General features: G+C 41.2%; 6 protein-coding genes across 7 annotated transcripts in view; 5 read left to right on the forward strand and 1 right to left on the reverse strand.

The window, feature by feature from the left end:
- The first annotated feature begins 5,233 nt into the window (after positions 1-5,233).
- Positions 5,234-15,090, forward strand: LOC139307099 (CD276 antigen homolog). The gene is made up of 5 exons (XM_070930981.1): positions 5,234-5,386; positions 6,219-6,542; positions 9,846-10,124; positions 14,455-14,740; positions 15,018-15,090. Exons 1-5 carry the CDS (start codon positions 5,287-5,289, stop codon positions 15,088-15,090), a joined length of 1,062 nt encoding a protein of 353 aa, XP_070787082.1. The 5' UTR covers positions 5,234-5,286.
- A 7,204-nt stretch (positions 15,091-22,294) lies between these two features.
- On the forward strand, positions 22,295-27,546 carry LOC139307108 (butyrophilin subfamily 2 member A2-like). The gene is made up of 6 exons (XM_070930993.1): positions 22,295-22,447; positions 23,044-23,373; positions 23,777-23,830; positions 25,105-25,383; positions 26,946-27,050; positions 27,246-27,546. The coding sequence occupies exons 1-6, from the start codon at positions 22,348-22,350 to the stop codon at positions 27,299-27,301; spliced, it is 924 nt and encodes a 307-aa protein (XP_070787094.1). The 5' UTR covers positions 22,295-22,347; the 3' UTR covers positions 27,302-27,546.
- A 3,045-nt stretch (positions 27,547-30,591) lies between these two features.
- Positions 30,592-38,994, forward strand: LOC139307100 (butyrophilin-like protein 1). The gene is made up of 4 exons (XM_070930982.1): positions 30,592-30,744; positions 31,581-31,904; positions 38,363-38,648; positions 38,922-38,994. The coding sequence occupies exons 1-4, from the start codon at positions 30,645-30,647 to the stop codon at positions 38,992-38,994; spliced, it is 783 nt and encodes a 260-aa protein (XP_070787083.1). The 5' UTR covers positions 30,592-30,644.
- Positions 38,995-45,977: 6,983 nt separating this feature from the next.
- On the forward strand, positions 45,978-52,627 carry LOC139307107 (butyrophilin subfamily 2 member A2-like). Of its 2 annotated transcripts, none has more exons than XM_070930991.1 (6): positions 45,978-46,131; positions 46,742-47,071; positions 47,360-47,413; positions 48,721-48,999; positions 50,562-50,666; positions 50,862-52,627. In XM_070930991.1, the coding sequence occupies exons 1-6, from the start codon at positions 46,032-46,034 to the stop codon at positions 50,915-50,917; spliced, it is 924 nt and encodes a 307-aa protein (XP_070787092.1). In that variant the 5' UTR covers positions 45,978-46,031; the 3' UTR covers positions 50,918-52,627. The 2 variants fall into 2 exon arrangements, with proteins under 2 accessions (XP_070787092.1, XP_070787093.1); XM_070930992.1 differs by having other exon boundaries at positions 50,562-50,657.
- A 732-nt stretch (positions 52,628-53,359) lies between these two features.
- LOC139307101 (butyrophilin-like protein 1) lies at positions 53,360-58,955 on the forward strand. Its single transcript, XM_070930983.1, has 5 exons — positions 53,360-53,632; positions 55,563-55,892; positions 57,416-57,694; positions 57,843-57,983; positions 58,900-58,955. Exons 1-5 carry the CDS (start codon positions 53,608-53,610, stop codon positions 58,953-58,955), a joined length of 831 nt encoding a protein of 276 aa, XP_070787084.1. The 5' UTR covers positions 53,360-53,607.
- Positions 58,956-64,811: 5,856 nt separating this feature from the next.
- Positions 64,812-70,792, reverse strand: part of LOC139307102 (dedicator of cytokinesis protein 3-like) — an 88,896-nt gene continuing 82,915 nt past the window's right edge. Inside the window, exons 52-55 of the mRNA XM_070930984.1 lie at positions 70,582-70,669; positions 68,193-68,312; positions 66,614-66,699; positions 64,812-65,498 (exon numbers count right to left, since the gene is read on the reverse strand). Coding sequence (XP_070787085.1) covers positions 64,812-65,498; positions 66,614-66,699; positions 68,193-68,312; positions 70,582-70,669 — 981 coding nt within the window. The remainder of the gene's footprint in view (positions 65,499-66,613; positions 66,700-68,192; positions 68,313-70,581; positions 70,670-70,792) is intronic.

A 70,792-nucleotide genomic window follows, 5' to 3' on the forward strand; every position in this document is an offset into this window, starting at 1 on the left:
ATTCAGAAATCATGACCAGACCTGTTGTTTCACAGCAAAATAAATGATCATGCTCTGAAACATTCTCCCAACAGAAAATCTAGATTCCACTGTGACCTTTTCTGAGCGTTTGTCAGCTGAAAAGGAAGAATTGTATAGAGCTGTATTATTTACAGATGTATGTGGAGAGATCTGAAAGTGTATCTCAGTCTGTACGTGTGTCCTCAGATCTGTGTCTGTGTACGAGAATCTCCAAATATTCTTTACGGCCTTTTATTAATGAGTTGAAAGTGTATTTAGCTTGAAGAGTTGGAGCTTCAGGAGTCTCACGCTGCATAAATCCAGACTGTGTGTCGCTCCGCTCCCATTGTGCCCCGATAACTGTAGAGCCCCCCCACCACCAAGAAGCACATCATGAGTTTAATGTTCACATCGCTGGGCAGAAGTCAGCGAGGAAGAAGTCCTCTGATTCTCTACTTCAGTAAAAGTAGCAACACCACTGTGTAAAAATACTCTGTTACAAGTAAAAGTCCTGCATTCAAAGTCCACTTCAAATGTACCTAAAGTAGCAAAAGTATTATATAAAAGTATTATTTTATAACTTGATCATATATATTGTATGTAAAATCAAAGTAACTAAAAAGACAAATATTTCCATTGAAATGTAGTAAAGTTGAAGTATAAAGTAGCATAAATTGGAAGTACTCAAGTAAAGTACAAGTACCTCAAATCTGTACTTAAGCACAGTACAAGTACAAGTAAAAGTGAACTGCATTCAAAAGTCCACTTGAGTAAAAGTATAAAAGTATCAGCAACATTAAAGTAGCAAAAACATTATATTTGATCAGATATCACATGTTTTGTATGTAAGATCAAAGGAACTAGTTGCTACATCTGTCTGATAAATGTAGTGAAGTAGAAGTACAAAGTAATATAAAATGCAAATACTCAAGTCAAGTACAAGTACCTCAAATTGTACTTTTACTGCTCAGTGAAACATAAACCTAGCTACGCCTCATGTTTCGCCGGATGGTTAATATTTTCTTTGAACAAAGCTCATCAACACTCGCTGTAACAGCGACCATGGTGAAATACAGACGTGCTGACGAGACGTAGTCCAGAGTCCATCGTAGCCTCGGCTCAGGGTGTAGAGAACCTCGGCTGCACGCAGATCGCCTCACACGTTTGCAGATCTCAGGTACAGCGGGAGTTTAGCAGCGGTCACGTGTAAACAGCCTGAAGTGGAGGCGGCAGGACAGCGATTCAAACATTGTTCCTGCTGATGAGCGGCACGTCTCAGAAAGAGGACGACGCTACAACATCAGCCTCCTCGCTACCGAGACCAAAACCAGAAGCAGCCTCTGAGCTGTGCAGCCAAGCAGGAGGAGGCTGGCCTCAAGATCAATGCTGACATCAGTGTTCCTGCTGAGAGTCATCCCAGTGGTGTTTTCATCTGCCCATAGTTTGAGACTTTAGGTTTCAGGAGCACGCACACCTTTAGTTGTTCTCTTTGTGTCGGCTGTGATGTCCAATCTGCTGTATATGATATGCAGCTACATTCTGACTGTTACATCAACTCTTTCTCATCTGTTGCAGAGTTCCCCACTGGATTGGTTGTTGCTGTTGCAGTTCTTGTTGGTGTTGTTCTTCTTCTTCTAGCTGTGCTTGTAGTCAAAGGCTGCATCAAAATTAATTGTAAGAAAGGTAAGTTTAGATAATTTCTTGTCTCAACATATTCATGATGAGCAGACAACACAACACGTTCTTCATATGTTTCTCATGTTCAGAGTCTTGACAGTTGTTTTATCTTCTCAGGCATTAAGCATCATGTTGGTATTTACAAACACGATCAAGTCAGGTGGGTTTTTCTTGAATATAACTTTGTTTTCCTTCCTGCAGGTTCAGGTTCACCACCAGAGTCAGACCCCCTAAAGGACCCCAATCCTTCTACCTGATCCAGAAACTTAACTAGCTTTACATGTGCTGTGAAGGTGGCTGCTGTGTGTGTGTGTGTGTGTGTGTGTGTGTGTGTGTGTGTGTGTGTGTGTGTGTGTGAGAGAGACCCAGTTTGAGGTCTAGACCATACTGTATGACAGTGAGGACATGTTGGCTGGTCCTCACTTAGTTGAGGCAGTTTGAGGGTTAAGACCTGGTTTTAAGGTTAAAGTTAGAATCAGTTTTAGGTTAAGGTTAGGATTAGGGTTGTGGTGAGGCAGATAGTTGTGATGGTGGCTGATGAAAAGTGAGTTGTTGAGGTGGCGAATGTGCATGTAGCTCATTGTGCGTCCATATGGAAGCATTAGCACGTCCCATCAACAGGACCACAGTCTTTCCCTGACCTGAACCAAGTGTTTTTATCAACTGTCCTCGTAATGAGCTCAACATCAGCAACAGTCAGATAACAGCATGCCACAATATATAGTCATTATCTCTCAATATCTGGTCAAACAAAATACTGACAAATAGTTTCCAAGTGTGGGACACAAAAGTCTGTCGAAGAAAAAAGGCTTCAGCGCGCTTCGACCGACATGCTTGTTGGATGTTTGAACGACATCTGGAATGATTTAATGGCACCGAGTGGAGAATGAGAGCCGCCAGCTGTTTATCTCCATGTGTCCAACTCATAATAATATAATATAATATAATATAATATTCCTGTAATAGTAGCAGATGGAAACGCAGATTACTTTGCTGATTTTCTGGACGTTCTGTTGAACTTTGCACCTCATTTGGATGGAAACTTGACTTCCAGCAGACTTTTCACTCGGCCTGCATCTGGCCTCATCTGTACATTAACAGACTGTAGACGCCCTGGACAGATGTTGTTGGAATAAAGAACATTTTTATTCATTAGTCCAACAATAATGTGTTGTTTTGCAGAACGGTCCAACACACATGTAACTGCTGAGTGTGGTGATGAGGTCGGTTCTGTCAGGAGTTGTTAAGGTAGTTTGTTGTTAGCAGACAGAGTTAACCAGGTGACAACAGAAGAGAGCAAGTGGCCTTTAATGCTGACTGATGATTAATGAATCATTCCATTAAGTGAGAATTAAATCAATACTCTGATACTTGGTGTGACTGAGTTCCACTCTTGTGCAGCTTTAAGATGAAAATATCGACCAAACACACTTTTACTTGTTATTAATGTCGTTGAGGACAAAGACGACTTCTTGCACTCTTCTTCTTTTATTTTTATATTCTGATGATCTTCTGCGTCTCATGTTTACTCTTGCACTGTCGTCAACGTAGATTCACTTCACTTCACAAAGTCAAGTGATGATAAAAGGGCCCACTGGACTGTTGCTGAGGACATTATACTGTAGTAGCTGGATGAATCAGACGGAGCTGCATAGAAACACAAAGAAACTGTGAAGAAAATATAGAAACAATCAGACAGCAAAGCAGGATAATAGAACAAGTCATGAAAATACATCATAAAAGTGACACAGCAGAATTAAAATGGACCAAGTTAAAAAGGACCCGATTAAACTAAAGTTCAGATAGAAGCGAGTTTTATAGAAGTTGAAAGCTAAGAGGCTCCGACCGAAAAAGTCCAGTCACACATCAGGTGACCTGAAAGGACCAGGAGACCCCTGACTGAGGATTTCAGGCTGCTGCGGCTCAGAAGAGGTTAAAACCTCTGTGATGTGTTCAGGAGCTTCACTGTGAAATGTGAAACTGTAAAACTCTCAGGCAGCTAGTGAAGAGTGGAAGCTACTGTTTGTGTTCTCCTGTAATGAGTTAAAGTCCAACAGCAGCATGTTTGATGAGCCGGAGACAGACCAGTGACTTCTGTCTGAGGCCTGAAGAATGAGGACTGTGATGGTCCAGACCACGTGACATCAAATCCTTTCAAACTCAGCATACTAGCGGGTCGTCCGTCAGGGTCGGAGGTGGGATCCCCGGCTCCTCCTGTCCACATGTCCCAGTGTCCTTGAGCAAGACGCTGAACCCCAAATTGCCCCCGATGGTCAGACCAGCACCTTGCATGGTAGCTCGCTGCCATCGGTGTGTGAGTGTGTGTGACTGGATGATCGAGGAGCAGAAGCTCTGTATACATGCTGTTAATGTACCAAATGTGATCAAACTGCTTGTAGTTCTTAAAGGTCCAGACTGAGCGAGACGTGGGCATTAAAGAAACATTTAGACGTCACTGAACTAAAGCTGTTGGTCTGTAAAAGAATGTGAATATTGTTCAGCTGAAGTGAAATATAATGTGACTTAACTTTTTATTTTCATATTTGTGTTATTGTATTGCTTGTTTTTATTTGTTAAGGTGCTGAGCCAGAGTCTGTCAGGTACAGTTACACACTGAACTGTACACGCAGTGTCCAGTTTATTAGGTACACCGAGCTAAAACGACTGCAGTGTGATGCAACAGTCCTGCAGTAAATCCTCCTTCATGAAGGTTGTAATGTTCAGTTTCAGAGAGGAGTTGATTCAGCTATGTGAGGCTGCAGTTTGTCTGTATCGTCTTATACTGACAGGTGTTGCTGTTATTTTGTCCACCCCAGCTACATCAGTGAGGGCAGGTGAAACAACAGAAACACCTGTCTTTATAATGCAGGCAGGATTTACTGCAGGACTGTTGCATCAGAGTGCGTTAGCTGCAGCTCGGTGTACCTAATAAACTGGACGCTGAGTGTTTGCTGCTGTTGACTGTGATATTTGAACTGTGCGCTCTCTGAACGTTCATGTCTGTTTATGTTGTTAACTGATGATGCACTTGTAGGGCATCATGTCATTTCAGGCAGCGCTTCATCATTTCCATCCAAACGTTTGAATAAAACATGAAACACCTCAAACTGTGTGTTGGGACTGTTTTTAATGTGATGATTCTGTGTTGGCCGGATTCTAACATGATCCATGTTTTCTAACAGCTGTTTTTAATAAAGACTTTTTGACTGAAACAACACAGCAGATATATTTCAAACAACACACAGAGAGATAGTTTACCACTAACAGCTTCATGAAGGGCAGTTACAGCTGTATATTAATCATAGCATGAGGAGACCTTTTACACTGAATCACAGGAGGAGTGTGAATAGAAAGTACAGTATACCCACTGTTGTCTGTTATTATAGAAGAAATATCCACACACTAAACCGGCTGCAGGATTTCAGCCAGATGAACTTTTCACGAGTCATATAAATGGACGCGACGCTTTTATTGTGAAGGGTCGTGCCGGAAGTGTCGCTGTAGTTGCTGCTGGCGGAAGCTGAGAAACCGAAAGTGTTTCGGATGTGCAGGTGACGCAGCCAGAAGTCGGTAAATGTCCGTTAGTGACGTTCCAGTGAAGTTAAAGTGATGTTTGATGTTCCGGTGACTTCAACAACGATGAAGCTTCTTCCTCTCGCGTGTCTCTGTCTCCTGACTCGGTCCGGAACAACGTTTGCTGATGGAAACGGTAAGAAAACTAATGGCGGACTGATAATTAGACTGAATGGCTGAAACATCTGGAAACAGAATAGTACGAAGTCTCTGAGTGGCGGGTAGATGACAGCAGCAGCTGCAGCTGTTAGCATCAGCATGTAGCTGCATTTTAACAGAAAGATCATTGACACAGTTTGATATTATAATCAGCAGCACAGGTCAATATTAAAACAGTGATGTCATTAATTGCAGCCTCCTCCTGGTTAATTAGAGTCGTCTAACAGACATGCGCAGTGTTTAGATGTGGACGATGTTCGGGGCGTCGTCTCCGTCCTGCAGAGAAATGCGCTGCTGTTTCCGAGCAAAGCTTCTTGGTGTCAAACCAGATTATTGGTTGAAACACGTCTCTGATGTTTCTGATGAAGTATAAAGTCTGGGTGTTACACTATATACTACTTCATAGTACTGCCATCGCATACTTATACTACTGGCACAGTACATACAAATACTGGTCACACCTGTTTACATCTCAGTATATAAAAGAGGTTTATCACATATATACATGTATATATTTATTTATATTTATATATATGGATACCCGTCTACAACCTGTTCACCTGTACATTTCATTATTACTGAATTACATTATCTGTCTATCACAGTATTTTATTTTATATTAATGATGTTATATTATACTCTAGCTTGTGTGTTGTGTGTTTGACATGTTTTCCTGAGCTGAAGTGTGTTGAGCTCTCAGTCGCCACAGAAATCTGACTGCTGACCAAACTGCTTGTGAACTGTTGCTTCAGAGTGACTCAGGTGACACATGTAAATGTGTTATTTGATTTTATGTTTTTGTCTTTCAGGGCCAAGTGTCATCAATGTGGCCGTGGAAGAAGGAAGTGATGTCATGTTACCGTGTTCCTTCAGCACCAAGAAGAACATTGAGAAAATGGTGTTTGACTGGAAGAAAGACGGTCTGGAGGTGTTCCTGTATGAAGCAGGCAAGCATTACAATAAGGGCCGAGCAGGTCAAGATGAACTCTTCAAAGGTCGGGTTTTTCATTTTGAAGAAGAGTTGAAGAACGGCAACGCCTCCATAAAAGTCCAAAAAACAAAGATGGCTGACAGTGGGAACTACACCTGTACTTTCCCAAACGAACAAATATCCCACATAAAGCTTGTTGTAGGTGAGTGACAGTTTGACTGATGGCACTTTTAACATGCTCATATTTATTCATTTTAATTTCTTTGTCATACCATCTCTAGACTGCTTAAGTCATTAATGTCAAACATTAATTAAGGCATATAATAATAAATAAAATGCTTTTATTTTATTCAGAGTTATGTAATGATTTGTACTTTATTTTTTACAGTGTATTGCTCATCTACTGATATTCATATTGAAAGTAATATTATAGTAAAGTATTTGTTTGTGCAGTGGAGAGAGCCCACAGATATCTGAAGCTTTGTCAGTTGGATTAACAGTGTTGGTGAGGCCGCCCACGCACCTGAGTGATGAAGCTCAGAAAAATGATATTCAGCAAACAGGGGGAAAAGTCTCAGGTTTTGTTCAGAATATTACGTCTGGCATGTTGTTAATATCACATAATCACTCTAATAATTCTGTTCTGCTTTGCCTTATAGATCCTGACCCAGAGCGCTTTATCTTAACCTCTTGTGGCTCTTTTTAATTATGTCCCTTTCTGTCTCTGAACACCAGCCCACTTTAAACTGTATAATACAGAGACCATGAGGAACTGACATGTGTCCATTACATCACTGTAAAGAAAACACTCTGAGCTTTCATCAGCTGTGTTGATCTTACTTCAAGCTCTAAAAGAGTTTAATATGTAAATAATTAAACAGGAAAAGACAGAAGCTTTTGTGTTTTCCTTCTTTCACTTCATATTTCAAATACAGTGAATCAATCATAATATGGGCTGTCAGGCTGAAACTCACAGGATCTCTCCCTCAACTTGTCTATAATGTCTGTACCACATTTTAGGTTGACAGGCTGAAGTGGCTCTGAGATATTTTAGAAAGTGCAGTACAGATCATCTCCAGCAGATGTCCACAGAGCTCTCTAAAACTTCTCCAAAGTTACCAAATGACGATAATAAATCTCTTTATGATTCTGAAGAAATGTCCCTGAGTGTTAAATGTGACTGCAAAAATATGTTCTTAATATTTAGATAAAGTTTTACATGTTTATTATCATTGAATCACGCCTCCCTAAACATATAAATAAAGTTTCTCTGTTCTGTGGGTGTCCCACTACCACAGAAAGTCGCACAACGTTAACTTCCGTATATGGTTAGGCAGGTAATGTAAGTGGCTACAAACTCAGAGTGTTTTCACGGTGCTGACTTACCATTGGATGAAAGTAGCTGTCAATAAGACATGTGTGGCGCTCGCGTAAAGATGCTCTCCTCTGATTGGCTGTTGGAGTTAAAAGCCCGTTAGTTTCGTCACTTTAGATCGTAGAAAGATGCGGATTGGCTTGTTTTGTTGCTGGGCGTTTACTGATTTCAGAGATACTGAACATCATTGGTCAAATCTTTTGTCAATACTTTAAATTGACCGAAATGTTGTTGTTTTAAAATTTCTTTGTCATACCATCTCTAGACTGCTTAAGTCATTAATGTCAAACATTAATTAAGGCATATAATAATAAATAAAATGCTTTTATTTTATTCAGAGTTATGTAATGATTTGTACTTTATTTTTTACAGTGTATTGCTCATCTACTGATATTCATATTGAAAGTAATATTATAGTAAAGTATTTGTTTGTGCAGTGGAGAGAGCCCACAGATATCTGAAGCTTTGTCAGTTGGATTAACAGTGTTGGTGAGGCCGCCCACGCACCTGAGTGATGAAGCTCAGAAAAATGATATTCAGCAAACAGGGGGAAAAGTCTCAGGTTTTGTTCAGAATATTACGTCTGGCATGTTGTTAATATCACATAATCACTCTAATAATTCTGTTCTGCTTTGCCTTATAGATCCTGACCCAGAGCGCTTTATCTTAAAGAACAGATTAGAGGAAAACATCCCAGGTGAGTCCTGATTTTGATGACGTCACTCATCTTTACATCATCGTGTGTGATGTAACTCATCACTGATAAGTGAACACATTATACACCAACACATATTTGGTTTGTAATAATTTGATATTGATGATGATATTAAAAGTTTATACATAAAATGGTTTATAAGAAATTCTTTGTTACAGTTTTATAACAGCGAGAAATTGTGTTTAATGTGCAGTGGTCACTCTCTGTGATCCCCAATACTTAATTCAAGTTACCTGTTCCAAATCCAATATATCAGTCAGTGCATCTTATGGATGATGATATGATTAATATGATATGTTAACATCCATAAAGGCATTGTTCTTAGAACATTTAGTTTTCCAGCCCCATGGGAAATCACATTACAAACCAAATACACTCAAATAAATACAATTGATAAGGTACACATATCTAAAACTAACAGTCTAATTTCAGAGTCTTGTTGTAATGCTGGATTTAAATATAGTTCTGCTTTTAATAAAGCAGTCTTCCAATAAATCCTCCTTTCATGAAGGTGCTCAGTTTTCAGTTCAGAGGATGTAGTTTGTGGTGCTGTTGAACTGCTTTGTGTTATAGAAACAGGTGTTTCTGTGGACAAAATAATAGAAACACCTGTTAGTAAAACGCAATATAACACAATAGCAACACAATCTACAGCCTCCAAAATGATCATACAGTCGAATCAACACCTCTTTTAAACAGTTTCAACAAAAACCTTCATGAAGGATTTATTGCAGGAAAGCTTCATTACAAGCAGAACTAACTTCAAATCAAATATTATGTTGTGACTTACAGTTAAGATGTAAATAAAAACAATGGGGAGACTGTCCACATTCTGATTTCTAAATCTGGGCAGGAATCACCCTCCTCTGTCTGAGCCTGAAACCAGGAGTTCACAGATGTTCAACACTTCACACATTTACTCACATTTGGCTTGTGGATTGTAATAAATGCTAAACTGTTGAGCTCACTAACGTATGTAGGCTAATTCACCAGATCATAGGTGCTGTATGATGTTACAATCACAAGACTGTAACACAGAGGGATTATACTGTGAACATACACCAATTAACAGTCTGGTGTGTATATTTCTACTTCTGTCTGGCACCTTGTTTACAGCAGAATGAAGCTGAATTAAAGTGTAAATATCTTTCTCCAGCAAATAAAGTAACAACCTCTCTTGCTCTGTTTCTCTCAGCACATTAAACACACTGGTAGCTTATTATTGAATGTGCAGCACTTTTCAAAAGTTTGGACGTCCCTCAACTTTTTGCACAACTTACTCGGCTGCAAAATTATTTTATTTGAAATCTATTGTCTGAGATGTCAAGTGTCTGAACAAAATGCATACATAATCCAGTAATTATCCTTTATAACTGATGTGTCACTTATTGTCTGTTTACACTTCATCTTCACAGGTGCAGCTCCAGAACCATACGTCACATCACTTGAGGATACAAAGGACTGGTCACTGCTGCAGTGTGTTGTTCGAGGTGCTTCTCCAAAGCCTACAGTAGAGTGGCAGGACAGTGCTGGAAACATCCTTCCTGCTAAAGAACCACAGGTCTCAGAAAGAGGAGGCAGCTACGACATCATCCTCCAAACTACTGTGTCCAAGACCGACCGCTATCGCTGTGTTGCTACTCAGGAGGAGATCAACCATCAGATTCATGCTGAGATCTCTGTGTATATCCATGGTGAGAGTCTTCTAAGTAGTGATTTAATCTGTAAATAATTTGAAAAATTTTACTATGTTCAGACTGAATGTAAAGTTAATTGCTCAAAGCAAAGCTAATTGGAGCACATCTGCTCCAGTGAAAAAGGTTTCAAACTGAGTGAAAAATTCCATCATTTATACAAATGATGACGCTGTTTCATCAATCACCAGAGATGGGAGAGAGAACAAGTCTGCTGAACAAGTCTGCTGAACAAGTCTGCTGATAAATAACTGAACAAACTGCACTTGATGTTAACTTTGCGATCAGTCTTATCTGTCACACACACACACAAATTCCTTGGTAGGTATAGCTAACGTCTGTATCAGTAGTATCCTGTAAAACACTCCAACAGTCAAATTCACAGGATTCAATAGAGGCAAAAGTTAACTTTGCGTTCAGTCTGAATTCACCTTTTAGGAGCATGAACATCATGAATCGTTCTCTTTAATGATTATACACTAATACTATATGTGCTGTTCATGATGTGCAGTTACATTTCAGAGGAAAAGTTTGAGGACAGAAATGATGAACATTGAGAAGTGATGTGCAGCATGACACTCATAGTACCAAAACACAAGCTATTCTATGTTACACCATAAAAACACACATTTTGATGCCCAGATCTTGTCAGCAGCACTTCTTCACTGCCTGCAGAGACTGAAGGTCAGCCCTGATCCAAGTCCCCTCTTTGTACTTGGCCTAGTTATATGTACGTATATATATGTTGTTAACAAGTGAAGATTTCTGCATCACCAAATTAAAATGGGTGACACCACACAAAGTAATTCTTACATACAGTTGAGCTTGTTGTTAGAGAGATTACCACATACTAACTACCAGGTGTAACTGTGGTGTAGCTTCATTTACTAGTTTGCTGCAGAAAACACAGTGTATGAGGTGATAGAACATTATCTGACATGACTCTGGTGTAAAATGGAGCTCTAGTGTTCAAGCTCCACTTGTCTTACTGTTAAATGGTATTCTACTAAATAATATAATATTGCTAAAATGATCAGTTATGTCAATACTAATGTTCCACTTAATGGCCCAGTCATGTCCGTCAGGCAGCATGTTTCCCTCCCTCTCACTCTAAACTGCATGAACACATATTATTCTAAAACTAATACATTCCTGCATACGTGCATCTAGAGAGACGAAGACAAAGCGACACCTGCTGGACCTTTACAAAGTGTTAGTAGCTTAGTTTGATATTTCACTTAAACCGTTAAAACTTATTTTCTGCAAGTTATGTTGAATCTTATGATGCTGAAATCATTTTCCATGTTTTCATTGTTGGCGGCTCTCTGATTGGACGCAGCTACAGATGTTGCCTGGCAACCAATTAACACATGACTGAGGGCTCGACTCAGACGGTCCTTAAGACTGAAGGGTGCAACCCAGTAACTTATGATTTAGTAGATACTTCACACACAAACACAGTAATAGATTTAGGAACAGCTGGCCGATCAGTCGGCCGATTTAGAGACTGAAATCACAGCAATCGCTGACATTTAGTGCCACAAGTGAAAAGAAAAACAGGGTATAACAAATGAATGTATCACGTGTGCCACCAGAATATACTGAGGCTCTAAAATATTTATTAGCTGTAATTAGATAGATTACATAAGAGAGAGAGTGATTTATTAATGAGTCTCATAACTGACAACATGAGGACACTCAGAGATGCAGATCAGGTTTTATTATTTTATTTCTTCACTAGAAACTGAAGTGAAACTAACAACTAGGACCAGACTTTGACTGTGAATATATACAGTGATAGTTCCTGGTGATAATATGATACCATGGAGGCACAGAAAGGCTTTGGACCTGCAGTCTTTACTGCACAGTGTCAACTTGTGATTAGTGCCTACTGCATTACACTGAAGGTCCCAGATGACCAACATGTTTGCAGTAATGTTACTTCATTCACTGCTTCTGCAATAGCTGGTTGTCGGTTGATTACAAGCAGAACTAACTTAAAGTCCAGCATTAGATTTAGACTTGAAGTGAAAATGGAGATGAAACAGCAGTGAAACTGTTCACGCTCTGATTTCTAAATCTGGGCAGGAATCATCCTCCTCTGTCTGAGCCTGAAACCAGGAGTTCACAGATGTTCACCACTTCACACATTTACTCACATTTGGCTTGTGGTTTGTATTAAATGTGACAGTGTGCAGCTCACGAAAGCATGTGGGCTGATTGAACCAATCACAGGTGGCGTATGACTGAAGCGTAAGGCCGTAGCACAGAGGACACAAGATGGCGGCATAGTGCGATACACAGCTGTGATTTACAGTCAGATGTGTGATTCTGCCTGCAGCTTCCTGACAGCAGAAGTACTGAGTGTAAACAGGTTGAACTTGATTTCTTCTCCAGTTAATGAAGCAACAAGCTAACAAGCAGTAACTCTGCTCTCGACGTCTCTCAGCTCAGTAAACACACTTCAAGGTTTATCATTGAACGCACAACGGAAACGTTTGAACGTCCCTCAACTTACAGCATCATTTGTTCTGCTACAAAATCTTAAACATGATTTGAAATATGCTTCTATTAGAACTCTTAACAGTGTTTTCTGTTGCACTAAAGTAATACGAAGGTGTTTGTTTTCTGAAGTTAATAAATAACCTTAAATGTAAAATTAGAAATGCAAAGATACACACACACCCTGTATCAGTGAAAATAATAACAAAACTATATCATCATGTATCTCATGCAGGTTGTAGCTACAAGTTTCTAACATTACTTATCATTTTATATTTGTAGTAATTCTGAATGAGAGGTCTTCTGATTGGACACGTCGCTGGGCAGTAGTCAGTGTGGAAGAAGTACTCTGATTCTTTACTCGAGTCCATTGGAGTAAAAATATCAACAAAACGTATTTAAAACATACTTGAAGAAGTTAAAGTATTATTAAAAAGTCTTATATTCTATAAGTTGCTGATATGTTTTGTACGTGAGATCAAATGAACTAGTAAGTATATCTGTCTGATAAATGTAGTGGAGTCAAAAGTACAATATTTCCCTCTTAAATTTAGTGAAGCAGAAGTATAAAGTAGCATGAAGTGGAAATCCCTCCAAATAGTTTTTAATCTGAGTCTCAAACCTGAATATGAGATCTGAGCAGCACGAAGATGTTGAGCAGAAAATTCTCACTGATACAATTTATGACACAAGAGGTTTGTTTTCTTTTGAAAACCCTGAGTTTCATATTTCATAACAGGTTTTATGTTATTTTAGTGACACTCAAAGTGTTTTGCATGTTTATTTTGGAATAGTTCGTTCCTCATTTATGGCTCATTTGGTTCATATAGAATATTCAATCAAAATGTAATTTATATGTTGCTCAAATACATTTTTATGGATTTTAGTGTGATGGATGAATTCAAATTCTAAAACCTGAACAAACGTGTAGTTTAAAGAATAAATAGATGATGATGCTGTCCTTCCTCTTTGTGATGATCAGTTTTCCATTCTGGCAGCATGAGACTGTTGATCAAATACACTCAGTGGTCACTTTATTAGGTACACCTGTACAGTCTGTTGCAATTCAATACAACAGCTCTGCTATAAATTCTGCCTTCATGAAGTTCATAATGTTCAGTTGTTGTTGACTTTGTGTGTAAATGAAACTACATGTTTGTTACTGAGCTCATAGTTGAAGGTGGTGTTGTACTGGACTACATTATACTGAGAGGTGTTTCTAATTTCAACATGAGGGCTCAGAATATTAGAAACACCTGTGAATATAATGCAGTCCAGTTCAACACCACCACTAACCATCATGAAAGGAAACTTAATGCATTAGATTGTACAGGTGTACCTAATAAAGTGGCCACTGAGTGCATCACTGACACGTTCAGCCCTGATAACACAAGGGGTGCACATGCTGTTGAAGACCCTGTGTTTCATATTTTCTAACACTCTTTATTTTACTTTAGTGTAACAGAAAATATTGTCTACATGTCAGACAACACATTTCATGTGATGTCATTTCAAATGTAACGTAAAAACTCAAGTGTTGTCCAAACGTCTTCACTGTGTCTGTGCTTCTGTCATCATATGAGTCACAAATAGTGTTTGCACTTGTAAATAGTCACCAAACGTTTGGTGGAAGTTAAAAGTGTGAAATATCATCTCCTATCTAACAATGCAGGGAGGTGCAACTGAGGCTTATATTGTACTTTTCTCTTAAACACTTTAATCTTCATTTACAAGCAGAGAAGGGCTGAACAATATACATACATAATCCTGTAATTGTCCTTTATAACTGATGTGTCACTTGTTGTCTGTTTACACTTCATCTTCACAGGTGCAGCTCCAGAACCATACATCACAATACTTGATGAAACAAAGGACTGGTCGCTGCTGCAGTGTGTTGTTCGAGGTGCTTCTCCAAAGCCTACAGTAGAGTGGCAGGACAGTGCTGGAAACATCCTTCCTGTTAAAGACACACAGGTCTCAGAAAGAGGAGGCAGCTACGACATCATCCTCCAAACTACTGTGACCAAGACCGACCGCTATCGCTGTGTTGCTACTCAGGAGGAGATCAACCATCAGATTCATGCTGAGATCTCTGTGCATATCAGTGGTCAGTGGTATTTTAATCTTCAAAGAATTTTATTTATTCATGTGTTATTAGGTTTTAAAAAGTTGAATGTGTGTTCAGACTGAAGGCAAAGTGAATTATCTCAAAGTGTTTCAAATTAGAATAAAGGCAAGTCTACTGATGTGGAAAATGTTCCAAAGACTCCACTTGATGAATCTACAGAGATGAGAGGAAGAATGAGACGCTGTGGAGGGAAATAACAGAAAGAAGTGGAGTTTGTAGTAAATGTTGAGATCAGTCTGATCAGTCTCTCACACCAAACCCAGGAACAGATTTAAAAACGGCTGCTGCAACCTGAAGCTGAGGATCGGCATGAAAACACCTCACGAGGTGATTTAGAGACGGAAGTCGTCAGAATCAGTGACATGTTTGTTCCACCAGAGAAAAGAAAAGAAGTTGTGAAATTGAAGAATTATTGTGTCACATGTGCCACCAAAATACAGCGAGGCTGTCTGAAGGTTTTATTAGCTGTGATTAGATGAATAGATTAGATAGAGAGATAGAGGACTTCATTGATCCCGATGGGAAACTGCAGAGTTACAGCAGCCAAGTCACACATGAGTCTCATAACAGACAACATGAGGACACTCAGAGGTGGAGATCAGGTTTGATTCTTTTATTTCTTCACTAGAAACTGAAGTGAAACTAACAACTAGGACCAGACTTTGACTGTGAATATATACAGTGATAGTTCCTGGTGATAATATGATACCACGGAGGCACAGAAAGGCTTTGGACCTGCAGTCTTTACTGCACAGTGTCGACTTGTGATTAGTGCAAAAAGAAAAGATATCTGATCATCATCAGCTCTTATTCAGGTTGTAGCTTCAAGGTTCAAACACGAGTTATCATTTTATAATTGTAGTAATTCTGAGTATTAAAGCAGCAGAAGCTGATGAGAGATCTTCTGAATGGATTTGATGCTGAAGGATGAATTCAGATTCAGAAATCATGACCAGACCTGTTGTTTCACAGCAAAATAAATGATCATGCTCTGAAACATTCTCCCAACAGAAAATCTAGATTCCACTGTGATCTTTTCTGAGCGTTTGTCAGCTGAAAAGGAAGAATTGTATAGAGCTGTATTATTTACAGATGTATGTGGAGAGATCTGAAAGTGTATCTCAGTCTGTACGTGTGTCCTCAGATCTGTGTCTGTGTACGAGAATCTCCAAATATTCTTTACGGCCTTTTATTAATGAGTTGAAAGTGTATTTAGCTTGAAGAGTTGGAGCTTCAGGAGTCTCACGCTGCATAAATCCAGACTGTGTGTCGCTCCGCTCCCATTGTGCCCCGATAACTGTAGAGCCCCCCCACCACCAAGAAGCACATCATGAGTTTAATGTTCACATCGCTGGGCATAAGTCAGCGAGGAAGAAGTCCTCTGATTCTCTACTTCAGTAAAAGTAGCAACACCACAGTGTAAAAATACTCTGTTACAAGTAAAAGTCCTGCATTCAAAGTCCATTTCAAATGTACCTAAAGTAGCAAAAGTATTATATAAAAGTATTATTTTATAACTTGATCATATATATTGTATGTAAAATCAAAGTAACTAAAAAGACAAATATTTCCATTGAAATGTAGTGAAGTAGAAGTATAAAGTAGCATAAAATGGAAGTACTCAAGTAAAGTACAAGTACCTCAAATCTGTACTTAAGCACAGTACAAGTACAAGTAAAAGTGAACTGCATTCAAAAGTCCACTTGAGTAAAAGTATAAAAGTATCAGCAACATTAAAGTAGCAAAAACATTATATTTTCTCAGATATCACATGTTTTGTATGTAAGATCAAAGGAACTAGTTGCTACATCTGTCTGATAAATGTAGTGAAGTAGAAGTACAAAGTAATATAAAATGGAAATACTCAAGTCAAGTACAAGTACCTCAAATTGTACTTTTACTGCTCAGTGAAACATAAACCTAGCTACGCCTCATGTTTTGCTGGATGGTTAATATTTTCTTTGAACAAAGCTCATCAACACTCGCTGTAACAGCGACCATGGTGAAATACAGACGTGCTGACGAGACGTAGTCCAGAGTCCATCGTAGCCTCGGCTCAGGGTGTAGAGAACCTCGGCTGCACGCAGATCGCCTCACACGTTTGCAGATCTCAGGTACAGCGGGAGTTTAGCAGCGGTCACGTGTAAACAGCCTGAAGTGGAGGCGGCAGGACAGCCATTCAAACATTGTTCCTGCTGATGAGCGGCACGTCTCAGAAAGAGGACGACGCTACAACATCAGCCTCCTCGCTACCGAGACCAAAACCAGAAGCAGCCTCTGAGCTGTGCAGCCAAGCAGGAGGAGGCTGGCCTCAAGATCAATGCTGACATCAGTGTTCCTGCTGAGAGTCATCCCAGTGGTGTTTTTATCTGCCCATAGTTTGAGACTTTAGGTTTCAGGAGCACGCACACCTTTAGTTGTTCTCTTTGTGTCGGCTGTGATGTCCAATCTGCTGTATATGATATGCAGCTACATTCTGACTGTTACATCAACTCTTTGTCATCAGTTGCAGAGTCGTCCAATGAGTCCTCCACTGGATTGGTTGTTGGTGTTGCAGTTGTTGTTGCAGTTCTCGTTACTCTTCTTGTTGTTGGAGTTCTTCAAGCTGTGCTTGTAGTCAAAGGCTGCATCAACCTCAGATGTAAGAAAGGTAAGTTGAGATAATTTCTTGTCTCAACATATTGATGATGAGCAGACAACACAACACGTTCTTCATATGTTTCTCATGTTCAGAGTCTTGACAGTTGTTTTATCTTCTCAGGCATTAAGCATCATGTTGGTATTTACAAACAGGATCAAGTCAGGTGGGATTTTCTTGAATATAACTTTGTTTTCCTTCCTGCAGGTTCTGGTTCACCAGAGACAAAGAACCCCAATCATCCAGTGTTGCTACCTGATCCAGAACCTTAACTAGCTTTACATGTGCTGTGAAGTTGGTGTGTGTGTGTGTGTGTGTGTGTGTTTGTGTGTGTGTGTGTGTGTGTGTGTGTGAGACCCAGTTTGAGGTCTAGACCATACTGTATGACAGTGAGGACATGTTGGCTGGTCCTCACTTAGTTGAGGCAGTTTGAGGGTTAAGAGCTGGTTTTAAGGTTAAAGTTAGAATCAGTTTTAGGTTAAGGTTAGGATTAGGGTTGTGGTGAGGCAGATAGTTGTGATGGTGGCTGATGAAAAGTGAGTTGTTGAGGTGGCGAATGTGCATGTAGCTCATTGTGCGTCCATATGGAAGCATTAGCACGTCCCATCAACAGGACCACAGTCTTTCCCTGACCTGAACCAAGTGTTTTTATCAACTGTCCTCGTAATGAGCTCAACATCAGCAACAGCCAGATAACAGCATGCCACAATATATAGTCATTATCTCTCAATATCTGGTCAAACAAAATACTCACAAATAGTTTCCAAGTGTGGGACACAAAAGTCTGTCGAAGAAAAAAGGCTTCAGCGCGCTTCGACCGACATGCTTGTTGGATGTTTGAACGACATCTGGAATGATTTAATGGCACCGAGTGGAGAATGAGAGCCGCCAGCTGTTTATCTCCATGTGTCCAACTCATAATAATATAATATAATATAATATAATATAATATTCCTGTAATAGTAGCAGATGGAAACGCAGATTACTTTGCTGATTTTCTGGACGTTCTGTTGAACTTTGCGCCTCATTTGGATGGAAACTTGACTTCCAGCAGACTTTTCACTCGGCCTGCATCTGGCCTCATCTGTACATTAACAGACTGTAGACGCCCTGGACAGATGTTGTTGGAATAAAGAACATTTTTATTCATTATTCCAACAATAATGTGTTGTTTTGCAGAACGGTCCAACACACATGTAACTGCTGAGTGTGGTGATGAGGTCGGTTCTGTCAGGAGTTGTTAAGGTAGTTTGTTGTTAGCAGACAGAGTTAACCAGGTGACAACAGAAGAGAGCAAGTGGCCTTTAATGCTGACTGATGATTAATGAATCATTCCATTAAGTGGGAATTAAATCAATACTCTGATACTTGGTGTGACAGAGTTCCACTCTTGTGCAGCTTTAAGATCAAAATATCAATCAAACACACTTTTACTTGTTATTAATGTCGTTGAGGACAAAGACGACTTCTTGCACTCTTCTTCTTTTATTTTTATATTCTGATGATCTTCTGCGTCTCATGTTTACTCTTGCACTGTCGTCAACGTAGATTCACTTCATTCCAGGCAGCACAAAGTCAAGTGATGATAAAAGGGCCCACTGGACTGTTGCTGAGGACATTATACTGTAGTAGCTGGATGAATCCGACGGAGCTGCATAGAAACACAAAGAAACTGTGAAGAAAATATAGAAACAATCAGACAGCAAAGCAGGATAATAGAACAAGTCATGAAAATACATCATAAAAGTGACACAGCAGAATTAAAATGGACCAAGTTAAAAAGGACCCGATTAAACTAAAGTTCAGATAGAAGCGAGTTTTATAGAAGTTGAAAGCTAAGAGGCTCCGACCGAAAAAGTCCAGTCACACATCAGGTGACCTGAAAGGACCAGGAGACCCCTGACTGAGGATTTCAGGCTGCTGCAGCTCAGAAGAGGTTAAAACCTCTGTGATGTGTTCAGGAGCTTCACTGTGAAATGTGAAACTGTAAAACTCTCAGGCAGCTAGTGAAGAGTGGAAGCTCCTGTTTGTGTTCTCCTGTAAAGAGTTAAAGTCCAACAGCAGCATGTTTGATGAGCCGGAGACAGACGAGTGACTTCTGTCTGAGGCCTGAAGAATGAGGACTGTGATGGTCCAGACCACGTGACATCAAATCCTTTCAAACTCAGCTTACTAGCGGGTCGTCCGTCAGGGTCGGAGGTCGGATCCCCGGCTCCTCCTGTCCACATGTCCCAGTGTCCTTGAGCAAGACGCTGGACCCCAAATTGCCCCCGATGGTCAGACCAGCACCTTGCATGGTAGCTCGCTGCCATCGGTGTGTGAGTGTGTGTGACTGGATGAACGAGGAGCAGAAGCTCTGTATACATGCTGTTAATGTACCAAATGTGATCAAACTGCTTGTAGTTCTTAAAGGTCCAGACTGAGCGAGACGTGGGCATTAAAGAAACATTTAGACGTCACTGAACTAAAGCTGTTGATCTGTAAAAGAATGTGAATATTGTTCAGCTGAAGTGAAATATAATGTGACTTAACTTTTTATTTTCATATTTGTGTTATTGTATTGCTTGTTTTTATTTGTTAAGGTGCTGAGCCAGAGTCTGTCAGGTACAGTTACACACTGAACTGTACACTCAGTGTCCAGTTTATTAGGTACACCGAGCTAAAACGACTGCAGTGTGATGCAACAGTCCTGCAGTAAATCCTCCTTCATGAAGGTTGTAATGTTCAGTTTCAGAGAGGAGTTGATTCAGCTATGTGAGGCTGCAGTTTGTCTGTATCGTCTTATACTGACAGGTGTTTCTAATATTTTGTCCACCCCAGTTACATCAGCGAGGGCAGGTGAAACAACAGAAACACCTGTCTTTATAATGCAGGCAGGATTTACTGCAGGACTGTTGCATCAGAGTGCGTTAGCTGCAGCTCGGTGTACCTAATAAACTGGACGCTGAGTGTTTGCTGCTGTTGACTGTGATATTTGAACTGTGCGCTCTCTGAACGTTCATGTCTGTTTATGTTGGTAACTGATGATGCACTTGTAGGGCATCATGTCATTTCAGGCAGCGCTTCATCATTTCCATCCAAACGTTTGAATAAAACATGAAACACGTCAAACTGTGTGTTGGGACTGTTTTTAAAGTGGTGATTCTGTGTTGGCCGGATTCTAACACGATCCATGTTTTGTAACAGCTGTTTTTAATAAAGACTTTTTGACTGAAACAACACAGCAGATATATTTCAAACAACACACAGAGAGATAGTTTACCACTAACAGCTTCATGAAGGGCAGTTACAGCTGTATATTAATCATAGCATCCAGCGCCACCGTGAGGAATCTCGGAGTTGTCTTTGATCAGGACATGTCCTTTAACTCCCACGTAAAACAAACTTCACGGACTGCCTTCTTTCACCTCCGTAACGTTGCAAAAATCAGGAAGATTCTGTCTCAAACAGATGCAGAAAAATTAGTCCATGCATTTGTTACGTCTAGGCTGGATTATTGCAATTCCTTATTATCAGGCTGTCCCAATAAGTCCCTGAGGACTCTCCAGCTGATCCAGAATGCTGCGGCACGTGTACTGACAGGAACCAGGAAAAGAGATCATATTTCTCCTGTATTAGCTTCTCTGCACTGGCTCCCTGTAAAATCTAGAATAGAGTTTAAAATCCTTCTCCTCACCTACAAAGCTCTTACTGGTCAGGCACCATCATATCTTAAAGAGCTCATAGTACCCTGTTACCCCACTAGAGCACTGCGCTCCCAGAATGCAGTGCTGCTTGTGGTTCCTAGAGTCTCCAAAAGCAGAACAGGAGCCAGAGCCTTCAGCTATCGAGCTCCTCTCCTGTGGAATCGGCTCCCAGTTTGGGTCCAGGAGGCAGACACACTCTCTACTTTTAAGAGTAGGCTTAAAACTTTGCTTTTTGATAACGCTTATAGTTAAGGGCTGGCTCAGGCCTGCCTGGACCAGCCCCCTAGTTATGCTGCTATAGGCGTACACTGCTGCGGAGACTTCCCATGATGCACTGAGCTTTCCTCCTCTCCCTCCTCATCTTTGCACATTCATCACAGTCCAATGCATGTTACTAACTTTATTTCTTCCCCAGAGTTTCTTTGTGCTTTGTCGACTCGCAGGTCGCTGTGGATCGTGGTCCTGGTACGCCTGGGTGCTGCTGCCGCCATGGGCCTGCCTGACTCTCATCACTACAGTTATTATGTTTAGTCGTAGTTCTGTTACTATTAAAGCTGCTATTATTAATCTCAGCTAGTATTACAGCTGTAACTACTATTATCAGTCATATTTCCAGTATTATTATAACTATAGCTGCTATTTCTACAGCTAGTGCTGCCATACATCTCTGCTCGAGGTTTCTGCCTCTTAAAAGGAAGTTTTTCTTGCCACTGTCGCCAAAGTGCTTGCTCATGGTGGGACCTGTTGGGTCTCTGTAATAACATTATAAAGAGTCGGTCTAGACCTGCTCTATTTTGTAAAGTGTCATGAGATGACTTTGTTGTGATTTGGAGCTATATAGATAAAATAAAATTGAATTGAATTGAATTGAGACCTTTTACACTGAATCACAGCAGGAGTGTAAATAGAAAGTACAGTATACCCACTGTTGTCTGTTATTATAGAAGAAATATCCACACACTAAACCGGCTGCAGGATTTCTGCCAGATTCATTTTTCTTCTTCAGGGTTTCTCTTCCTCCTCACACAGCTACAGTCAAATGTCAGTGTGAAGGTAAAGTCCTGCTCAGGAGGAGTGGTACTCCCACATATACTTTGTACACTTCTTGTGATTTCACAAGGCACGCTTTTATTGTGAAGGGTCGTGCCGGAAGTGTCGCTGTAGTTGCAGCTGGCGGAAGCTGAGAAACCGAAAGTGTTTCGGATGTGCAGGTGACGCAGCCAGAAGTCGGTAAATGTCCGTTAGTGACGTTCCAGTGAAGTTAAAGTGATGTTTGATGTTCCGGTGACTTCAACAACGATGAAGCTTCTTCCTCTCGCGTGTCTCTGTCTCCTGACTCGGTCCGGAACAACGTTTGCTGATGGAAACGGTAAGAAAACTAATGGCGGACTGATAATGATCAATATCCTGTACCAGTGTTAGTAACAGTTAGCACAGATCAATATGAAAACATGTACTTCCGCAACACAGGCGATATCATTTAGGCTAATAACAGTCTCCTCCTGCTTAATTAGAGTCGTCTAACGGACATGCGCAGTGTTTGAAGTTTGGGTTAGTTTTAGTTGAGTCGCTCTGTCTTGCTTCCTCTCTCTCTTCCTCTTCCTCTTTATGAGTGTGCAGACAGAGACAGTCTGATGGCGGCCGAGTCAGTGTTGATGTCAATAATTAATAATTATTAATTATTAATAGTGTGGTGTGCTCTTAACTTGGTGCTACAAGACCAGTGTGAAAAATAAGCATTTCAAAAAAGAAATATAAAAAATCAAGACTCCAGATTAAATATAAATATATGTAAGAAAGTAAAATATACAATCTGAAGAGCAACACAAAGGATCTGCTGAGGACAGTGAAGTTTCTTATATCATGAGTTGAAATATTGTCCTAACATCAAACTTCCACATGTCTGTCTTAACTTAGTTACTCTGCATGTAAACGTACTGATTAATACATGTTTTCATCTTCCAGGGCCAGAGGTCATCGACGTGGAGGAAGGGAGAGACGCCATGTTACCCTGTTCCCTCAGCCCCAAGGAGGACATTCAGTTTAAAGTCTTCGACTGGAAGAAAGACGGTCAGAATCAGGTGTTCATGTATGAAGCAGGCATTCTTAAGAATGACGGTCGGACAGGTCAAGATGAGCAGTTCAAAGGTCGCGTCTCATATTTTCACGATGAACTGAAGAACGGCAACGCCTCCATAATCATCAGAAACACGAAGATGGCCGACAGTGGAATCTACACCTGTACTTTTTCACTTCTTCAGCCAAGTCAAATGTTCCACCTTCAGCTTGCAGTTGGTGAGTGCTCTCATTAAAGGGTTAAAGATGTCCGCTCATTTCCTGATGCGACTGGTGTAAGTCCCAGGTGGACTTTTGTCAAGTAGTCAGAATACACATCTGGCAGGGCCTCGTCCCCACAGCACTGCAGCCACATCTGGAGTGCTTACCTCTCTATGTCACTCTGCACAATGACATTCCAGCAGTCGGAGTTCTGCTCAATAAACATGGAAACACATTTCAGATTTTTTCCACAGTGTAACTTGTCTGCCAAGTTGATAACATTTCACAAACATATGTTTGTCTTACTGAGTGATGAAGTTTAGCAAATAGGGGGAAAAGTCTCAGGTTTTGTTCAGAATATCACGTCTGGCATGTTGTTAATATCACATAATCACGAATTATGTTCTGTTTTGCCTTTTAGCTCCTGATCCGGAGCGCATTATCTTAAAGAACAGATTAGAGGAAAACCACCCAGGTGAGTCCTGATTTTGATGACGTCACTCTCTACCTGTCACGTGTATGTGCTGTGAGTTTGGCTCCACAGACCTGATATCATTCAGAAACACTTTAAATCTGTAAACCTCACTGAAAAGAGACGTTTATAATAAACTAGCGTCTGTCAAGTTTTTGTCAATGTTAAAGATTTAGAAGGTTTATTCAAAAATACTTCCGTTTTACAGACTTTATAATGACAGTCACTAGAAACAGTGTTTATTGTTGTGTTGTTCACTGGTCACAAGCTACAAACACTCAATTTATTAAGTACACATAGCTCAAACTAAACAGCCCAGGAATAAATATTCATGGAGGTTATAATCAGTTTATGTTGAAACTGTTTTAGAGAGATGTTGATTAAATGTTATGATCATATTGGAAGCTGCATTTAGTCTACCCTCGCTGACAGTAGATGCTCTTATGTTTTTTTAAATTATAAAAATGAAGTGAAACACTGAAATTGTTCATGATCTTTACTTGATCATCGAGGCAGAATTTCAGTAGATCTTATGAATCATTTTCCATTCGAGCAGCATGATTAAAAATATTCTCACTAACACCTTTGAAGACGCTATGTTTCGATTTTTAAGTTTAACCCTTTATGTTCTTGAATTCGAGTATGCTCCTTGAAAAATCACAAGACACAATCACTCATGCAAACTAAAAAAATCTCTAAATATTTGAATCGAAACCATCCAGTCGTCATATATGTTTGTCGTCTGGTGTCTGAAGCAAGCCTGAAATATTCATGATCCAAGCATACAATCAAAGTGAATATGAACAGCTGGTAAAATACACAAAGGGACAATATACATTGATTGCTATAGGTATAAAGCAATTCTGTAAACTTTATTATTCATAATTTCATTTATAGTAACAATTTTGATGTCATAAAGGCTTCAAGAAAAAAAAAAAGGACATTTTTGGTTTAGGTACCTTGAAAGTGCTTGAAAAGGGCTTGAATTTTACTCCTAAAAAACTGTACGAACCCTGGTTGTAGCTCAACAAATATCGCAGAAATTCTGTGTGTGTGTGTTTCTGCCATGATATGAGTCAGAATCTGACTGATGTTTAAATTGTTTGAAATGTCATACCCTGTCAAACAATGATGGGAGATGTAATGGAGTCATATGTTGTGCTTTTCTGTTTCTCTCCTCCTGTGTTTTGAGAATGGATGAAAAAGAACATCCAGATATTACATTTTTAATGCTGTAATTGTCCTTTTATACTCTATTGTTTATATCATCTTCACAGGTGCAGCTCCAAAGCCATACGTCACAATACTTAATCAAACAAAGGACTGGTCGCTGCTGCAGTGTGTTGTTCGAGGTGCTTCTCCAAAGCCTACAGTAGAGTGGCAGGACAGTGCTGGAAACATCCTTCCTGCTAAAGAACTTCAGGTCTCAGAAAGAGGAGGCAGCTACGACATCATCCTCCAAACTACTGTGACCAAGACCGACCGCTATCGCTGTGTTGCTACTCAGGAGGAGATTTACCATCAGATTCACGCTGAGACCTTTGTGCTTATGAATGGTCAGTGGTATTTTAATCATCAAAGAATTTTATTTATTCATGTGTTATTAGTTTTTAAAAAGTTGAACGTGTGTTCAGACTGAAGGCAAAGTGAATTATCTCAGCGTTTGAAATTAGAATAAAGACAAGTCTACTGATGTGGAAAATGTTTCAAAGACTCCACTTGATGAATCTACAGAGATGAGAGGAAGAATGAGACGCTGTGGAGGGAAATAACAGAAAGAAGTGGAGTTTGTAGTAAATCTTGAGATCAGTCTGATCAGTCTCTCACACCAAACCCAGGAACAGATTTAAAAACGGCTGCTGCAACCTGAAGCTGAGGATCGGCATGAAAACACCTCACGAGGTGATTTAGAGACGGAAGTCGTCAGAATCAGTGACATGTTTGTTCCACCAGAGAAAAGAAAAGAAGTTGTGAAATTGAAGAATTATTGTGTCACATGTGCCACCAAAATACAGCGAGGCTGTCTGAAGGTTTTATTAGCTGTGATTAGATGAATAGATTAGATAGAGAGATAGAGGACTTCATTGATCCCGATGGGAAACTGCAGAGTTACAGCAGCCAAGTCACACATGAGTCTCATTACAGACAACATGAGGACACTCAGAGGTGGAGATCAGGTTTAATGTTCACATCGCTGGGCAGTAGTCAGCGAGGAAGAAGTCCTCTGATTCTCTACTTCGGTAAAAGTAGCAACACCACTGTGTAAAAATACTCTGTTACAAGTTTAAGTCCTGCATTCAAAAGTCCACTTGAGTAAAAGTATAAAAGTATCAGCAAAATTAAAGTAGCAAAAACATTATATTTTATCAGATATCACATGTTTTGTATGTAAGATCAAAGGAACTAGTTGCTACATCTGTCTGATAAATGTAGTGAAGTAGAAGTACAAAGTAATATAAAATGCAAATACTCAAGTCAAGTACAAGTACCTCAAATCGTACTTTTACTGCTCAGTGAAACATAAACCTAGCTACGCCTCATGTTTCGCCGGATGGTTAATATTTTCTTTGAACAAAGCTCATCAACACTCGCTGTAACAACGACCATGGTGAAATACAGACGTGCTGACGAGACGTAGTCCAGAGTCCATCGTAGCCTCGGCTCAGGGTGTAGAGAACCTCGGCTGCACGCAGATCGCCTCACACGTTTGCAGATCTCAGGTACAGCGGGAGTTTAGCAGCAGTCACGTGTAAACAGCCTGAAGTGGAGGCGGCAGGACAGCGATTCAAACATTGTTCCTGCTGATGAGCGGCACGTCTCAGAAAGAGGACGACGCTACAACATCAGCCTCCTCGCTACCGAGACCAAAACCAGAAGCAGCCTCTGAGCTGTGCAGCCAAGCAGGAGGAGGCTGGCCTCAAGATCAATGCTGACATCAGTGTTCCTGCTGAGAGTCATCCCAGTGGTGTTTTTATCTGCCCATAGTTTGAGACTTTAGGTTTCAGGAGCACGCACACCTTTAGTTGTTCTCTTTGTGTCGGCTGTGATGTCCAATCTGCTGTATATGATATGCAGCTACATTCTGACTGTTACATCAACTCTTTCTCATCTGTTGCAGAGTTCCCCACTGGATTGGTTGTTGGTGTTGCAGTTCTTGTTGGTGTTCTTCTTCTTCTAGCTGTGCTTGTAGTCAAAGGCTGCATCAAAATTAATTGTAAGAAAGGTGAGTTGAGATAATTTCTTGTCTCAACATATTCATGATGAGCAGAAAACACAACACGTTCTTCATATGTTTCTCATGTTCAGAGTCTTGACAGTTGTTTTATCTTCTCAGGCATTAAGCATCATGTTGGTATTTACAAACAGGATCAAGTCAGGTGGGATTTTCTTGAATATAACTTTGTTTTCCTTCCTGCAGGTTCAGCTTCACCACCAGAGTCAGACCCCCTAAAGGACCCCAATCCTTCTACCTGATCCAGAAACTTAACTAGCTTTACATGTGCTGTGAAGTTGGTGTGTGTGTGTGTGTGTGTGTGTGTGTGTGTGTGTGTGTGTGTGTGTGTGTGTGAGACCCAGTTTGAGGTCTAGACCATACTGTATGACAGTGAGGACATGTTGGCTGGTCCTCACTTAGTTGAGGCAGTTTGAGGGTTAAGAGCTGGTTTTAAGGTTAAAGTTAGAATCAGTTTTAGGTTAAGGTTAGGATTAGGGTTGTGGGGAGGCAGATAGTTGTGATGGTGGCTGATGAAAAGTAAGTTGTTGAGGTGGCGAATGTGCATGTAGCTCATTGTGCGTCCATATGGAAGCATTAGCACGTCCCATCAACAGGACCACAGTCTTTCCCTGACCTGAACCAAGTGTTTTTATCAACTGTCCTCGTAATGAGCTCAACATCAGCAACAGTCAGATAACAGCATGCCACAATATATAGTCATTATCTCTCAATATCTGGTCAAACAAAATACTGACAAATAGTTTCCAAGTGTGGGACACAAAAGTCTGTCGAAGAAAAAAGGCTTCAGCGCGCTTCGACCGACATGCTTGTTGGATGTTTGAACGACATCTGGAATGATTTAATGGCACCGAGTGGAGAATGAGAGCCGCCAGCTGTTTATCTCCATGTGTCCAACTCATAATAATATAATATAATATAATATAATATTCCTGTAACAGCAGCGGATGGAAACGCAGATTACTTTGCTGATTTTCTGGACGTTCTGTTGAACTTTGCGCCTCATTTGGATGGAAACTTGACTTCCAGCAGACTTTTCACTCGGCCTGCATCTGGCCTCATCTGTACATTAACAGACTGTAGACGCCCTGGACAGATGTTGTTGGAATAAAGAACATTTTTATTCATTATTCCAACAATAATGTGTTGTTTTGCAGAACGGTCCAACACACATGTAACTGCTGAGTGTGGTGATGAGGTCGGTTCTGTCAGGAGTTGTTAAGGTAGTTTGTTGTTAGCAGACAGAGTTAACCAGGTGACAACAGAAGAGAGCAAGTGGCCTTTAATGCTGACTGATGATTAATGAATCATTCCATTAAGTGAGAATTAAATCAATACTCTGATACTTGGTGTGACTGAGTTCCACTCTTGTGCAGCTTTAAGATCAAAATATCAACCAAACACACTTTTACTTGTTTTTAATGTCGTTGAGGACAAAGACGACTTCTTGCACTCTTCTTCTTTTATTTTTATATTCTGATGATCTTCTGCGTCTCATGTTTACTCTTGCACTGTCGTCAACGTAGATTCACTTCACTTCACAAAGTCAAGTGATGATAAAAGGGCCCACTGGACTGTTGATGAGGACATTATACTGTAGTAGCTGGATGAATCAGACGGAGCTGCATAGAAACACAAAGAAACTGTGAAGAAAATATAGAAACAATCAGACAGCAAAGCAGGATAATAGAACAAGTCATGAAAATACATCATAAAAGTGACACAGCAGAATTAAAATGGACCAAGTTAAAAAGGACCCGATTAAACTAAAGTTCAGATAGAAGCGAGTTTTATAGAAGTGTTGAAAGCTAAGAGGCTCTGACCAAAAAAGTCCAGTCACACATCAGGTGACCTGAAAGGACCAGGAGACCCCTGACTGAGGATTTCAGGCTGCTGCGGCTCAGAAGAGGTTAAAACCTCTGTGATGTGTTCAGGAGCTTCACTGTGAAATGTGAAACTGTAAAACTCTCAGGCAGCTAGTGAAGAGTGGAAGCTACTGTTTGTGTTCTCCTGTAATGAGTTAAAGTCCAACAGCAGCATGTTTGATGAGCCGGAGACAGACGAGTGACTTCTGTCTGAGGCCTGAAGAATGAGGACTGTGATGGTCCAGACCACGTGACATCAAATCCTTTCAAACTCAGCATACTAGCGGGTCGTCCGTCAGGGTCGGAGGTCGGATCCCCGGCTCCTCCTGTCCACGTGTCCCAGTGTCCTTGAGCAAGACGCTGGACCCCAAATTGCCCCCGATGGTCAGACCAGCACCTTGCGTGGTAGCTCGCTGCCATCGGTGTGTGAGTGTGTGTGACTGGATGAACGAGGAGCAGAAGCTCTGTATACATGCTGTTAATGTACCAAATGTGATCAAACTGCTTGTAGTTCTTAAAGGTCCAGACTGAGCGAGACGTGGGCATTAAAGAAACATTTAGACGTCACTGAACTAAAGCTGTCGGTCTGTAAAAGAATGTGAATATTGTTCAGCTGAAGTGAAATATAATGTGACTTAACTTTTTATTTTCATATTTGTGTTATTGTATTGCTTGTTTTTATTTGTTAAGGTGCTGAGCCAGAGTCTGTCAGGTACAGTTACACACTGAACTGTACACGCAGTGTCCAGTTTATTAGGTACACCGAGCTAAAACGCTGCAGTGTGATGCAACAGTCCTGCAGTAAATCCTCCTTCATGAAGGTTGTAATGTTCAGTTTCAGAGAGGAGTTGATTCAGCTACGTGAGGCTGCAGTTTGTCTGTATCGCCTTATACTGACAGGTGTTTCTAATATTTTGTCCACCCCAGTTACATCAGTGAGGGCAGGTGAAACAACAGAAACACCTGTCTTTATAATGCAGGCAGGATTTACTGCAGGACTGTTGCATCAGAGTGCGTTAGCTGCAGCTCGGTGTACCTAATAAACTGGACGCTGAGTGTTTGCTGCTGTTGACTGTGATATTTGAACTGTGCGCTCTCTGAACGTTCATGTCTGTTTATGTTGTTAACTGATGATGCACTTGTAGGGCATCATGTCATTTCAGGCAGCGCTTCATCATTTCCATCCAAACGTTTGAATAAAACATGAAACACGTCAAACTGTGTGTTGGGACCGTTTTTAAAGTGGTGATTCTGTGTTGGCCGGATTCTAACATGATCCATGTTTTGTAACAGCTGTTTTTAATAAAGACTTTTTGACTGAAACAACACAGCAGATATATTTCAAACAACACACAGAGAGATAGTTTACCACTAACAGCTTCATGAAGGGCAGTTACAGCTGTATATTAATCATAACATGAGGAGACCTTTTACACTGAATCACAGGAGGAGTGTGAATAGAAAGTACAGTATACCCACTGTTGTCTGTTATTATCGAAGAAATATCCACACACTAAACCGGCTGCAGGATTTCAGCCAGATGAACTTTTCACGAGTCATATAAATTGACGTGACGCTTTTATTGTGAAGGGTCGTGCCGGAAGTGTCGCTGTAGTTGCAGCTGGCGGAAGCTGAGAAACCGAAAGTGTTTCGGATGTGCAGGTGACGCAGCCAGAAGTCGGTAAATGTCCGTTAGTGACGTTCCAGTGAAGTTAAAGTGATGTTTGATGTTCCGGTGACTTCAACAACGATGAAGCTTCTTCCTCTCGCGTGTCTCTGTCTCCTGACTCGGTCCGGAACAACGTTTGCTGATGGAAACGGTAAGAAAACTAATGGCGGACTGATAATTAGACTGAATGGCTGAAACATCTGGAAACAGAATAGTACGAAGTCTCTGAGTGGCGGGTAGATGACAGCAGCAGCTGCAGCTGTTAGCATCAGCATGTAGCTGCATTTTAACAGAAAGATCATTGACACAGTTTGATATTATAATCAGCAGCACAGGTCAATATTAAAACAGTGATGTCATTAATTGCAGCCTCCTCCTGGTTAATTAGAGTCGTCTAACAGACATGCGCAGTGTTTAGATGTGGACGATGTTCGGGGCGTCGTCTCCGTCCTGCAGAGAAATGCGCTGCTGTTTCCGAGCAAAGCTTCTTGGTGTCAAACCAGATTATTGGTTGAAACACGTCTCTGATGTTTCTGATGAAGTATAAAGTCTGGGTATTACACTATATACTACTTTATAGTACTGTCATCGCATACTTATACTACTGGCACAGTACATACAAATACTGGTCACACCTGTTTACATCTCAGTATATAAAAGAGGTTTATCACATGTATACGTGTATATATTTATTTATATTTATATTTATATATGGATACCCGTCTACAACCTGTTCACCTGTACATTTCATTATTACTGAATTACATTATCTGTCTATCACAGTATTTTATTTTATATTAATGATGTTATATTATATTCTAGCTTGTGTGTTGTGTGTTTGACATGTTTTCATGAGCTGAAGTGTGTTGAGCTCTCAGTCGCCACAGAAATCTGACTGCTGACCAAACTGCTTGTGAACTGGTGCTTCAGAGTGACTCAGGTGACACATGTAAATGTGTTATCTGATTTTATGTTTTTGTCTTTCAGGGCCAAGTGTCATCAATGTGGCCGTGGAAGAAGGAAGTGATGTCATGTTACCCTGTTCCTTCAGCACCAAGAAGAACATTGAGAAAATGGTGTTTGACTGGAAGAAAGACGGTCTGGAGGTGTTCCTGTATGAAGCAGGCAAGCATTACAATAAGGGCCGAGCAGGTCAAGATGAACTCTTCAAAGGTCGGGTTTTTCATTTTGAAGAAGAGTTGAAGAACGGCAACGCCTCCATAAAAGTCCAAAAAACAAAGATGGCTGACAGTGGGAACTACACCTGTACTTTCCCAAACGAACAAATATCCCACATAAAGCTTGTTGTAGGTGAGTGACAGTTTGACTGATGGGACTTTTAAAATGCTCATATTTTTTCATTTTAATTTCTTTGTCATACCATCTCTAGACTGCTTAACTCATTAATGTCAAACATTAATTAAGGCGTATATAATAAATAAAAAGCTTTTATTTTATTCAGAGTTATGTAATGATTTGAACTTTATTTTTTACAGTGTATTGCTCATCTACTGATATTCATATTGAAAGTAATATTATAGTAAAGTATTTGTTTGTGCAGTGGAGAGAGCCCACAGGTATCTGAAGCTTTGTCAGTTGTATTAACAGTGTTGGTGAGGCCGCCCACGCACCTGAGTGATGAAGCTCAGAAAAATGATATTCAGCAAACATGGGGAAAAGTCTCAGGTTTTGTTCAGAATATCACGTCTGGCATGTTGGTAATATCACATAATCACTCTAATAATTATGTTCTGTTTTGCCTTTTAGATCCTGACCCAGAGCGCTTTATCTTAAAGAACAGATTAGAGGAAAACATCCCAGGTGAGTCCTGATTTTGATGACGTCACTCATCTTTACATCATCGTGTGTGATGTAACTCATCACTGATAAGTGGACACATTATACACCAACACATATCTGGTTTGTAAAAATTTGATATTGATGATGATATTAAAAGTTTATACATTAAATGGTTTATAAGAAATTCTTTGTTACAGTTTTATAACAGCGAGAAATAGGGTTTAATGTGCAGTGGTCACTCTCTGTGATCCCCCATACTTAATTTAAGCTACCTGTTCCAAATCCAATATATCAGTCAGTGCATCTTATGGATGATGATATGATTAATATGATATGTTAACATCGATAAAGGCATTGTTCTTAGAACTTTTAGCTTTCCAGCCCCATGGGAAATCACATTACAAACCAAATACACTCAAATAAATACAAGTGATATGGTACACATATCTAAAACTAACATAGTCTAATTTATAATTCTTGTTGTAATGCTGGATTTAAATATAGTTCTGCTTCTAATAAAGCAGTCTTCCAATAAATCCTCCCTTCATGAAGGTGCTCAGTTTTCAGTTCAGAGGATGTAGTTTGTGGTGCTGTTGAACTGCTTTGTGTTATACAAACAGGTGTTTCTGTGGACAAAATAATAGAAACACCTGTTAGTAAAACGCAATGTAACACAATAGCAACGTAATCTACAGCCTCCAAAATGATCATACAGTCGAATGAACACCTCTTTTAAACAGTTTCAACAACAAGCTTCATGAAGGATTTATTGCAGGAAAGCTTCATTACAAGCAGAACTAACTTCAAATCAAATATTATGTTGTGACTTACAGTTAAGATGTAAATAAAAACAATGGGGAGACTGTCCACATTCTGATTTCTAAATCAGGGCATGAATCATCCTCCTCTGTCTGATCCTTAAACCAGGAGTTCACAGATGTTCAACACTTCACACATTTACTCACATTTGGCTTGTGGTTTGTCATAAATGCTAAACTGTTCAGCTCACTAACGTGTGTAAGCTAATTCACCAGATCATAGGTGCTGTATGATGTTACAGTCACAAGACATAGTGGACACAAAATGGGATTACAGTGTGAACGTACACCACCAATTAACAGTCTGGTGTGTATATTTCTACTCTTGTCTGGCAGCTTGTTTACAGCAGAATGTGTAAATATTTTACTCCAGCAAATAAAGCAACAACCTCTCTGTGCAGCACTTTTCAAAAGTTTGGACATCCCTCAACGTTTTGCACAACTTGCTCGGCTGCAAAATTGTCTTAAACATTTTATTTTTATTTATTTATTTATTAGATATTTATTAGAGATCTCAAGTGTTTTCTGTTAAAGTAATACAGAAACTGTTCTCTTTATACAGTTAAATCAAATTAAAAATAAGATACTGCATGTACTCCATATGCCCCTTTTAAAGATAGGAAAAATGAATTATCATTTTATAATCAAATACTAAAATCATTTTATTTCATAGAATATAATAACAAATGTGTAAAGTGTAAAAACTCAAGTGTTGTCCAAACGTCTTCACTGTTTCTGTGCTTCTGTCATCATATGAGTCACAAATAGTGTTTGCACTTGTAAATAGTCACCAAACGTTTGGTGGAAGTTAAAAGTGTTAAATATCATGTCCTATCTAACAATGCAGGGAGGTGCAACTGAGGCTTTTATTGTACTTTTCTCTTAAACACTTTAATCTTCATTTACAAGCAGAGAAGGGCTGAACAAAATACATACATAATCCTGTAATTGTCCTTTATAACTGATGTGTCACTTGTTGTCTGTTTACACTTCATCTTCACAGGTGCAGCTCCAGAACCATACATCACAACACTTGATCAAACAAAGGACTGGTCACTGCTGCAGTGTGTTGTTCGAGGTGCTTCTCCAAAGCCTACAGTAGAGTGGCAGGACAGTGCTGGAAACATCCTTCCTGCTAAAGAACCACAGGTCTCAGAAAGAGGAGGCAGCTACGACATCATCCTCCAAACTACTGTGACCAAGACCGACCGCTATCGCTGTGTTGCTACTCAGGAGGAGATCAACCATCAGATTCATGCTGAGACCTATGTGCTTATGAATGGTCAGTGGTATTTTAATCTTGATTATTCATGTGTTATTAGTTTTCAGAAATGTTTGTTTTCAGACTGAATGCAAAGGTAATTAGCTCAAAGCGTTGAAAATGTTTCACACTGAAGCTCTGAGACTCCACTTGGTGAATCTACAGAGATGAGAGGAAGAATGAGACGCTGTGGAGGGAAATAACAGAAAGAAGTGGAGTTCATGGTGAATGTTTTGATCATAAACACGCACACGCACAGTCGGTGTGTACATTCCCAGGCAGCTATAGCTAACATTTGGCTAAGCTAAGATGCAGTGCTATCTTAGCTAATATTGTCAGTATTTCGGGTGTTTGTACTGAATAAACACTCTTGTCACCAGCACTTCTTCACTGCCTTGCAGAGACTGAAGGTCAGTCTTAACTCTGAGCTCCTTTTCAAGTTGAGATAAAAGCATACATAAAACAAGGCCTGTAGTTCAGGCCCACAGGCTGCCTGTTCTGTTGCCTGTTTTCATTCCCTTTGTGGCATCTTGTTGATATCAGATTCCTGTAGCCAGATGCAGCAGCTGCTTCTAAATTCAGACTTGGCTCGACGAGTTCTAACTGAACTTGTTACATCGTGGAGATTTAAACACCACTGAATTAAAATGGGTCACACCACACAAAGTAGTTTTTAAGTGGAGCTTTGTTGTTAAATATTTACACCCACTAATGACGAAACCAGCTTGCTACAGAATATACAACATAGTTGAAGAGGTAATAGAAAATGTTTGACGTGACACTAATGTAAACTGTGTTTGTGTGGAGTTATAGCATGTGAGCTCCACCCACTGTCACACTATGAAGAGTGACAACAATGAAAATGACCAATATTATAATATTGAAGTAGCTCTGGCTGAATTTGCCCTGAATGTTAAAGAAATTGGTGTGATTAATGTTAAGAATCATTAAATGACATAACACAACGCAACATGAGCAATAAATGCGTTAGACTAAGTGACCCAATAATGTCCGTTAGGTAACGTCATTTTAAATTGCATAAACATATAACTCAATCTCTGTATATATGCATATACTGTAGAAATCAAACCAAGACAACAACTATGTATACTGTACTTTTACAAATATTTGTAGGGGAGGCAAAGTCGGTGTGTCGGTCTAGTCTGAAATATCTCAACAACTATTGGATTGAAGGCCATGAAATGTGTTTCGGACCTTCATGTTCCCCTCAGGATGAATTATAATGAATCTGGTGATTCCCTGAGTTTTCCTCTAGCGCCCTCATCAGGTCAGATTTTTAGTTTGTCTGATACTTTGGTTTATGACCAGATACTCGCAAAGCTAATGACATTCCCATCAGAACAACTGTTCTTTATGTTTAGCTAAACATCAGCATGTTAGCATTGTCAGTGTGAGCATGTTAGCATGCTGACTTGTTTTAAGTTATATTATGAACAGTTTGATGCTGCAATGATTTCTGTGTTTACATCGTGGATGGCTTTCTGATTGGACGGCGCTACAGATGTTTACTGATTTACACAGTAATAAGGACTTTATCAGTCAAGACATTCTTTTCATTGTAGTAGTGCAACCCATTATAATAAATCACGAGTGTGAAACTGATTAAAAGTTATTAAGAACTTAGCAAATACACACAAACCTAATAATAGATTTATAAATAGCCGGAGCAACTGACAATAGAAATGACAAGAACACAATTTAGAGACTGAAATCATTAGAATAAAGATATTTTCATGCTACAAGTGCAAAAAGGTAACGAAAATGAAGAATTATTTTACCTCAAGTGAAACAAAATAGACTGATGAGCTGTAATTTGAAACATAAAGGCTTTGGAATTGCAGTGTTTACTGGAAAATGTGGGATTAAAATAACTAAATATTCTCTTCAGCTCTTGCATTACACTGAAGGTCCCAGATGACCAACATGTTTGCAGTCATGTGACTTCATTCACTGCTTCTCCAATAGCTGGTTGTCGGTTGATTACAAGCAGAACTAACTTAAAGTCCAGCATTAGATTTAGACTTGAAGTGAAAATGGAGATGAAACAGCAGTGAAACTGTTCACGCTCTGATTTCTAAATCTGGGCAGGAATCATCCTCCTCTGTCTGAGCCTGAAACCAGGAGTTCACAGATGTTCACCACTTCACACATTTACTCACATTTGGCTTGTGGTTTGTATTAAATGTGACAGTGTGCAGCTCACTAAAGCATGTGGGCTGATTGAACCAATCACAGGTGGCGTATGACTGAAGCGTAAGGTCGTAGAGACAGAGGACACAAGATGGCGGCATAGTGCGATACACAGCTGTGATTTACAGTCAGATGTGTGATTCTGCCTGCAGCTTCCTGACAGCAGAAGTACTGAGTGTAAACAGGTTGAACTTAACTTTCTTCTCCAGTTAATGAAGCAACAAGCTAACAAGCAGTAACTCTGCTCTCGACGTCTCTCAGCTCAGTAAACACACTTCAAGGTTTATCATTGAACGCACAACGGAAACGTTTGAACGTCCCTCAACTTTTAGCATCATTTGTTCTGCTACAAAATCTTAAATATTATTTGAAATATGCTTCTATTAGAACTCTTAACAGTGTTTTCTGTTGCACTAAAGTAATACGAAGGTGTTTGTTTTCTGAAGTTAATAAATAACCTTAAATGAAAAATAAGAAACGCAAAGACACACACACACCCTGTATCAGTGAAAATAATAACAAAACTATATCATCATGTATCTCATGCAGGTTGTAGCTACAAGTTTCTAACATTACTTATCATTTTATATTTGTAGTAATTCTGAATGAGAGGTCTTCTGATTGGACACGTCGCTGGGCAGTAGTCAGTGTGGAAGAAGTACTCTGATTCTTTACTCGAGTCCATTGGAGTAAAAATATCAACAAAATGTATTTAAAACATACTTGAAGAAGTTAAAGTATTATTAAAAAGTCTTTTATTCTATAAGTTGCTGATATGTTTTGTATGTGAGATCAAATGAACTAGTAAGTATATCTGTCTGATAAATGTAGTGGAGTCAAAAGTACAATATTTCCCTCTTAAATTTAGTGAAGCAGAAGTATAAAGTAGCATGAAGTGGAAATCCCTCCAAATAGTTTTTAATCTGAGTCTCAAACCTGAATATGAGATCTGAGCAGCACGAAGATGTTGAGCAGAAAATTCTCACTGATACAATTTATGACACAAGAGGTTTGTTTTCTTTTGAAAACCCTGAGTTTCATATTTCATAACAGGTTTTATGTTATTTTAGTGACACTCAAAGTGTTTTGCATGTTTATTTTGGAATAGTTCGTTCCTCATTTGTGGCTAATTTGGTTCAAATAAAATATTCAATCAAAATGTAATTTATATGTTGCTCAAATACATTTTTATGGATTTTAGTGTGATGGATGAATTCAAATTCTAAAACCTGAACAAACGTGTAGTTTAAAGAATAAATAGATGATGATGCTGTCCTTCCTCTTTGTGGTGATCAGTTTTCCATTCTGGCAGCATGAGACTGTTGATCAAATACACTCAGTGGTCACTTTATTAGGTACACCTGTACAGTCTGTTGCAATTCAATACAACAGCTCTGCTATAAATTCTGCCTTCATGAAGTTCATAATGTTCAGTTGTTGTTGACTTTGTGTGTAAATGAAACTACATGTTTGTTACTGAGCTCATAGTTGAAGGTGGTGTTGTACTGGACTACATTATACTGAGAGGTGCAACTGAGGCTTATATTGTACTTCTCTCTTAAACACTTTAATCTTCATTTACAAGCAGAGAAGGGCTGAACAATATACATACATAATCCTGTAATTGTCCTTTATAACTGATGTGTCACTTGTTGTCTGTTTACACTTCATCTTCACAGGTGCAGCTCCAAAGCCATCCGTCACAATACTTGATGAAACAAAGGACTGGTCGCTGCTGCAGTGTGTTGTTCGAGGTGCTTCTCCAAAGCCTACAGTAGAGTGGCAGGACAGTGCTGGAAACATCCTTCCTGCTAAAGAACCACAGGTCTCAGAAAGAGGAGGCAGCTACGACATCATCCTCCAAACTACTGTGACCAAGACCGACCGCTATCGCTGTGTTGCTACTCAGGAGGAGATCAACCATCAGATTCATGCTGAGACCTATGTGCTTATGAATGGTCAGTGGTATTTTAATCATCAAAGAATTTTGATTATTCATGTGTTATTAGTTTTGAGTTGAATGTGTGTTCAGACTGAAGGCAAAGTGAATGATCTCAAAGCGTTTCAAATTAGAATAAAGACAAGTCTACTGATGTGGAAAATGTTTCAAAGACTCCACTTGATGAATCTACAGAGATGAGAGGAAGAATGAGACGCTGTGGAGGGAAATAACAGAAAGAAGTGGAGTTTGTAGTAAATGTTGAGATCAGTCTGATCAGTCTCTCACACCAAACCCAGGAACAGATTTAAAAACGGCTGCTGCAACCTGAAGCTGAGGATCGGCATGAAAACACCTCACGAGGTGATTTAGAGACGGAAGTCGTCAGAATCAGTGACATGTTTGTTCCACCAGAGAAAAGAAAAGAAGTTGTGAAATTGAAGAATTATTGTGTCACATGTGCCACCAAAATACAGCGAGGCTGTCTGAAGGTTTTATTAGCTGTGATTAGATGAATAGATTAGATAGAGAGATAGAGGACTTCATTGATCCCGATGGGAAACTGCAGAGTTACAGCAGCCAAGTCACACATGAGTCTCATAACAGACAACATGAGGACACTCAGAGATGGAGGTCAGGTTTGATTCTTTTATTTCTTCACTAGAAACTGAAGTGAAACTAACAACTAGGACCAGACTTTGACTGTGAATATATACAGTGATAGTTCCTGGTGATAATATGATACCATGGAGGCACAGAAAGGCTTTGGACCTGCAGTCTTTACTGCACAGTGTCGACTTGTGATTAGTGCAAAAAGAAAAGATATCTGATCATCATCAGCTCTTATTCAGGTTGTAGCTTCAAGGTTCAAACACGAGTTATCATTTCATAATTGTAGTAATTCTGAGTATTAAAGCAGCAGAAGCTGATGAGAGATCTTCTGAATGGATTTGATGCTGAAGGATGAATTCAGATTCAGAAATCATGACCAGACCTGTTGTTTCACAGCAAAATAAATGATCATGCTCTGAAACATTCTCCCAACAGAAAATCTAGATTCCACTGTGACCTTTTCTGAGCGTTTGTCAGCTGAAAAGGAAGAATTGTATAGAGCTGTATTATTTACAGATGTATGTGGAGAGATCTGAAAGTGTATCTCAGTCTGTACGTGTGTCCTCAGATCTGTGTCTGTGTACGAGAATCTCCAAATATTCTTTACGGCCTTTTGTTAATGAGTTGAAAGTGTATTTAGCTTGAAGAGTTGGAGCTTCAGGAGTCTCACGCTGCATAAATCCAGACTGCGTGTCGCTCCTCTCCCATTGTGCCCCGATAACTGTGGAGCCCCCCCACCACCAAGAAGCACATCATGAGTTTAATGTTCACATCGCTGGGCAGAAGTCAGCGAGGAAGAAGTCCTCTGATTCTCTACTCCAGTAAAAGTAGCAACACCACTGTGTAAAAATACTCTGTTACAAGTAAAAGTCCTGCATTTAAAAGTCTACTTGAGTAAAAGTATAAAAGTATCAGCAAAATTAAAGTAGCAAAAACATTATATTTTATCAGATATCACATGTTTTGTATGTAAGATCAAAGGAACTAGTTGCTACATCTGTCTGATAAATGTAGTGAAGTAGAAGTACAAAGTAATATAAAATGCAAATACTCAAGTCCAAGTACCTCAAATTGTACTTTTACTGCTCAGTGAAACATAAACCTAGCTACGCCTCATGTTTCGCCGGATGGTTAATATTTTCTTTGAACAAAGCTCATCAACACTCGCTGTAACAACGACCATGGTGAAATACAGACGTGCTGACGAGACGTAGTCCAGAGTCCATCGTAGCCTCGGCTCAGGGTGTAGAGAACCTCGGCTGCACGCAGATCGCCTCACACGTTTGCAGATCTCAGGTACAGCGGGAGTTTAGCAGCGGTCACGTGTAAACAGCCTGAAGTGGAGGCGGCAGGACAGCGATTCAAACATTGTTCCTGCTGATGAGCGGCACGTCTCAGAAAGAGGACGACGCTACAACATCAGCCTCCTCGCTACCGAGACCAAAACCAGAAGCAGCCTCTGAGCTGTGCAGCCAAGCAGGAGGAGGCTGGCCTCAAGATCAATGCTGACATCAGTGTTCCTGCTGAGAGTCATCCCAGTGGTGTTTTTATCTGCCCATAGTTTGAGACTTTAGGTTTCAGGAGCACGCACACCTTTAGTTGTTCTCTTTGTGTTGGCTGTGATGTCCAATCTGCTGTATATGATATGCAGCTACATTCTGACTGTTACATCAACTCTTTCTCATCTGTTGCAGAGTCGTCCAATGAGTCCTCCACTGGGTGGATCGTTGCTGGAGTTGTTGCTGCAGTTCTCTGCAGTCTTTTGGTTGGTGGTGGTATTGGTTTTGTAGTCAAAGGCTGCATCAAACAAAATTGTAAGAAAGGTGAGTTGAGATAATTTCTTGTCTCAACATATTCATGATGAGCAGACAACACAACATGTTCTTCACATGTTTCTCATGTTCAGAGTCTTGACAGTTGTTTCATCTTCTCAGGCATTAAGCATCATGTTGGTATTTACAAACAGGATCAAGTCAGGTGGGATTTTCTTGAATATAACTTTGTTTTCCTTCCTGCAGGTTCAGGTTCACCACCAGAGTCAGACCCCCTAAAGGACCCCAATCATTCTACCTGATCCAGAAACTTAACTAGCTTTACATGTGCTGTGAAGTTGGCTGCTGTGTGTGTGTGTGTGTGTGTGTGTGTGTGTGTGTGTGTGTGTGTGTGTGTGTGTTGTATTTCAATTTGTGAGACCCAGTTTGAGGTCTAGACCATACTGTATGACAGTGAGGACATGTTGGCTGGTCCTCACTTAGTTGAGGCAGTTTGAGGGTTAAGACCTGGTTTTAAGGTTAAAGTTAGAATCAGTTTTAGGTTAAGGTTAGGATTAGGGTTGTGGTGAGGCAGATAGTTGTGATGGTGGCTGATGAAAAGTGAGTTGTTGAGGTGGCGAATGTGCATGTAGCTCATTGTGCGTCCATATGGAAGCATTAGCACGTCCCATCAACACAACCACAGTCTTTCCCTGACCTGAACCAAGTGTTTTTATCAACTGTCCTCGTAATGAGCTCAACATCAGCAACAGTCAGATAACAGCATGCCACAATATATAGACATTATCTCTCAATATCTGGTCAAACAAAATACTGACAAATAGTTTCCAAGTGTGGGACACAAAAGTCTGTCGAAGAAAAAAGGCTTCAGCGCTTCGACCGACATGCTTGTTGGATGTTTGAACAACATCTGGAATGATTTAATGGCACCGAGTGGAGAATGAGAGCCGCCAGCTGTTTATCTCCATGTGTCCAACTCATAATAATATAATATAATATAATATAATATTCCTGTAACAGCAGCGGATGGAAACGCAGATTACTTTGCTGATTTTCTGGACGTTCTGTTGAACTTTGCGCCTCATTTGGATGGAAACTTGACTTCCAACAGACTTTTCACTCGGCCTGCATCTGGCCTCATCTGTACATTAACAGACTGTAGACGCCCTGGACAGATGTTGTTGGAATAAAGAACATTTTTATTCATTATTCCAACAATAATGTGTTGTTTTGCAGAACGGTCCAACACACATGTAACTGCTGAGTGTGGTGAAGAGGTCGGTTCTGTCAGGAGTTGTTAAGGTAGTTTGTTGTTAGCAGACAGAGTTAACCAGGTGACAACAGAAGAGAGCAAGTGGCCTTTAATGCTGACTGATGATTAATGAATCATTCCATTAAGTGAGAATTAAATCAATACTCTGATACTTGGTGTGACTGAGTTCCACTCTTGTGCAGCTTTAAGAGATCAAAATATCGACCAAACACACTTTTACTTGTTATTAATGTCGTTGAGGACAAAGACGACTTCTTGCACTCTTCTTCTTTTATTTTTATATTCTGATGATCTTCTGCGTCTCATGTTTACTCTTGCACTGTCGTCAATGTAGATTCACTTCATTCCAGGCAGCACAAAGTCAAGTGATGATAAAAGGGCCCACTGGACTGTTGCTGAGGACATTATACTGTAGTAGCTGGATGAATCAGACGGAGCTGCATAGAAACACAAAGAAACTGTGAAGAAAATATATAAACAATCAGACAGCAAAGCAGGATAATAGAACAAGTCATGAAAATACATCATAAAAGTGACACAGCAGAATTAAAATGAACCAAGTTAAAAAGGACCCGATTAAACTAAAGTTCAGATAGAAGCGAGTTTTATAGAAGTTGAAAGCTAAGAGGCTCCGACCGAAAAAGTCCAGTCACACATCAGGTGACCTGAAAGGACCAGGAGACCCCTGACTGAGGATTTCAGGCTGCTGCGGCTCAGAAGAGGTTAAAACCTCTGTGATGTGTTCAGGAGCTTCACTATGAAATGTGAAACTGTAAAACTCTCAGGCAGCTAGTGAAGAGTGGAAGCTACTGTTTGTGTTCTCCTGTAATGAGTTAAAGTCCAACAGCAGCATGTTTGATGAGCCGGAGACAGACGAGTGACTTCTGTCTGAGGCCTGAAGAATGAGGACTGTGATGGTCCAGACCACGTGACATCAAATCCTTTCAAACTCAGCATACTAGCGGGTCGTCCGTCAGGGTCGGAGGTCGGATCCCCGGCTCCTCCTGTCCACATGTCCCAGTGTCCTTGAGCAAGACGCTGAACCCCAAATTGCCCCCGATGGTCAGACCAGCACCTTGCATGGTAGCTCGCTGCCATCGGTGTGTGAGTGTGTGTGACTGGATGAACGAGGAGCAGAAGCTCTGTATACATGCTGTTAATGTACCAAATGTGATCAAACTGCTTGTAGTTCTTAAAGGTCCAGACTGAGCGAGACGTGGGCATTAAAGAAACATTTAGACTTCACTGAACTAAAGCTGTTGATCTGTAAAAGAATGTGAATATTGTTCAGCTAAAGTGAAATATAATGTGACTTAACTTTTTATTTTCATATTTGTGTTATTGTATTGCTTGTTTTTATTTGTTAAGGTGCTGAGCCAGAGTCTGTCAGGTACAGTTACACACTGAACTGTACACGCAGTGTCCAGTTTATTAGGTACACCGAGCTAAAACGACTGCAGTGTGATGCAACAGTCCTGCAGTAAATCCTCCTTCATGAAGGTTGTAATGTTCAGTTTCAGAGAGGAGTTGATTCAGCTATGTGAGGCTGCAGTTTGTCTGTATCGCCTTATACTGACAGGTGTTGCTATTATTTTGTCCACCCCAGTTACATCAGCGAGGGCAGGTGAAACAACAGAAACACCTGTCTTTATAATGCAGGCAGGATTTACTGCAGGACTGTTGCATCAGAGTGCGTTAGCTGCAGCTCGGTGTACCTAATAAACTGGACGCTGAGTGTTTGCTGCTGTTGACTGTGATATTTGAACTGTGCGCTCTCTGAACGTTCATGTCTGTTTATGTTGGTAACTGATGATGCACTTGTAGGGCATCATGTCATTTCAGGCAGCGCTTCATCATTTCCATCCAAACGTTTGAATAAAACATGAAACACGTCAAACTGTGTGTTGGGACTGTTTTTAAAGTGGTGATTCTGTGTTGGCCGGATTCTAACAGGATCCATGTTTTCTAACAGCTGTTTTTAATAAAGACTTTTTGACTGAAACAACACAGCAGATATATTTCAAACAACACACAGAGAGATAGTTTACCACTAACAGCTTCATGAAGGGCAGTTACAGCTGTATATTAATCATAGCATCCAGCGCCACCGTGAGGAATCTCGGAGTTGTCTTTGATCAGGACATGTCCTTTAACTCCCACGTAAAACAAACTTCAAGGACTGCCTTCTTTCACCTCCGTAACGTTGCAAAAATCAGGAAGATCCTGTCTCAAACAGATGCAGAAAAATTAGTCCATGCATTTGTCACGTCTAGGCTGGATTACTGCAATTCCTTATTATCAGGCTGTCCCAATAAGTCCCTGAGGACTCTCCAGCTGATCCAGAATGCTGCAGCAGGTGTACTGACAGGAACCAGGAAAAGAGATCATATTTCTCCTGTATTAGCTTCTCTGCACTGGCTCCCTGTAAAATCTAGAATAGAGTTTAAAATCCTTCTCCTCACCTACAAAGCTCTTACTGGTCAGGCACCATCATATCTTAAAGAGCTCATAGTACCTTATTACCCCACTAGAGCACTGCGCTCCCAGAATGCAGTGCTGCTTGTGGTTCCTAGAGTCTCCAAAAGCAGAACAGGAGCCAGAGCCTTCAGCTATCAAGCTCCTCTCCTGTGGAATCAGCTCCCAGTTTGGGTCCGGGAGGCAGACACACTCTCTACTTTTAAGAGTAGGCTTAAAACTTTGCTTTTTGATAACGCTTATAGTTAAGGGCTGGCTCAGGCCTGCCTGGACCAGCCCCCTAGTTATGCTGCTATAGGCCTACACTGCTGCGGAGACTTCCCATGATGCACTGAGCTTTCCTCCTCTCCCTCCTCATCTTTGCACATTCATCACAGTCCAATGCATGTTACTAACTTTATTTCTTCCCCGGAGTTTCTTTGTGCTTTGTCGACTCGTAGGTTGCTGTGGATCGTGGTCCTGGTACGCCTGGGTGCTGCTGCCGCCATGGGCCTGCCTGACTCTCATCACTACAGTTATTATGTTTAGTCGTAGTTCTGTTACTATTAAAGCTGCTATTATTAATCTCAGCTAGTATTACAGCTGTAACTACTATTATCAGTCATATTTCCAGTATTATTATAACTATAGCTGCTATTTCTACAGCTAGTGCTGCCATACATCTCTGCTCGAGGTTTCTGCCTCTTAAAAGGAAGTTTTTCTTGCCACTGTCGCCAAAGTGCTCGCTCATGGTGGGAACTGTTGGGTCTCTGTAATAACATTATAAAGAGTCGGTCTAGACCTGCTCTATTTTGTAAAGTGTCATGAGATGACTTTGTTGTGATTTGGAGCTATATAGATAAAATAAAATTGAAATAAAATTGAATTGAATTGAATTGAGACCTTTTACACTGAATCACAGCAGGAGTGTAAATAGAAAGTACAGTATACCCACTGTTGTCTGTTATTATAGAAGAAATATTCACACACTAAACAGGCTGCAGGATTTCTGCCAGATTCATTTTTCTTCTTCAGGGTTTCTCTTCCTCCTCACACAGCTACAGTCAAATGTCAGTGTGAAGGTAAAGTCCTGCTCAGGAGGAGTGGTACTCCCACATATACTTTGTACACTTCTTGTGATTTCACAAGGCACGCTTTTATTGTGAAGGGTCGTGCCGGAAGTGTCGCTGTAGTTGCAGCTGGCGGAAGCTGAGAAACCGAAAGTGTTTCGGATGTGCAGGTGACGCAGCCAGAAGTCGGTAAATGTCCGTTAGTGACGTTCCAGTGAAGTTAAAGTGATGTTTGATGTTCCGGTGACTTCAACAACGATGAAGCTTCTTCCTCTCGCGTGTCTCTGTCTCCTGACTCGGTCCGGAACAACGTTTGCTGATGGAAACGGTAAGAAAACTAATGGCGGACTGATAATGATCAATATCCTGTACCAGTATTAGTAACAGTTAGCACAGATCAATATGAAAACATGTACTTCCGCAACACAGGCGATATCATTTAGGCTAATAACAGCCTCCTCCTGCTTAATTAGAGTCGTCTAACGGACATGCGCAGTGTTTGAAGTTTGGGTTAGTTTTAGTTGAGTCGCTCTGTCTTGCTTCCTCTCTCTCTTCCTCTTCCTCTTCCTCTTTATGAGTGTGCAGACAGAGACAGTCTGATGGCGGCCGAGTCAGTGTTGATGTCAATAATTAATAATTATTAATTATTAATAGTGTGGTGTGCTCTTAACTTGGTGCTACAAGACCAGTGTGAAAAATAAGCATTTCAGAAAAGAAATATAAAAAATCAAGACTCCAGATTAAATATATATATCTATATATATGTAAGAAAGTAAAATATACAATCTGAAGAGCAACACAAAGGATCTGCTGAGGACAGTGAAGTTTCTTATATCATGAGTTGAAATATTGTCCTAACATCAAACTTCCAGATGTCTGTCTTAACTTAGTTACTCTGCATGTAAACGTACTGATTAATACATGTTTTCATCTTCCAGGGCCAGAGGTCATCGACGTGGAGGAAGGGAGAGACGCCATGTTACCCTGTTCCCTCAGCACCAAGGAGGACATTCAGTTTAAAGTCTTTGACTGGAAGAAAGACGGTCAGAATCAGGTGTTCATGTATGAAGCAGGCATTCTTAAGAATGACGGTCGTACAGGTCAAGATGAGCAGTTCAAAGGTCGCGTCTCATATTTTCACGATGAACTGAAGAACGGCAACGCCTCCATAATCATCAGAAACACGAAGATGGCCGACAGTGGAATCTACACCTGTACTTTTTCACTTCTTCAGCCAAGTCAAATGTTCCACCTTCAGCTTGCAGTTGGTGAGTGCTCTCATTAAAGGGTTAAAGATGTCCGCTCATTTCCTGATGCGACTGGTGTAAGTCCCAGGTGGACTTTTGTCAAGTAGTCAGAATACACATCTGGCAGGGCCTCGTCCCCACAGCACTGCAGCCACATCTGGAGTGCTTACCTCTCTATGTCACTCTGCACAATGACATCCCAGCAGTCGGAGTTCTGTTCAATAAACATGGAAACACATTTCAGAATATCACGTCTGGCATGTTGTTAATATCACATAATCACGAATTATGTTCTGTTTTGCCTTTTAGCTCCTGATCCGGAGCGCATTATCTTAAAGAACAGATTAGAGGAAAACCACCAAGGTGAGTCCTGATTTTGATGACGTCACTCTCTACCTGTCACGTGTATGTGCTGTGAGTTTGGCTCCACAGACCTGATATCATTCAGAAACACTTTAAATCTGTAAACCTCACTGAAAAGAGACGTTTATAATAAACTAGCGTCTGTCAAGTTTTTGTCAATGTTAAAGATTTAGAAGGTTTATTCAAAAATACTTCCGTTTTACAGACTTTATAATTACAGTCACTAGAAACAGTTGTTTATTGTTGTGTTGTTCACTGGTCACAAGCTACAAACACTCAATTTATTAAGTACACACAGCTCAAACTAAACAGCCCAGGAATAAAGATTCATGGAGGTTATAATCAGTTTATGTTGAAACTGTTTTAGAGAGATGTTGATTAAATGTTATGATCATATTGGAAGCTGCATTTAGTCTACCCTCGCTGACAGTAGGTGCTCTTATGTTTTTTTAAATTATAAAAATGAAGTGAAACACTGAAATTGTTCATAATCTTGACTTGATCATCGAGGCAGAATTTCAGTAGATCTTATGAATCATTTTCCATTCGAGCAGCATGATTAAAAATATTCTCACTAACACAGTTGAGACCCAGTGACACTACAGGTGTGCACACCTTTGAAGACGCTATGTTTCGATTTTTAAGTTTAACCCTTTATGTTCTTGAATTCGAGTATACTCCTTGAAAAATCACACGACACAATCACTCATGCAAACTAAAAAAATCTCTAAATATTTGAATCGAAACCATCCAGTCGTCATATATGTTTGTCTTCTGGTGTCTGAAGCAAGCCTGAAATATTCATGATCCAAGCATACAATCAAAGTGAATATGAACAGCTGGTAAAATACACAAAGGGACAATATACATTGATTGCTATAGGTATAAAGCAATTCTGTAAACTTTATTATTCATAATTTCATTTATAGTAACAATTTTGATGTCATAAAGGCTTCAAGAAAAAAAAAGGACATTTTTGGTTTAGGTACCTTGAAAGTGCTTGAAAAGGGCTTGAATTTTACCCCTAAAAAACTGTACGAACCCTGGTTGTAGCTCAACAAATATCGCAGAAATTCTGTGTGTGTGTTTTTCTGCCATGATATGAGTCAGAATCTGACTGATGTTTAAATTGTTTGAAATGTCATACCCTGTCAAACAATGATGGGAGATGTAATGGAGTCATATGTTGTGCTTTTCTGTTTCTCTCCTCCTGTGTTTTGAGAATGGATGAAAAAGAACATCCAGATATTACATTTTTAATGCTGTAATTGTCCTTTTATACTCTATTGTTTATATCATCTTCACAGGTGCAGCTCCAAAGCCATTCGTCACAATACTTAATCAAACAAAGGACTGGTCGCTGCTGCAGTGTGTTGTTCGAGGTGCTTCTCCAAAGCCTACAGTAGAGTGGCAGGACAGTGCTGGAAACATCCTTCCTGCTAAAGAACTTCAGGTCTCAGAAAGAGGAGGCAGCTACGACATCATCCTCCAAACTACTGTGACCAAGACCGACCGCTATCGCTGTGTTGCTACTCAGGAGGAGATTTACCATCAGATTCACGCTGAGACCTTTGTGCTTATGAATGGTCAGTGGTATTTTAATCATCAAAGAATTTTATTTATTCATGTGTTATTAGTTTTTAAAAAGTTGAACGTGTGTTCGGACTGAAGGCAAAGTGAATTATCTCAGCGTTTGAAATTAGAATAAAGACAAGTCTACTGATGTGGAAAATGTTTCAAAGACTCCACTTGATGAATCTACAGAGATGAGAGGAAGAATGAGACGCTGTGGAGGGAAATAACAGAAAGAAGTGGAGTTTGTAGTAAATCTTGAGATCAGTCTGATCAGTCTCTCACACCAAACCCAGGAACAGATTTAAAAACGGCTGCTGCAACCTGAAGCTGAGGATCGGCATGAAAACACCTCACGAGGTGATTTAGAGACGGAAGTCGTCAGAATCAGTGACATGTTTGTTCCACCAGAGAAAAGAAAAGAAGTTGTGAAATTGAAGAATTATTGTGTCACATGTGCCACCAAAATACAGCGAGGCTGTCTGAAGGTTTTATTAGCTGTGATTAGATGAATAGATTAGATAGAGAGATAGAGGACTTCATTGATCCCGATGGGAAACTGCAGAGTTACAGCAGCCAAGTCACACATGAGTCTCATAACAGACAACATGAGGACACTCAGAGATGGAGGTCAGGTTTAATGTTCACATCGCTGGGCAGTAGTCAGCGAGGAAGAAGTCCTCTGATTCTCTACTTCAGTAAAAGTAGCAACACCACTGTGTAAAAATACTCTGTTACAAGTAAAAGTCCTGCATTCAAAAGTCCACTTGAGTAAAAGTATAAAAGTATCAGCAACATTAAAGTAGCAAAAACATTATATTTTATCAGATATCACATGTTTTGTATGTAAGATCAAAGGAACTAGTTGCTACATCTGTCTGATTAATGTAGTGAAGTAGAAGTACAAAGTAATATAAAATGCAAATACTCAAGTAAAGTACAAGTACCTCACATTGTACTTTTACTGCTCAGTGAAACATAAACCTAGCTACGCCTCATGTTTCGCCGGATGGTTAATATTTTCTTTGAACAAAGCTCATCAACACTCGCTGTAACAGCGACCATGGTGAAATACAGACGTGCTGACGAGACGTAGTCCAGAGTCCATCGTAGCCTCGGCTCAGGGTGTAGAGAACCTCGGCTGCACGCAGATCGCCTCACACGTTTGCAGATCTCAGGTACAGCGGGAGTTTAGCAGCGGTCACGTGTAAACAGCCTGAAGTGGAGGCGGCAGGACAGCGATTCAAACATTGTTCCTGCTGATGAGCGGCACGTCTCAGAAAGAGGACGACGCTACAACATCAGCCTCCTCGCTACCGAGACCAAAACCAGAAGCAGCCTCTGAGCTGTGCAGCCAAGCAGGAGGAGGCTGGCCTCAAGATCAATGCTGACATCAGTGTTCCTGCTGAGAGTCATCCCAGTGGTGTTTTTATCTGCCCATAGTTTGAGACTTTAGGTTTCAGGAGCACGCACACCTTTAGTTGTTCTCTTTGTGTCGGCTGTGATGTCCAATCTGCTGTATATGATATGCAGCTACATTCTGACTGTTACATCAACTCTTTCTCATCTGTTGCAGAGTTCCCCACTGGATTGGTTGTTGCTGTTGCAGTTCTTGTTGGTGTTCTTCTTCTTCTAGCTGTGCTTGTAGTCAAAGGCTGCATCAAAATTAATTGTAAGAAAGGTAAGTTGAGATAATTTCTTGTCTCAACATATTCATGATGAGCAGACAACACAACATGTTCTTCATATGTTTCTCATGTTCAGAGTCTTGACAGTTGTTTTATCTTCTCAGGCATTAAGCATCATGTTGGTATTTACAAACAGGATCAAGTCAGGTGGGATTTTCTTGAATATAACTTTGTTTTCCTTCCTGCAGGTTCAGGTTCACCACCAGAGTCAGACCCCCTAAAGGACCCCAATCCTTCTACCTGATCCAGAAACTTAACTAGCTTTACATGTGCTGTGAAGGTGGCTGCTGTGTGTGTGTGTGTGTGTGTGTGTGTGTGTGTGTGTGTGTGTGTGTGTGTGTGTGTGTGTGTGTGTGTGTGTGTGTGTGTGTGTGTGTGTGTGACACCCAGTTTGAGGTCTAGACCATACTGTATGACAGTGAGGACATGTTGGCTGGTCCTCACTTAGTTGAGGCAGTTTGAGGGTTAAGACCTGGTTTTAAGGTTAAAGTTAGAATCAGTTTTAGGTTAAGGTTAGGATTAGGGTTGTGGTGAGGCAGATAGTTGTGATGGTGGCTGATGAAAAGTGAGTTGTTGAGGTGGCGAATGTGCATGTAGCTCATTGTGCGTCCATATGGAAGCATTAGCACGTCCCATCAACAGGACCACAGTCTTTCCCTGACCTGAACCAAGTGTTTTTATCAACTGTCCTCGTAATGAGCTCAACATCAGCAACAGTCAGATGACAGCATGCCACAATATATAGTCATTATCTCTCAATATCTGGTCAAACAAAATACTCACAAATAGTTTCCAAGTGTGGGACACAAAAGTGTGTCGAAGAAAAAAGGCTTCAGCGCGCTTCGACCGACATGCTTGTTGGATGTTTGAACGACATCTCAAACATCTCGGCTTCGTCCGACAGTTCCTCCAACAATCCAACATTCACACTACTTTGTAATATAACAACAGGAAAATGATTCATATGATGAAGGATATTTAAAGGTGCTACAGGCTCAGCTGAAACTCGGGCTGATGACCACTTACTTTGTTTCATTCGACATGTTATTAGTGATGCGTCAGTTGTCGTTCATGTGGATGTGTTACAGGCTGTGACATTCACTACTTTAATGCCTTTCTGTCTCATGTAAAACACTTTGACCTGCCTTGTCCTTGAAAGGAGCTCTACAGACGCCATGACAGTTTTCCCCACAGGAAACTTCTTTTCTGTTACAAGCGAAGCTTCAAATATGAGCAGAAGCCCAAATATACTGTAAAAAGATGAGATGATGACTCGTTTTAAAAAGTTTTTCTTATATTATTTTAAAGCTTAATTCAGTTTGATATGAATGTTTTTCTTAAAGAAAGGTGAAATATAATGTGACTTCATTTTGTACTGCTTCTTTTCAGTTCTGTCAGAAGTGTTTAATTATTTCTAGCCAAAGGTTTGAAGAAAACATGAAAAATGTACGTTGTGTCTGTTTTGGATGTTTCTGTGTTCATACATACAAACACACTTCTACAACTACATATTTATTGGCTGCTCGACAGTTTGATGAATCTAAAACATTGATATTAAAGTTTAATATTCAGGTCAAGTCAGACACATAGCATTTAATTTTAGTGTATAATCACTTACATATATCCAACTGTGTGTTTTTCTTTTTGTCCCTTCACTCGGATGTGTGAGCCTCCCGGTTTTTCACTCCCCTCTGCTGAAGGACGACGGCTTCTCTTTGCTCACCGTAAACCTGAGTTTAAGATGTGCAACGTTGACCCATGACCTCGTGACATTACAACTAGTTTGGAAGTGTGACGTGGAAACCTGAAGCCTGCGGGGTCACAAACGCTGAGACATCTCTGTCTCAAAATACGTCTGTGGAACTGTCAACAAAGACGAGCAGCCTGCAGTTCAACACGCGACAATAACTTTCAACCCATGTTAAAAAGCATTAATAAAGAGTTCACGCGTTAATCTCCGATCTGTCGTTCCTCACTGGACCTCCATGATAACCCTAACCCTCAGACATGGTTTCTTCTTGCCTGCCTGTGTCAGAGGCTGATGCTCATTAGCAGATATCCATACTGGATCCTGTTCATTAGAGGTTATTAAAATGTAAATATTTCTTACATGCAGTTTAGAAATGAAGTACTCACTCTGATCATTGACTGTCATGTTGTAGAGTTTAAGTGATTTGGTTGTTTTAGTCTCCATTCTCGACGATGTGGCGCCCTCTAGTGTCTAAAACCGAAACGATCCGTTTCAGTGAAACCTGTGTACACACACACACACACACACACACACACACTTTTATTCCGGGTAGTTTCACATATAGAATAGAATAAATAAAAACAGAATAAGAACCGGTCATTCCAATTTTAATGGCGCTCTGAACTTAAAATGAAAGCATCCAACTGGTTTATGTGTCGAGCAAGTTTGAGGATGTTGTGCATTTAATTCTGGAAGAAGATCTCATCTCATCTGAGCTCCGGTCCACACTCCGGAGCAGAGGAGGAGGAGGAGCAGGAGGAGGAGGAAGAGCAGGAGGAGGAGCAGGAGGAGCAGGAAGTGATTGGACCTGATCTAAACTTGAGGCCGGGCGGATTAACCGTGTGTTTGTTTTGGTTTTTAGACCGTGTCGTCCGTGTCGCTTGTGTTCAGTACTGACGAGTTAAAGTGTGCAGTCGTGCTGCTTTGTACGAGTGTTCGTCACATATCCGCTGCCAGTTCATTCGGGACGTTTAACTTCACCTCAGCTAACAGTAGTTAAAGTTGAAGTTAGCTAGCTGACAGTTAGCCTCCAGCTAGCGACGCGACGCAGTGAGCGTAACGCGTCACTCCCTGCGTCACTCCCTGCGTCACTGCCAACATGTTGAGAACTTCTGCGCTTCAAACTTTGTGTGTCAGTCTGCTGACTGTGTGTGGAAGAAGACTCGGACACGGTAAGAAAGCTGATGTCCATCACGTGGTTTAACTATGGTACGTTCACATTTACAACAGTGACAGATAATATTATGTAATTACTACCCCTTGACATACCTGTCTGTCTATATATATATATATATATATATATATATATATATATATATATATATACATTTTTTAGTATTCTATTTTATATATATTCTATTGTATTCCTATATTTTACCTTCTGCACTATTTGATGTCTTCTGTCACATTTTGTATGAGCATTGTTGGAGGGAGCTGGAGAACCAGAGAATTATTTGCTTCACTGTAACTGTTGTGCACATGACGAATAAAAGAACTTGAACTTGACAGTGAACATAGTAAAGAATTCAAAATGCACGAGAACAAAAGTATTTATCAAATGTGTCAAAAGCCTCCTTCAGAGTGTAGAGAGACAGACAGAGACACAGACAGAGACACAGACAGAGACACAGACACAGAGATGCATGGCAGCAACAGTAATAGCAATAACAACTGAAATATAATTTAAATATTATTCCTGATGCATTGACACACAAGCAGCATTTTAATATCAATATCTGGTTGAGAAGCAGCACAGTTTTACTACATTATACACTGTTGGGTAGTTTAATCTATAGCAATGTATGCTACTTGATGTAGTGGAGCAGAGGTAAATAAAGTAGCAGTAGTAGTAGGAAAAACTCAAGTAAAGTACAAGTATCTTAAAATTGTATTTAAGTACAGTACCTGAGTAAATATATTTACTTAATTCTAGCTAGCTAAAGACTTCAAATATCTTCACCTAACTCTTAATGATTCATACAACCATCACAAAGAAAAGCTGGTTTAAGACAAAACACTCAGATTTCACCTGAGAGTCTCAATCCTGATCCTAAGGAGGAGAGTTGTGTTTCTGTTGTGTTGGCTGACTCTGTGTGAGAACATGAAGAGGCTCAAACCTTTTTACTTGTCTGTGTGACCTCATTTCACTGGACAATGTGAGGGTTTGTCAGGCCGCAGCGCCGCAGGTCAGAAGTGACTCCAGACCCACCTGAAAATATCTCTCTTCCTTTTCAGCGTGGCGCTGGAAAATGTAAAAACACGAATCCACAAATGTCCCGGTCCTACTCAGATGTCATGCGATGACATCGCTGTAGTCAAACAAACTATTTTGTGTAAGGTGTCTGGTCAGGGAGAATATTTCAGAGGGTGTGATGAGCCGCAAACAGACAACATATTAATTAATGCTATTTCCAGTTTAGTTTATCACCACTAAATGGCTTTAACTGAATTTGTGTTGAAAAAGAAGATTGCTGTCTGGAGTGAAGAACGTTTCTTGCAGTATTTTCTTTTTAGTAGAACAAAAAAACATTGCGCCCAAACATGGATGAAACAGTAGTCCAGATAGTCCAAATCAATCAGGATGTTCCCTTTTATTGAGTTTTAAATGTCACAATTTAGCACAGGGAAAACATCATGCACAGACGTTTAGGCTTCCTCAGTGTGCAGTAGTCTTTCACAGTTGAATCATATTTCATATCTCTATCTTGTTCGAATGTATGTATTGCTTAGTTTTTGGTTGATTGGATTTAATTGGATTTAATGTTGGGAAGGGGTCCAGTGAGGCTGGTCTGAGGATGCCTCCTTCAGAATTTGTAAAATTCAAATATGCAATATGAAAACCTGTTTGATCTTCTGATACTTGGCTCACACTGAGTCTAAAAGAGTTGTCAAAAAACCAAAACAACCCTCCTGAAGTGGCTGTGTCATGTGACTCATCAGGTTTCTTATATAAGCTTAAATGTACTTCAGTTAGGCCCGTGTGAAAAATATCCATAAGTAATCTGACTACTAACTATCATGCTTGTAAACTGGTGTTTCGGAGTCATTGAGGTGACATGTAAATGTGTTATCTGACTTTCTGCCGGAACCTGATTTCTCTCTATTTAAGATAATAATTAAATTATGCTTCATCTTCCAGGGCCAGAGGTCATCAAAGTGGAGGAAGGGAGAGACGCCGTGTTACCCTGTTCCCTCAGCACCAAGGAGGACATTGAGTCTAAAGTCTTTGACTGGAAGAAAGATGGTCAGAATGAGGTGTTCATGTACGATGCAGGCATTCATTACAATAACGGTCGTACAGGTCAAGATGAGCAGTTCAAAGGTCGCGTCTCACATTTTCACGATGAACTGAAGAACGGCAACGCCTCCATCATCATCAGAAACACGAAGATGGCCGACAGTGGAAACTACACCTGTATTTTTCCACATCTTCAGCCAAGTCAAATGTTCCACCTTCAGCTTGCAGTTGGTGAGTGCTCTCATTAAAGGGTTAAAGGATAGGTGCACAATTTTGTGTGTCTTAAAACAAAGAGCTAATGTGCTTCCAATGTCAGTGATGGAGGACAACATCCACAGTCCCAATTCTGTGTAAATATACAATCCAAAGTTAATATGGGGCTTCATCAGTCAAGTCAAGTGCAAAGGTATCAAGATATCGTACAGTCACAGTTGCAAAAATCATTTTATTTGCCTTTTAGGTGGTGACCCACGGTGCTCCACCTTGAAAAACAAATACGGGAAAACTGACGGTGAGCGCTGATCTTCTGTCACTGATCTCGACATCACCTGTGCTGAAACTTTGTCTCCCTTTTGTAATAAGGATATATTTTCTTGATTTCTTAATTGAATTTAAGTACATGCTTTGTGTCGTTAAGGGTAAACTTAAGTAAGGCTTGTATCTCGTGCGGTTGTTTGTGTGCGAACACATTGCAATGACCAAAAAAAATCTCAGATCTGTTGTCATTTTAATTAAAATGTCTCTCAGATCGACGTTGTTTTACCTGGAAAAAACAGATTCGAGGAAATCTGTAATGAGTCTTGATATTGATGATGTCACCGATCTGCATTTTTGACAGATCACTAAACTGTTCCCGTATCAAAGCGATGGTATTGTGTCTACATGTTTTAATGAGAACCAGACAAAGTTTCAGCACACAAATTACAGATGAAGTGACGTCATCAAAACATCCGATTTCCCCTGATCGGTCTTGTTAATGTAGAGCGCTGTGGGTCACCATGTGAAGGCTCGCCTGCGTCTGTACGGGTCACTACAGTGAAACTACTCAGCCTCTATTACATGGCGAGTAGTGAATGAGTGAACGAGGGAGGTTTGGACAGACCTTAATAATGAATGACAATATAATAATGTGCAATATTAATAATGTACAATATGTCTTTATAGGGGAAGTTATACTTTTTAACAGTATCGGCTGTTTTATACCATAATATTTTTACTTCCCCAATAAAGCTATATATATAGCGCTTAAAAATCCTAAATAAGGGGATTTAAATGTGCTTTTATCTTTATTTATTTAACAGGGATGATGCACATTAATAAACAAAAGGCTATTTTTCATCTGTAGTCTCAGTACAGACACTTTCCTTTTGCCTTCAAACTCGAAATGTAGTTTTTGGAAAATATAAAACAGAACCAGCGACTGTTTGCATGATGAATGATTTAAATGATTAATCAGTTATTAATTACATATTAGCTCCACTTCATTGGAATAGAATATTTTGTATAGATCTTAAACACAAAATGAGTTTTATTGCACAATAAGTTGTATACAAATGCAAGGCGTGTCTGGACTTCTTGAATACTAAATGTCAGAAATAGTATTTGCAGCGATGAATAGTAAAGTGGAGATGTTAAAGTCATGTCCTGTCACGCCGCACGTTTTTCTCCCTCTTGTACACACTGTACTGCACATTCACACAGAAGGGAGGGGTAACCCATGTTAACGAGCTCTCCCTGACGCCGTGTGTTCACAGGTGCAGCTCCAGAGCCTTACATCTCGATGTGGGACGTCACTGACTTCGGGGTGCGGCTGAAGTGTGCCGTTCGAGGTGCTTTTCCGCAGCCGAAGCTGCAGTGGCAGGACAGTGACGGAAACCTCCTTCGTGCTGAGGAGCCACAGATCTCAGAAAGAGGAGGCCGCTACGACGTCACCCTCCAAACCACTGTGACCAAGACCGAAACCAACCGTTTCCACTGTGTAGTCAAGCAGGAGGACATTTCCCATATGATCGATGCTAACATCACTGTTCCTGGTGAGATTCATCACAGTGATGTTTTTAATCTGCGAATAATGTATAGATGTTCATGTATAGCAGTTTAAATGTTTTTAGGAGCGTGGCCACCTTAGTTGTTATTTGTGCAGGTAGTGATGAGTGCTGTACGTTCTGTGATCTGTTTCAGACAAACTGTTTGAGGACACGTGCAGCAGAGTGGAAGTCACAGAGTGGTTGTTGGGTGGATTCGCTTTGGGCGTTCTATCTCTTGCTGCTGTTCTCGCTTTCCTTGTAGCTACAAAGCGTATCACAATAGGCTCTAATAAAGGTAAGTTCCTACAATGGATCGTGTCAACATATCCATAATGTGCAGACATCAACACGACAGATACAGAATCCCGTGTCCTCTCAGATATAAAATATATTATGTTAATATTTATATTCCTGAAAAAAATCCACTGAGACTTCATTTATGAGGCTTCTGGTTGTTTAAAAACAGATACAGCACGTTTGAAATGCATTACGATAAGTGTTTCTTTAAGCTTCGAATATCATTCACTCCCACGTTTTCCCTTTTGTCAGTGGACACGTTAGGAAGCCAGAGGTCTGAATGTTCTGCCTGTCTGCTGATAAACTTGCAAAAAGAGATTTTCTGGATACGTAATGGAACCACAAGTCACCATTTAAATGATTTGATTATCTCCAAAAGTGGACGGCATGTTTTGGCAGGATTCTTCAAATGATTGAATACAGATTTTGCAGTAATATTTGGAGGTGTAACATCAGCTCTGAGACAAAGCTGGCTCATTATTTGTGCTTGTTCGTGACCAAAATATTCACGACTGGCAGAACTCTATTTATTTTTGGCTGCTTACAAAGCTTTCATGGTCTGAGGTCAGATTTGTCCTCCTGTTTTATAGGTTCTTAGCTGATCATTCACATCAGCAGCTCAGTAATTCAAGGTTGATTAATGGATTAATCCATTATCAAAATGCCTGAAGACTATTCTGATTATGGTCGTAGTGGTGGAAGCTGAAACCTGTGAAATCATCACAGGTTTCAGGATGTGAGTTTGGAGGTCGATCTCGCTCATGAGCTAAAACCGTTCTCTTCAATCACTGATAACTGTTTGAAAAAGAAGATGACACGAAAATTAATCTTATCGGGAGGGGTCAAATCTATTTGTGTTGGCCACCAAAATATAAAAGTTGACTTTATGTAAAATATACTTTTCTTTTCTGCAGGTTTTCTTCAGCGGAGAAATGGTCCCTCAGAGACGCCACTTAATTTACCTGCTTGAGAGGTGTGTGTGTGTGTGTGTGTGTGTGTGTGTGTGTGTGTGTGTGTGTGTGTGTGTGTGTGTGTGTGTGTGTGTGTGTGTGTGTGTGTGTGTGTGTGTGTGTGTGTGTGTGTGTGTGTGGATGCATATATGTATATACAGTGTAAATGTGCATCTACAGCCTTATAGGAGATGTTTGTGAAACATGTAATGGTCAGTTGGTTTTGACGTATTTAAATATAAGGCCGGTCAACAATCAACAGTTTCAAAACGCTCGTCAGTGTTTCCCACAGGTCGATAACTGGTGGAGGTGGGTGGCGCTGCGTGTGACGGGCAGGTTTGTTATGTTTTCGGTACAGCAGGGAAAACAAAAGAATGTCATGTTATTTATTCTGTAAAATGTACATTCAACAGTGGCTCATTCGTCTTAATTCTGTAACAGTTCATGCTCTCAAACGCTGACATATTGTCAAGAACAAATAATAATAACACAAATGTCAGTAATTATCAACTCTGACCTGTTGATAATTCCTGAACTGCTGCAGCTTGTGCTGGTGTATACAGAGCAGGAACAACAGACCGACTAACATGTGAAGGCTCATCGTAGCTCAAGCACTCGTTCCGCTAATCGACACGTTCAGGTGACGCCGTCGTAAATGTCACGTTTGCAGTGTTTCCACAGACAGAACCGACTTCAGTTGAACAACGTCGGGACTCAGTTTGACACTCATCACTGTCCATTTCCGCTGTAACTAACCGCTGTAACTAATGGTTGCTACAGCTGATAGACAACAACTGGTGCGCTTTACATTGAAATCTGTGCCATTTGTAGCTGAACCACGTAGTGCCTTAAAACATCAGTGAAATGAGGCAGTAATGGCTGATGGGGTTTTCTCTTCCCCTCAAAGAGCATTAGCAGTCTGAATACGCTGGTGACAAGTGACTGACTTCAGTCTGAGGCCTGAATAAAGAGGACTGCTGTAGTCTACATGAGAAGAGACCCGAGACTGTTAAATAATAATAAATGCCACTCGGATTCCAAAGATGATTTGGAGAACTAACTGGTTTTAGTTGTTCAAAAGGTTCAGCAGTATATATTATATTTTATAAAGGGACGAGTTACAGTTTTAGATACTGGTAATTGTTGTCTCATTCTCACTGTATATGTTGAATGTGCTCAAACATCTGTGGATGTCATTATGTAAATGATTGTATTTTTAAATCCCTTCTAAAAACACACTTTTATAAACAAGCTTTTTTGTGTTTTTACACCTCATTTCTATTTTCTGTGTTTTCTGTTGCTGCCTTTGGATTTTATTGTATGGAAATTAAGCACTTTGTTAAATTGTTTTTTTTTTAACAACAAATACAAATAATAATTTATTATTTTTCCTCATATCTGCCATAAGCCATGTATCAGCAATAATTGAACAATACATAATAGCTCTATTTTACGTGAGTACTGTTACTTTTTGAATGCAGGACTTGTACATGTAATGGAGTATTTGTACACTGTGGTATTGCTACTGGTAAGTAAAGGATGTGGATACTTTAGCGTCTGTGTTTACAGTTTAACCCTGTAACGCCGAGTGTATCATATTTGATACATGAGTTTTTGAGAAAACCTGATGTATACAATCAGACACATGCCCAGGCAGAAACCCATGCCCCCCCCACCCCCCCCCCTGCAAAAGGCCAACCTCTAGTGTGCCCCCTGATGTGAGAAAAGATGGCATTGAAACTCAAAGTTTAATCACTTAAAGTTGTGTTTTATATGTTTTTGTACAAATTAAAACTCATATGCAAATTGATATTTAATTTTTATTTTTTTTTTAATTTGTCAGAAGGTTCAATAAACACTCCATTTTCAAAAAATTTGAATTTTCTGGCAATTATTTCATGGTTCAGGCTTTACAGGGTTAACGTGATCTGAACATGTAAATGACGGAAGGCTGAATCAGAGCTGAGTCAATAAAACATTATTGTTTAATGTTTGTCATTAATTATGAATCCACAACACAGCAGTTTGTTTAGTGAGTAGGAAAAAAAACAAAACGTCAGTATTTACATCTACTGTCGTACACGTCACAGTTTATACCCATGCTAACACAATAAAGACTTTTATATACAAGAAATACTTATTAGCATCATTGTACAAAGGAACACCATCATAGTAACTCACTATCTGGATTTGTCATTGATGCAAAATACACAAAATAATAATAAACCTCCCCTCAGCTGCCCTGAAATCGTCAGAATAATTAGACAAAAGGAACTTGTATTGTTTGCTGTTGTCTAGGTTTAAAAACAGTTTTACATCAGAAAGAACAAGGCAAGACGATCACAATCTACATGTATACAAGGTTTGCCCTTTATGATCTGTATAAATACACACTCTCCTTGTCTATGTACACAGAAATCAAGTGTCGGCCTTCCCTGTCGCAACACGCTCACTGCTAATCTACCCGGTGCGTCGCTGAGTGGCTCTTACCTCCTCAGACTGTTTCACAAAGTCGAGCTTCAGTTAGCACATAAAATGAGCCCCAACATTTCCCCCTCTGTTCACTCCTGCACGCGTTAGCATGTTCAAAAGCGACTCCATAACAAAGCACGAAGAAAACGCCCGAAGGGACAAAAACATCAGAGCTTAAAGAAACACGAATAAAAAGAATCTCTGATGATCAAACAGAAATGTGAACAACAGGTGAAGGTTTACACGAGGAGTGAGTATACACACTTATTATTTATCAGGTACATGTAGCTAAAACTAACAGTCCTGCAATAAATCCTCCTTCACGAAGGTTATAATGTTCAGTTTTAGAGACGTTAAAGATGTTTTAGAGGCTTGACTAAATAACAGAAACGCCAAACAACAACAAACTGAACATTATAACCTTCATGAAGGAGGACTCAGCTGCACTGTGTGTTACGGTGTGTTTCATTTTTAATAGAATTAACACCAACTGGGACACCGACGACATCACCGCAATGAGATATCCACGATGCCTCAGCGAGTGCAAGTTAGCATTTAGCAGATGTTGAAAGTAAAGATGAATCACATTCACTCCTTTCACCCAGAATTTAATCTTCCCTTTGCTCCCATAAAAAGATCGGAACACTAAACATCAGGTAATATGAGAACGACCTGAAAGCTTCACACCAACAGATGTCTTCTATGGAAACACGTGACTCATAACTTACAGCGTGAAGCCGTGAAACACCAACAGCTTTAAACTACCTGGAGAGAAAAAAGGAGAGCAGCGCCTCCATTTCAACCCAACATGACAGTGAACAGAGAGCTTGTGCTGAACACTGACCAAGTGTGCATCATCTGCTCCAAATCAGTTCACCACAACATGAACCCATGAACGAAGAGACAAGGTCTGAGGCAAAGAGGACAACTCGAGCTGTTTAACTACAACTGTAAAAAGTAAAATACTGACACTAATATATCCATGAACTCATAGTTAATTATGAAACACTGGCCTGCTGCAGAGCAACAGAAACGCAGCATCCTGCACCAAACCTCCACTCACAAAAGGCTGAAATATGTGTTTCTTCCTGTAGTAGTGTTTGCATTGTCCAGCAGTCCTTTGTCACAGCACATCTGACTTGTTACAGCAGGAAAAAAACACAGGTGAAACTTAAAACATCATAACGGTGGCTGCGTTCCATTTAGTGTCCCAGTGAGCCAGCCTGCACACTAGCAGGGCCCCCCGAAACTAGAACACCTGAATGGAATGCAGCCATCGTTAATGTCATTAATCACACCTGTGCTTTTCCTGCTGCGCGAAAGGTAATGACCTGTCAATCACACGACAGGGAAGAGCTTTGGACTGAACGTTCACAACCTCCACATAAAAACACTTTCCATGGTAATTATTAACTGTTACTGAGGACATTTCTAGGAGCTGATGGCAAAACCACAAACAGATCTAAAGGATAAGGCTGACCCACTGTTTCCCACTGAAGACGTCAACCTTAATATTACTTTTCAGTGGTGGATTAATACACACCTGGTGTTCTAGTATGACAGGGCAGAAAAAACAGCCTTTTCTTTTCACATCGTTTGAGTTATAAATTCAGGACTTTGAGTTTCCCGTTCCTTTAAGAGTTTGTGATTCTGGTCTGTGCACATAAACACGGTCGTCTTACAAAGGTTACGGTTCACCACGTGAGAATATGATCCAGCATCAGGCAGAAACGCGGTGTGGTGGCTCGGAAGATAAACCGCCGCTCAGAGTGATCAGGCAGGTTACAGGATGACAGTGTGTAGATAATAATCCGAGCTGGTGGCGAAAAGTAAAAAGCAAAAAAGAAACCAAACAAGTGAAATACAGAAGTGTCATGCTTCACAGTACCTTTACACCAGTATCACCAGGATTAAATCTTCAACATCCTGGTGATTCAGGTGGTTCTGCCTCCTAAACTATAAAGACATCAGTGCACAGAAGTTCTCCAGTAGTTTCCCTTTGAATGAATGAACATGCATACAAAACAGCTTCCTCATTAAAAAACGTACAGTCATTGCAGTTCATTACTTTCATAAAAAAATGGCAGAAAGTGTATATTTATTGTAGTTAATATTCTCTATAAATGTCATCCATCTGATGCCTCGCACACATTTGCAGGTCCTTCCCTTGAACACCTCCGCAGCTTCAAAAAGTCCCTCACAGGTTAAAAACGCCTTTTTAACGTCAAAAGCTTAAATAAAATGATTTCTTGAAACCGTGGGATGGAACATTTTCAGGAGTTGCGACATCAAAACCTGCGAGTGTTTCTACGTGTGAGGCGTCGGCGCGTTGTCCTTTTAATCAAGGGCACATCATGTATCATCAAGCAGCTACTGACGGCTCAGGAAGCCATTTATGTTGCATATTTCCACACAGTTTTCACCTTCAATCAAAAGTATAAGGATTAAATATAAATTATATTTATATACTTCTATATACTGCATTATATTTATCTACAAACTTTGATTTTTTGTGTTGGAAAATATAAATACTTCATCGTTAGTTGTTGCTCCAGCAGTTTATCTGACAAATAACATGAAGGGGGAGGGTCTCAGTTGTTGTTCGGGTGGAAGAACAAACTGAACTTTTGTGTTTTCATTATTACAATTTCTTTGTTTTCGCCTTGTTTTCAGTGAGATTCTCACTTTGTCTTTACGTTGCATCTAAAGAATCCCAAACTGCAGCACGACCCTTTGACATGTTTTATATTTATAAAAAATATGTGGAGATTATGATTCTTTCATGTTTTGGTGCTCTGTTGCTTTGTTAAAGTGCGGCTCGTACAAACATCTCCAAGGTAACAACAGGTTATAATTACGTTATATTTTCATCTTTTCATTTTAAATCTTTAACCCTCTGAAGGATAATGTTTGATTAATGTTATCAATGAAAATGAAATCAAAAACTAACATGAGATAGATACATATCTGCAACTTCAGCACAGGATAGACTGAATTTAGAAATATGGATTTGTGGACATTATCACGATGGATTTAGTGAAAAAGCTGATTAAATAGTTTCTTGATTTAAACAAACAAATCAAGCTTGATGTGCTCATGCGGCGATGTGAAGACATGAAGGTCATTTGGTTAAAGAGTGTTGAAAGCTGAGGGGGGGAGTGAGAGAGCAGATCATTTTAACCTTCATCTTTCCAGCTTTTCCCTTCAGTGATTAGTTGGTTATTGATCAGGACAACTGGGAGGAATCTGACAGTTTCTCCCAACATCACTTCATCACTCTCAGGTTTCAGTTCGGCTCTTCTTCCTCTCTCCTGAAAAGAGTTTATGTTCTGTTCATTTCAATCCTACAAGTTTCATCATCATCATCACCACCACCATCATCATCATCATCATCAGCCGACGTCTCACTCACTGATGCCGTGCTCCCAGGCCACTTTAGCCTGCTCATCCTTGGTCGCTGCGATTATGGGCTGGGAGATCTTGCGCGGCATGGGCCGGGGTGCAGGAGGAGGTGGTGCAGACTGGGCGTTCAGGGGGTCTTCTTCAGGGATGCACCCCTCTCTGAGGTAGGGTTTGGGGGGCAGGGCTGGTGGGGGCTCGTGGAGGTGGTAAAGAGGCGGGTGGTGGGGGATGTAGTGTGGGTGGAAGTGGTGGTAGTAGTGGTGTTGGGGGTGCGGCAGCCCCTCCTGCTGCTGTGGCTGTTGTGGGGCTCCAGTGGAGGCCGAACCCGGAGCCTGGGACTGGATTTGGCCCCCTGCATGGGCTGGGGTGACGCCTCCTGGGGCAGAGTGGCTGCGACAGGGTGGGGGTTTGACTCCGTCCAGGACTTCAGGCTCAGAGACGCTGTACCTGACTGGCTGGTAAGGCGAGTCCAGGTCTTCCTGGTCGGTGGTCCAGGCCTGGCTGCTGGGGACGGACTCCAGGGTGTCTGTGCGACTGGCCGGGGGGTCGGAGGAGGAGGCGGGGCCGCCGAAGTTGCTCTCACTGAGGGAGGAGACTCCAGAACTGGCGCTGCCCGACAAGGTGGAGTTACTGCCATCCAGGATGGACTGTGGACTGGTGGGCGAGGCAGGTATAGGATGCAGGGGAGACTGGAGGGGGGGGGGGCACAGAGAGGCAGATACAGAGTTAGCAGGGACAGCCAGTATGTTCACTGTCTGACGTTACAGCTGTTTAGACTCAGCAGCTGGTTTTAATGTGACGATCTGACGATAACGAACAATACTTAAAATAAATAATAAAATATGGTCAACATTAGCATTAATAATACCTCGCCTAATACTAATAATCCAATTTATCTACTATAAGCAAGCTGATGGCAGCAAGCTCGATCCATCCAACATCCAGTCTTGAATCTAATCTGTATTTTATTTTACTTTATTTATCTATTTTTAATTTTAAAAGCGTATTTAAAATGTGGACTTGCAGACACAGAACATGTAGCTCCCTTAAACACGCTCAGGCCAAGTGTTGTACACAAGACAATCTCTCTCTGTTTATAATAAACTAAAAAATATGTATAAAATGAACATTATTTTGTAGCACTTTTTCTTTAACAGTGTTCATTAAGGTGTAAACGTAAAGGACAGGATGACCTGAATCAGTCAAATGTGTTTGTTGTGTTAGGAATCAAATTGTCAACACGGAGGTTCGAGAAGAACACGAGGAGTTGAGACTAAATTAAACTGGAAAAGGGACAGAAAGCAGGAGGACACGCTGAAGAAGGAGAGGAAGGCATGAGAGGCCGACAGACACTTGGGAGAGTTCCTTTGATGACTTCTCACAGATCATCTTCAGCTCAGTGTTGCATTTAGGATTTGGAGAAGCACACAGGAACAGACTGATTTCTAATGAAGTCTTTCTCTGGATGGCTTGTTGTGTCCTCCAGTTGTAAATGCACTGCAGCAGTTTGTGATATCATTTTAAATGAAATAAAAAAGACCCTTCTTACACAGAAACTAAGTTTCACTCAAAGTCATGATGTCAAAGTCGTTCAGAGATGAAAACATACGATGTGATGACGTCTAAACTATAATAACCACAGTACAAACATAATGCACACAGATAGTGATGTGCCTTTGTTGGGGGGGGGGGGGGGTGCAGACTGACAGACAGAACAGGCAATCATCCAGACCAACAGCAGGAGTGAGGACGAGGAGGAGGAGGAGGAGGAGGAGCAGGAGGAGCAGGAGGAGCAGGAGGGTACCTTTCTTAAGGAGCGCGCAGGGAGAGCTGGAGGGAGGTCGCTGACCTGGTGGTGGAACGCATCAAAGTGCATCGACAGGTGTTGCCCTACAGGGGGAGACACAGCAGGACTGACTGAGAGAGATGCACACACACACCTCAGACCAGAGAAGAAGAAGAGGAGGCGGAAGAGGAGGTGAGGAGTGGGAGGTGAGAGAGGAAGGGCGAGGAGGAAGAAGAGTAAGAGGATGGACAGAAGGGAAGAGAAAGAGAGGGAAGAAGAAGAAGAAGAAGAGAGCAGGAGGAGCTGGGAGGAGGAGGTGGAGTGGGGGAGGGAGGGGAGGTGTGTGAAGGGGTTCTTTCAAGTAGCCTCTGAACTCCTTTAAATTACAGTTTTCGGGGATTATTTGTTTTTAAAATGAGAGCGTACATATAATGAGACTGAAGAAACGAGAAACTGATGTGTTGTGGAGCCACACACACACACACACACACACACACACACACACACACACACATACACACACACACACACACACACACACTTTCATCTGCTGAGGTTTTTTAAACATCAACCTCTGAACATTTTCACACCACCCAGTTTACAGTTTACGTGTGAATGGAAGATCACTCATGATGCTCAAAGCTTTGAGAAATGACATTTCAACAACTCAGAGACAATTACTCTGAATCTGTTAGAATGACACTTTATATAAACACATAACTCACCACTTAGTGATTAATATGAACAAGAATAATTATTAGCAGAAGGTCTGATTGTCTTTTCAGAAACGTTGTTAGTGTGGCTGATCAGGTGTTATTGCTGCACTGGCAGGAAGAAGTCCGTTCTTGTCTGATAACATTTTTGCGGTCGCTGCGAGTCGCTCATCAATCGACACACAATCAACACACAGGCGCACAAAACAACACCGCATGAGAGCAGCCCACAGTCACCACACAGAGAATCATGTCGTGAATCAATGATAAAAGATCAATGCAGACGCATATTTTACACCACAGATGAAGAGACACTGGAGATTAAATTAATCTTAATTTAAGATCAGGTCCCTTTTGGGGGGGGGGGGGGGGGTTTAGCCCCTCCTGGCTCAGAATAATCCACAGAAAATAAACACAACAACAATAATAACAACAATATCTCACACCTGCAAAATGACACCACAACAAAGCACCATACACACTCCTGCATACAAACACACACAAACACACTGCAGAGGGACCTGAGTGGAGATTAGGCCACATACACATCAACACAATGCACAAACAGAAACACACACACACACATGCTGTCACACACATACACATCAACACAATGCACAAACAGAAACACACACACATGCTGTCACACACATACACATCAACACAATGCACAAACACACACACACACACACACATGCTGTCACACACATACACATCAACACAATGCACAAACACACACACACACATGCTGTCACACACATACACATCAACACAATGCACAAACAGAAACACACACACACACACACACATGCTGTCACACACATACGACATCAACACACACTTTATACACATAAACATATAACACACACTTAGCAGTGTCATACCATGAGGCAGGTTGCGTGGGGGAACAGGAGGCGCCATGACACTGCCAACATGGGCAGAGAGGAAGGGGAGGGCTTCCCTGGTACCACTGTCCAGACTCCAACTACTGGGAGTGGTGAGGACTGGAGGAGAGGAGGGGGGAGAGGAGGAGAGGAGGGGGGGGAGGAGAGGAGGAGGGAGAGGAGGAGAGGAGGGGGGAGGGAGGAGAGGAGGAGGGAGAGGAGAAGAGAGGAGGTGGAGGAGAGGAGAGGAGGGGGGAGAGGAGGAGGAGGAGAGGAGAGGAGGAGTAGGGGGGAGAGGAGGAGGAGGAGAGGAGGAGGGAGAGGAGGAGAGGAGGGGGGAGGGAGGAGAGGAGAGGAGGGGGGAGAGGAGGAGAGGAGGAGGGAGGAGAGGAGAGGAGGGGGAGAGGAGGAGAGGAGGGGGGAGGGAGGAGAGGAGGAGTAGGAGGGAGAGGAGGAGGAGGAGAGGAGGAGGGAGGAGAGGAGAGGAGGGGGGAGAGGAGGAGAGGAGGGGGAGAGGAGAGGAGGGGGGAGGGAGGAGAGGAGAGGAGGGGGGAGAGGAGGAGAGGAGGGGGAGAGGAGAGGAGGGTGGAGGGAGGAGAGGAGAGGAGGGGGGAGAGGAGGAGAGGAGGGGGGGGGGAGGAGAGGAGAGGAGGGGGGAGAGGAGGAGAGGAGGGGGGGGGGGAGGAGAGGAGGGGGGAGGGAGGAGAGGAGGGGGGGGGGAGGAGAGGAGGAGGGAGAGGAGAAGAGAGGAGGAGGAGGAGAGGAGAGGAGGGGGGAGAGGAGGAGGAGGAGGAGGGAGGAGAGGAGAGGAGGGGGGAGAGAAGGAGGGAGAGGAGAGAGGAGAGAGGAAGAGGAGATGAGGAGGAGAGAGGAGGAGGAGAGAGGAGAGAGGAGAGAGAAGAGAGGAGAGGAGGAGAGAGGAGGGGAGGAGAGAGGAGGAGGAGAGAGGAGAGGAGGAGAGAGGGGGGGGAGAGGAGGAGAGGAGGGGGAGAGGAGAGGAGGGTGGAGGGAGGAGAGGAGAGGAGGGGGGAGAGGAGGAGAGGAGGGGGGGGGGGAGGAGAGGAGGGGGGAGGGAGGAGAGGAGGGGGGGGGGGGGAGAGGAGGAGGGAGAGGAGAAGAGAGGAGGAGGAGGAGAGGAGAGGAGGGGGGAGAGGAGGAGGAGGAGGAGGGAGGAGAGGAGAGGAGGGGGGAGAGAAGGAGGGAGAGGAGAGAGGAGAGAGGAAGAGGAGATGAGGAGGAGAGAGGAGGAGGAGAGAGGAGAGAGGAGAGAGAAGAGAGGAGAGGAGGAGAGAGGAGGGGAGGAGAGAGGAGGAGGAGAGAGGAGAGGAGGAGAGAGGAGAGGAGAGAGGAGGAGATGAGGAGGAGAGAGGAGGAGGAGAGAGGAGAGAGGAGAGAGGAGAGGAGGAGGAGAGAGGAGAGAGGAGAGAGAAGAGAGGAGAGGAGGAGAGAGGAGGAGGAGAGAGGAGAGGAGAGAGGAGAGAGGAGAGGAGAGAGGAGAGGAGAGAGGAGGAGGAGAGAGGAGAGAGAAGAGAGGAGAGGAGGAGAGAGGAGGAGAGGAGAGAGGAGAGAGGAAGAGGAGATGAGGAGGAGAGAGGAGGAGGAGAGAGGAGAGGAGAGAGGAGAGGAGAGAGGAGAGAGGAGAGGAGAGAGGAGAGGAGAGAGGAGGAGGAGAGAGGAGAGAGAAGAGAGGAGAGGAGGAGAGAGGAGGAGAGGAGAGAGGAGAGAGGAAGAGGAGAGAGGAGAGAGAAGAGAGGAGAGGAGGAGAGAGGAGGAGGAGAGAGGAGGAGATGAGGAGGAGAGAGGAGGAGGAGAGAGGAGAGGAGAGAGGAGAGAGGAGGAGGAGAGAGGAGAGGAGAGAGGAGGAGAGAGGAGGAGGAGATAGGAGAGAGGAGGAGGAGGAGAGAGGAGAGAGGAGAGAGGAGAGAGGAGAGGAGAGAGGAGAGAGGAGAGAGGAGGAGAGAGGAGGAGGAGAGAGGAGGAGGAGAGAGGAGATGAGGAGGAGAGAGGAGGAGGAGAGAGGAGAGGAGGAGGAGGAGAGAGGAGGAGGAGAGAGGAGAGGAGAGAGGAGAGAGGAGAGGAGAGAGGAGAGAGGAGAGAGGAGAGGAGAGGAGAGAGGAGGAGAGGAGAGGAGAGAGGAGGAGGAGAGAGGAGGAGGAGGAGAGAGGAGGGGAGGAGAGAGGAGGAGGAGAGGAGAGAGGAGAGAGGAGAGGAGGAGGAGAGAGGAGAGAGGAGAGAGAAGAGAGGAGAGGAGGAGAGAGGAGGAGGAGAGAGGAGGAGGAGGAGAGAGGAGGAGGAGGAGAGAGGAGAAGATAAATGGACTGTATTGTTTGTACACATAATGCTGCTCACTATGTACTGTAAGTCTGTATGAGTGTGTGAGCTGGCCTACCCTTCTCAGCCACAGACAGGTTGGGGTCGCTGCAGGGTTTACACGGACCAATCACCTGATGGAACAACGCTCGCTGGAAGTTGGTTGGCTGAAGAGAAGAATGTCAAACATGAACAGTTACGTTCCTGCAGGAGTCACAGCGCGAGGCTTCATCCTCACCGCTGTTTATTGTAGGAATCAGACTTTACTGCATCTTGTTTGTGTCCGTAAG

The sequence above is a fragment of the Enoplosus armatus genome (genome assembly GCF_043641665.1).
Source record: "Enoplosus armatus isolate fEnoArm2 chromosome 3 unlocalized genomic scaffold, fEnoArm2.hap1 SUPER_3_unloc_1, whole genome shotgun sequence".
Classification (NCBI taxonomy): domain Eukaryota; kingdom Metazoa; phylum Chordata; class Actinopteri; order Centrarchiformes; family Enoplosidae; genus Enoplosus; species Enoplosus armatus.

Coding starts and splice junctions, on each gene's coding strand:
- LOC139307099 (XM_070930981.1), top strand. CDS start 5,287: ATGTTTGATGTTCCGGTGACTTCAACAACGATGAAGCTTCTTCCTCTC. Junction 5,387..6,218: donor AACGTTTGCTGATGGAAACG/GTAAGAAAACTA, acceptor TTTGTCTTTCAG/GGCCAAGTGTCATCAATGTG. Junction 6,543..9,845: donor CCACATAAAGCTTGTTGTAG/GTGAGTGACAGT, acceptor TCATCTTCACAG/GTGCAGCTCCAGAACCATAC.
- LOC139307108 (XM_070930993.1), top strand. CDS start 22,348: ATGTTTGATGTTCCGGTGACTTCAACAACGATGAAGCTTCTTCCTCTC. Junction 22,448..23,043: donor AACGTTTGCTGATGGAAACG/GTAAGAAAACTA, acceptor TTCATCTTCCAG/GGCCAGAGGTCATCGACGTG. Junction 23,374..23,776: donor CCACCTTCAGCTTGCAGTTG/GTGAGTGCTCTC, acceptor TTTGCCTTTTAG/CTCCTGATCCGGAGCGCATT.
- LOC139307100 (XM_070930982.1), top strand. CDS start 30,645: ATGTTTGATGTTCCGGTGACTTCAACAACGATGAAGCTTCTTCCTCTC. Junction 31,905..38,362: donor CCACATAAAGCTTGTTGTAG/GTGAGTGACAGT, acceptor TCATCTTCACAG/GTGCAGCTCCAAAGCCATCC. Junction 38,649..38,921: donor GTGCTTATGAATGGTCAGTG/GTATTTTAATCA, acceptor CACCAAACCCAG/GAACAGATTTAAAAACGGCT.
- LOC139307107 (XM_070930991.1), top strand. CDS start 46,032: ATGTTTGATGTTCCGGTGACTTCAACAACGATGAAGCTTCTTCCTCTC. Junction 47,414..48,720: donor ATTAGAGGAAAACCACCAAG/GTGAGTCCTGAT, acceptor TCATCTTCACAG/GTGCAGCTCCAAAGCCATTC. Junction 49,000..50,561: donor GACCTTTGTGCTTATGAATG/GTCAGTGGTATT, acceptor CATCTGTTGCAG/AGTTCCCCACTGGATTGGTT.
- LOC139307101 (XM_070930983.1), top strand. CDS start 53,608: ATGTCCATCACGTGGTTTAACTATG. Junction 53,633..55,562: donor CATCACGTGGTTTAACTATG/GTACGTTCACAT, acceptor TTCATCTTCCAG/GGCCAGAGGTCATCAAAGTG. Junction 57,984..58,899: donor CACAATAGGCTCTAATAAAG/GTAAGTTCCTAC, acceptor TCTTTTCTGCAG/GTTTTCTTCAGCGGAGAAAT.